The 72,089-nt window shown below is 46.0% G+C and overlaps 1 protein-coding gene across 1 annotated transcript; it reads right to left on the minus strand.

The window, feature by feature from the left end:
* Positions 1-24,758: 24,758 nt before the first annotated feature.
* Positions 24,759-57,282, minus strand: LOC8024369 (cytochrome P450 3A41-like). The gene is made up of 14 exons (XM_040221649.3): positions 57,209-57,282; positions 52,382-52,478; positions 51,759-51,811; positions 51,578-51,674; positions 50,736-50,852; positions 50,461-50,549; positions 38,133-38,278; positions 37,947-38,074; positions 36,264-36,402; positions 35,938-36,098; positions 34,236-34,327; positions 33,967-34,110; positions 29,112-29,274; positions 24,759-24,853 (listed from the first exon to the last, which is right to left on the minus strand). Exons 1-14 carry the CDS (start codon positions 57,280-57,282, stop codon positions 24,779-24,781), a joined length of 1,575 nt encoding a protein of 524 aa, XP_040077583.1. The 3' UTR covers positions 24,759-24,778.
* Positions 57,283-72,089: the final 14,807 nt, after the last annotated feature.

The following is a 72,089-nucleotide window of genomic DNA, read 5'->3' on the forward strand; positions in this document are numbered from 1 at the left end:
GAAACTTAGCGAAAAATCCTTTTCCCCGAAATTTTGCGAAAAAAGTTTTCCGCTAAATTTAGCGGAAAATTGTGTCAGCTCAATTTAGCGGAAAAATTTTTCCGCTAAATTTAGCGTAAAAACTACCCCACTGGAGTTAGCGGAAACATTTTCCAGCTAAATTTGGCGGTAAAATTTCCCCTCTAAATTTAGCGCGAAGATTTTTCAACTAAATTTAGGGGAAAAAATCTCCCGCTAAATTTAGCGGAACACTTTCCACGCTAGATTTAGCGAAAATTTTTCGCTAAATGGAAGGGGAGCAGGAGAGGAGGAGGAAAGGGGCATGCCCTCCGCTCCTCCTGCACAAGAGCTGCACTCCATTTCGGCATCACAAAGAATTGTAAACCTGTTTCATATTTAAAGGGGGGTGCAACGATTTTAAGATTAAAAGAATTTGCATCTTGTCATTTTTACGTTGTTTATAGTGCCCCAGAGGATAGAAAAAACATCTCCTTTATTAAAAAATGTCGCGACTTCGCTACATAATCGCAAAGCTAAAGTCGAGCTTCTTCCCCGCCTGCAGCCACAAGTGGCAGCCGAGGGAACTACGGCGAAAAGATTACGTGACCTCGCTTGGCTCTAAGCTGCAGCATAACGCCCGCTAATGTCAGCAGAGAGAGGGAGAGGAAGCGTCCTCCGAGGGAGCACACGGGAAGCTACACGGTACCCCGAGTTACGTCACTAGGAGGGGGACCAGGTGTGACCCCGAAGGCAGGGAGTGGGCTGAGGGGTGCCAGAAATGCCAATCTTTATTTTATTTTTTTACAACAACTAGGACACGCAGCCCAAATCGCTTTTCTGTTCTTTACTTCCGAAGTGTCAGATGGCAACTTCCACAAATTTTTGACCGAAGTCCGGAAATCATTGCACCCCCCCCCCCCCCCAATTTTGTGTTCTATTTTGTGACTCCAAAGATGGATGCCGAGAGCAGAAACTTGATGTAACTTAGAATAGCATTCGACCCCCAAAATGCAAGTGTCATGGACAGAAAAGAATATAAGACTTGAGACATAAAGAGAAGATAAAAAAAGTGAAAGCCGCTTACAACTCCCTGTAACGCCGAATTGGAGCGCAGCTCTTGAGGAGGAGGGAAGGGCGCTGGGGGGGGGGGTTAGACTAACCAGGGGGGTCACGTGACCCCCAATGCCGATGATGTCATCACTGACGTCACTGATGACGTAATTAGTGACGTCACTGATGACTTCACCAGTGATGATGACGATGACGATGCGAATGTCGGTGACGTCATCAGTGACGTCGCTGACGACGTCATCAGTGATGATGACGATGACGATGCGGATGCCGGTGACGACATCAGTGACGTCACTGATGACGTCATCAGTGATGATGACGATGACGATGCGGATGTCGGTAACGTCACCGGCATCCACATCGTCATCGTCATCATCACTGATGACGTCACCGGCATCCACATCGTCATCGTCATCATCACTGATGACGTCACCGGCATCCACATCGTCATCGTCAACATCACTGATGACGTCACCGGCATCCGCATCGTCATCGTCATCATCACTGATGACGTCACCGGCATCCACATCGTCATCGTCATCATCACTGATGACGTTACCGGCATCCACATCGTCATCGTCATCATCACTGATGACGTCACCGGCATCCGCATCGTCATCGTCATCACTGATGATGAAATCAGTGATGATGACGATGACGATGTGGATGCCGGTGACGTCATCAGTGTCGATGACGTCATCGGGGGGTCACGCGACATCGGCGGGGGTCACGTGACCGGGGGGTCACGTGACCTCGAGGAGGGGGTCACGTGACCTCAGGGGAGTCACGTGACTTCGGGGGGTCACGTGACCTCGGGGGGGTCACGTGCCTCCCCACGAAGTCACGTGACCCCGGTGGGGGGCTCGCGCGGTGCATTATGGGATATTTCCCATGATGCACCGCGCGGTTACGCCGACGGCGACGGCGACGCCGACGCCGCTCAAGCCGGAAACGGGCCCCTAAGAGCTGCGCTCTAAAATGAAAGCCGCTTACAACTCCCTGTAACGCCGAATTAGAGCGCAGCTCTTGAGGAGGAGGAGGGAAGGGCACTGGGGGGGGGGGTTAAACTAACCAGGGGGGGGGTCACGTTACCTTGGGGGTCACGTGACCCCCAATGCCGATGATGTCATCACTGACGTCACTGATGACGTCATCAGTGACGATGACGATGCGGGTACCGATGACGTCATTAGTGACATCACTGATGACTTCACCAGTGATGATGACGATGACGATGCGAATGTCGGTGACGTCATCAGTGACGTCGCTGATGACGTCATCAGTGATGATGACGATGACGATGCGGATGCCGGTGACGACATCAGTGACGTCACTGATGACGTCATCAGTGATGATGACGATGACAATGCGGATGTCGGTGACGTCATCAGTGATGATGACGATGACGATGTGGATGCCGGTGACGTCATCAGTGATGATGACGATGACGATGTGGATGCCGGTGACGTCATCAGTGATGATGACGATGACGATGTGGATGCCGGTGACGTCATCAGTGAGGATGACGATGACGATGCGGATGCCGGTGACGTCATCAGTGATGATGACGATGACGATGTGGATGCCGGTGACGTCATCAGTGATGATGACGATGACGATGTGGATGCCGGTGACGTCATCAGTGATGATGACGATGACGATGCGGATGCCGGTGACGTCATCAGTGATGACGATGACGATGTGGATGCCGGTGACGTCATCAGTGATGATGACGATGACGATGTGGATGCCGGTGACGTCATCAGTGATGATGACGATGACGATATGGATGCCGGTGACGTCATCAGTGACAATGACATCATCGGGGGGTCACGCGACATCGGCGGGGGTCACGTGACCTCGAGGAGGGGGCCACGTGACCTCAGGGGAGTCACGTGACTTCGGGGGGTCACGTGACCCCCCACGAGGTCACGTGACCTTGGTGGGGGGCTCGCGCGGTGCATTATGGGACATTTCCCATGATGCACCGCGCGGTTACGCCGACGCCGACGGCGACGCCGCTCAAGCCGGAAACGGGCCCCTAAGAGCTGCGCTCTAAAACACACATATACAGTACAGCACTGCACAGGCCTACATTTTGACGCCCCGCCAAGCCCGAGCCCCCTGACTCTCAGTCGAACCCGAGTAAAGCGCGGCCGAGTTGGATGCCTACTTAATCTTGCTTGGCCCAGACCTCGCCCTGTTGGAGATATCAGAGTTGTCTTCAGCCGGAACCACTTCCGGCTATCGTAGATGACACACATTGCACGCACCACTCGAAACAGAGTCGGCCCGAAGTTGGCTTCATCTCGTAAATCCGAAGCCGCCATAGGAAATTGGGGAACGCGACAGAACAGCACACGACAAAACAGCACGCGACAGAACAGCACGGTCAAAACAGCACGCGTCAAAACAGCACAGCGTCAAAACAGCACGGCGACAAAACAGCAGGCGTCAAAATAGCACGCGACAAAACAGCACAGTGTCAAAACGGCACAGCGACAGAAGAGCACGTGCCAAAACAGCCCAGCGACAAAACAACACGCATGTAGCAACTTCGAGCGCGCTCTTCATCTCTCTCTGCGCGAATATTTTCGAACCTCCTTAACCCTTTCATTTATTGTCGCTAGGTTATAAAGGAATTTATTGCCCATTTCATTGCTAAGTCAGGGTCCCGACTGGTGCTGCTGTGCTATTGCTAAAAACAAACGAAGTTAGCAGTAGTTGCTACTACTTAACTACGGTGATTTTTGAAGAGATTGAAGTAGTTAGAGGTGATATCTTCGCGTCGATGTCGGCACGTTGTCTGGTCTTTTTTTTTCTTTCTTTTTTAGAACGAACGAACTAAGGAAAATTTTTGGGAAAAAGAAATTCATAAGTTCAAGTTATGAACTGTCTGGTTTGCGGCGGTCCGGTGAGGTTCCGTAGTACTCGTCGTTTTGTAATTACCACCTAAGCGTAAAACGTTCCCGGCACCCCCCCCCCCCCCCCCCTCAAAGAAGAGCGGGAGATGCGCCGATTACAAATGCATTGATAGAACCGGCAAGATAAGGTAACTTTAATGTCGAGCGAATTCAAGGTGTACCATGGACAACGATCCTGCGGGGTTCATCCGCCGCGAATAAAATGTCCCGGAAACACGCGGCTGCAGCTTGCAGGCGAGAAGTTGTTTTGAGTTAAATTCACAGATTATTGCCGATGAAGGTTTCGATTGAGTGGAAACCGGTGAAGCAGAAACATGTAACAACCTCAATGCTGTTGCCGTACAGCAAGGGCTAAGCACACCGCTGCCGCACACTTTCTGTTTTTTTTTTTTTTAACAACTAACAACAGCAGATTGCCGTGCGATTGATTCATTTATTGTAGACGATATCACCAGCAAACTTGAGCGTCAATATTAGCAGAACTGGTCGAGGAATAGCCAGAATACGCAACAGCGGGGGCTTCGGTACTGCCCAGGGAGCCTTCTGCGCGCATCGAGTACATACTCCCCACTCCCAACTTGCTCCCATGAAAACGGATTCGACAAATCGGCCGTCGACGAGATGACCTTCGAGGAATCGGCCTGGACACTCCATTCCTTTACGGTGCCTACTTTGAGACATGCATTTTTTAACTCCATCACTATATTTACGATTGAGCGTTTTCAGCTTAAACCAGTAAAACCGACAAAAAAACGACGAGATCTTTTTTTTTTTTTTTTTTTTAATTCGGTTTTAACTGAAAAAGGTCAGTATTTTCGAGGGCGTTTGGAGGGGTAGGTGGGAAAATGTGCTTCATTACTAACCCTATGACCACTTCCTTCGCAGTTTTTAGCCTTTCTTCGAGATTGGTTCAACTTTCAACAAAAGTTGAACCGACGCAATGGTCTTCAGGACGAAATGTGGGTTTTTGACTTGATAGGGATTTGTGCGTCAAATTCTTTGTTCAAAGAAGAGAGATTAATCGTGAACTGAACAATAAAATTAAAGGCCATCCGTAATTGCCGCACATTTTTTAACACGCCTAGCTTCCGTCTACTAGGGGAGGGCATAAATACGATTGATTTATTGTCGTTTCTTGGGCTGTGCGAATTAACCACCTCTCGCAGTCGTGAAAATGGGGGAAAGACGCACAGAGTACAATGCTTGCAAATTTTTGGATATTGATATTTGCCTCTCCGACCGAACTGGTAGTGAAGCTCATGTGAGTCCTGTGTGCAAATAGGAGCACACGACGATAATGTCAGATCACGATAGGGCTCCAGTGCGTCTTGCAGAACAGGTCGCGTCGGCTTCCACAGACAGCAACAAATAAGAAATCCAGTACCTGGCTTACTCACCATTCATTCTAAACAAACGCCTTTAAATATTGCATTTTCGTCAGTATACTGGTTTTCGTCAATAAACCGAAAAAAACTGAAAAGTTTATGAGTCTACAAATACACTCAGCAATAAACCGAAAACTTCTGCTTGAAATAAAAACCGAAAAATGTACGCCGAATTTCAAAATAATTAAAACCGAAAACTCCAAACCCTAGCTCTGTTGTCAATGTTCGTCCTGTTTTGACGCTGTGCTGTTCTGACGCTGTGCTGTTTTGACGCCGTGCTGTTTTGGCATGTGCTCTTCTGTCGCTGTGCCGTTTTGACGCTGTGCTGTTTTGTCGCGTGCTATTTTGACGCGTGCTGTTTTTTCGTCGTGCTGTTTTGACGCTGTGCGTTTTTGACGCGTGCTGTTTTGACCGTGCTGTTTTGTCGCGTGCTGTTTTGTCGTGTGCTGTTCTGTCATGGTGCCAGAAAATTGCCGTCGGATTCAATCCGGTCCAGAAAAACTGCCGCTGCTTCACGCATCGGCCTCTAACTTAAACGAAAGCTGCGCGTACGATATCACAATTTTAGCTTTCATATATCATAGAAAGTTATGAACTTAGGCACGTGTCATTTGTTTCAGTGAGTTTGGATGGTAAAAATTATGTTGAACTCATAGTTGATAATCAAGTCTGTGGTCATCTGGAAACTGTGGGCACTACAAACATGCAGAAGGTTATCGCTATTTTATCATGAGTGGGAGCGAAACGATATATAGAAGTTAAGTACAAAACGATCGTGTTGGTAACAGTAATGAAACATGCGAAGGTTTCTCGTTATGGTAACGACTATCTAATACCACACTTTACCATATCCGACTCCGCAGCCATAGAGAGCCTGTTGTAGAGAAACTCTCATGGGCTCACGTTCACCAAAGAGACCCCCTCCCCTGAAGCCTTACAGTTCTTCGATCTCAGATTGGTCCTGACTAGCAAATCATATGCTACGTTCACAGCAGATGTCCTCTAAGCCCGTTCTTCCTTTCAACAGATGATACTCGAGGAATGTAAAACTATGAGATCGTCCGAAACCTAATTCCTTCAGCCAAAGCTAAATCCTTCCAGCACCTTCCTGCCCCCGGCCTATTTAAGCAGATCAGCCGCAGAATCAAGGCAGGATACCCGAGAGACCTAATTTGAAGCAACAATCAAAATACTTGTCGCGGGGTACCAGGTTCAAACCGTTCCCATCTAAGTCACGCTTCGCGAGCCGGACTGCTGGCTCAAGATACGTTCGTCCGGGTAATTGTAAAGGCCCGGCCAAACTAGCGTCGCGGAGGATTGCCGCCCGCCGCTGGCAGCCGCGGGCTGCCGGCCAAAACCAGTTTTCGCCTTCAGAGGGCTGGCCTCTCGGTGCCAGCCGGGCAACCGGCGCGTAGGCGGTTGAGGGCTCGTCTTTTGTTGACGCAGAAACAAAAAAGCCAATGAGAGGTAGCGCAGATAGTGACGTTGCGATGCCATGGAAAGGAGCAAGCCGCTTCTCCAGGCGTCTTTCACGTTGCAGAGTTCCGTAGCGTCAATTCGTTTCGTCTGCAATCCCTATTTCCTCCAGTGCTTTTCCCAACACAGTGGTTCATCCGAGCTATGCGGTTTTTCCCCTTTCTCTGTGACAAGAGGCAGCCAGACTACCTAGATAAGACTGAGGAAAACAGAAGAAAGGGAACATAACGCATCGCCTCAATTTGAGACTGTGCACGGTGTTCCCTTGTTTTCTGTTTTCCTGAGTCTCAAGTTTTTTTGGAAGATGAGCTTGTTTAGTTATTACAACTGAACAATTTGTTAGCAAACTAAGATGGGAGAGAGCACACCACATTTTAGAATATTCCCTAGAGTGTGACGTAAATTCTAACTAATTAGACAGTGCGACCATTATCGTTGACACAACTATTGTCTCTTAAAAACATTGGAGCGAACAACTTGGTATTTACGGTGTACAGCGTAATTGTACCGATATTGCGCATGGAGAATAAGCGTACCCTACTAACACAAATCCTGAAGCATTTCAAAACAGCCTCATTTCACCGCTTCGCTTCATCCCGTACAGACGGATCAGCCGAGGTAGAAACAAGGTTTGGCGTTCACACAAAGCGGCAGAATATCCGGCCACATTGTATAAAAAAAACCTTTTGTTATTCAGTACGTTTCCGTTGCGGTCATTGATTTCCTTGGGTCACCGGAAACATCTGCTAAAGTTTGAGGACACCAAGCCCAGCCAGAGCTGTTTTCATGGTTTCGGTTTTAACAAAAAGCGTCTTTGAAACACGTGTCATTATGCTACAAGAGAAAACGAAAAGTATAGGCGAAGTGCAGTTTTGTAGGACTTTTTTTTTGTGCTCTTTAATATGAAGAACTTTTATCATATTTATAGCCATTTCTAAGAAAAACGCGTGTTCTTTTGAGCTTTCATTAAAACCTTGTGAAATCCTAAGCAGTGTGGGAAGAATGTACTGTTTCAGACCTCATTGCAGAAACGAGTGCGTGTAAGTCCTGTCCATTAAATTATTTAATTTTTAAACAAGGCTTGCTAAATATTTTTAGAGAAAAAACTTTATCTGAGTTGCAAAGCAGGATACACAAATACTAATAAATAATTCGCTGAAGTTGAGCTAGTTGGTACATAATTTAGGTAAATGGTCAGCTAGAACGATTTCTCCCTGTCTGTGTTTTGTCCCTATTGTTCTAGCTGACCATTTACCTAAATTATGTACCTTGCAATCGCCGCATTTTTTTCACAAATTAATATTAGCACGGAAAAGCCTTCCAGCTTTGTGGACAAGCAGAGCACGCAATTGATTATCGTAATGATAATCTTATGTGAAGAGTAAGACAGCGCGACACCATATACACAATTGCCCTGCTTCCTCGTCGTTCCAAAACCAAAAGTGTCTCCTTCTCGCGCCACCAACACTTCTCCTTCGTCCTTAGTCCCAGACACGATCTTGTTCACCGAAAAAATGTCCCAGGCCCGAGACAGGATCGCCCTTCACCAGTCATTTTCCAACAGACCCTATTGAAAAATGTTCATACTCGGCATACTGGGCCAGTATCAAACATGATTATTGGACGCGTATGCTGGGAATACTGGTGGAAGTTTTACTGGAACACTGGGCCAGTATCAAACTGGAATATTGAATGGATATACTGGGAATGCTGGGAGTAGTCAAGTTAGGCCTTTTGATGGTGACGCTCAATTCAAGCAAGCTCCATCATCCAACGTGCGTTTTCTAAGATAGTCCTCGCATTTGGTTTGTGGTAATTGTAATTAGCACATCCGCTCAACTGAACTGATGCATCTTTCGAAAAAAAAAAAAAGCTGAACTAGGAAACACTGTGCGAGCATGCAAAATACCAGATTTCATGTATTAGAACGGTCTTAAATCACCATGCAATTAATACCAAACATTTTTTTACAAGAAAAATAAAACGAGGGATGGAAGTGTTGATTTAAACTCCTCCTTACCGTTTACTGTAAAACCGTTTATTTTCGCGGCGCCCCAATCTTTCGCGGATCAGGCAAAGGGACATATTCGCGATCATTTAATTTCGGCAATTCTGGATGCCGCCTTTCAGGTCTTTTAGAGACCGGTATTTTCCCGTGACCGCTAAATTTCCGGAAGTTTTCAATACGCAAAATTCGCAAAAAAACAGGGGCTCGCGAAAATAAATGGTTTTACAGTATAACTCCAATTTGACCGAGAGGGCTGCGCAGCGGTCGCTTTGCACGTGGCTCCCACAGATTGGGCTTATAGACTACTTCGTTTCAGCTATAATTTGTATTTATACACAAGAACGTTCCATGGAGTCTGTTGAAGCCTGAAGGTGCCTTTTCGCCGTGACACGTCGTGACTTGCTCGAAATCTTTGAAATTAATAAAAGTCAATGCCAGAAGTGTTACTAACAAAATTGTTGACATTGAGTGCTTGTTGTATGTTCAGGAACCCGACATTGCTGCTGTAACAGAAACATGGCTGCATAGTTCTATTTATGATTGAGAGGTTATTCCCTCATCCTGTAACATTGTTCAGAACGATCGCGAATCACGTGGTGGGGGCGTTGCCGTTATCCTGAAAAATCATTTGGATTTTGCTGTAGTCGATGACGTTCCTAATATTAAGTGTTTATAGATAAAGCTTACCGGGCTTACCCCGCCAATCGTCCTCTGAGTAGTCTATCGTCCGCCAAATGCTTGCTGATCTGTTCTTGATCTTCTTGCTGATTTTGTTTTTAAGATTAAACAAAAATACCTGGTTTTTGTTATGGTTGGTGACCTTAGCTTACCATTAATTGATTGTGATTATATGTGCAGTGGCATTGTTTGCCCTAATTCATCCTTACTAGTTGACCTGGTTTTTAATAACAATCTTCTTAAAATTGTTAATACTTCAACACGAATTACCTCGTCTTTTCAATCTATACAAGACCTCATGTTCTTATTAGAACCACTTGCGGCACGTACGTAGGACTGCCAAGTGGTGGATGGGATTTCTGATCAGCAAATGGTACTCGTTGAGTTTTCTACTGCGACACTTTGTCGTTCATTACATAAAAAGCACGGTTTGTAGCGTGTTTTAATTTTTCTAAAACAGAAGACGAGTCAGTATACTTGACGCTCTTGAGATGTCGTTTGATTTTTTTTCAGACATGTGCTTTCATGGTTCTTCTATTGGTATCCTTTGGAATTCTTTTAAAGAAGCCGCGCTTGCATGCTTATGAAGATTTTTTCCAAAACGAGTATGAAAGTTACCAGAAAATATAATTTGTGGATAACTCGCGATATCCTGCATCTAAAACAAAAAATCATTCGTGCCAGGAAGGGCAAAAGACGTTTAATTATCGATGAGATGCGTACAAGACGGAAAGCTATGAATCGTCATGCAAAATATAAGTATAGTAACAATATAAGTTTGCACACATTCCTTATGGAATCACTCGATAATTTTTGGAGGTCTTTGCCCCTGTTCGAAAAGATATTTCCATATTTATGGTTTCGGGCAGATTATTTACGAATGACTTGGACATCGCTGAAGGTTTCAATGATTATTTTTGTCCGTTTTCACCTGAGATAACGGCATTATTCCTCGTCTAAACCTGTCACCCAATCTGCCAATGTTACCCGATGTTTTCATCTCTCTCGAGGGACTGTTTTCAAAGTTGTTTCTACTATCGACAAAAAAAAAAAAAGCTGTTGATCACGACGGCCTTCCAAATATGTTCCTCGTTCGCTACGCAGAATGGTGGTTAAAATATCTTTATCTAATATATAAGAACTCATTGTTGGAGTCCGTTATACCTGTAGAATGAAAAATTGCTCGTTCGCGTTCACAAATCTGGATCTCAACTCATGCCTGGTAGCTTCCGGCCCAATTCTTTGCTTCCTTACTGCTCGAAACGTTTAGAGCGCGTTGTTTTTAAACATTTGACAGCGTATTTAAAGAATCACAACTTTTTTTTTAACGTGAATCAATATGGTTTTCGTAATGGCCTTTCAACCACGACACAATCACTTGAAACCGTCCATGATTTTGCTGCAATATTAAATTGTTCTAACCACGTTAATTGATGTAATATTCCTTGACCTCGCTAAAGCGTTTGACAAAGTGTCACACTGTAAACTGCTTTTCAAACTTAAGTCAATAGTGCAAAATGATATCATCTACTTCTGCTTGAAAATTACTTGCTAGAAAGAAAACACTACGTTCAGATAAACTGTAGCGCATCCTCGCTAGCTCCTGTGCTATCGGGCGTTCCACAAGGGTCAGTCCTTGGGCCCTTACTTTTTTCAATTCTTATAAACGAAATCTCTGCCAACATTTTAGTGCGAGCACGTTTATTTGCGGACGATGTAGTTTTCTTCTCTGAAGTAAAGGATGTTACTGACCAGACTTTACTTAACATATGCTTATGGAACAGGATTGGCGTGACTCGTGGCAGATGCCACTTAATGTTAACAAATGTGTTCCAATGCAAAACTATTTTTCTTTTCTTTATTTTACCCGCAAAACTAGTTTTCTTTCCTATAATTATTCCATTAACAATACTGTCCTAGCCAAAGTGATTTCCTATAAATACCTCGGTGACTAATTTAAAATGACCTGCGTTTGAACACCCATATTAGATACATTGTGCGCAAGGCATTAACTAAACTCTGGTCTCTCCAGCACAAATTAAGACAAACCTCTTCCGACGTAAAATTAGCAGCCTATCAAAACGTTTGTTCTGCCTATACTAGAGTATGCACCAGCTGCCTGGGACCCGTGTACTAAACCCAACATAAATTAACTTGAATCCATTCAGAGAAAAGGTTTGCGTTTCATATACAACACATTTCAGAGAAAATACCCGGTTTCAGAATTATATGTGTGTTCCAGAATTAGCTCATCAGCCCATGGACGCATGTTCCAAAGATTAAAATTTTTGCTCGACCTACTAAACAACCAATTTAATAGTGGCACCTTTACATATATTTCACCTGCTCTTCATAATTACCCCACGCCAAATTTTCATCGCAGATCATCAAAATTGAGTACAGCTGTAGGGTCGATGTATTTAAGTTCTCATTTTCCCCATGGACTATTCATGATTGAAATACCCCTACCAGGTCATGTATTAAATTCTTCATCTGAGTCATCACTCATTCTTAAGCTCCGCAGTTTCTGTAGCTCCTGCGGTTGACGGTATTTCTTGTAATATTTTGTTGTTGTTTTGCATTATTTTTTTGGATACTGTATAATGATTACTTTGATTGTCCTGTTACAGTGTGCATAACATGACTAGAATTGTAAACATTTATAAAAATATTTAGTACCTCCTCCTACCAGATCTCCCACAGGAGATGATAGTATTGTAGCGGTTACCGCTTACAAGGTGTTCATTTACTGTACGTCCGCGCTTGTTTTGCTCGTAGGCTTCCAACTCTGTCGCAAGCACTCCGTGTTGTTTTCCTCGTTGTCTTCTTTTCCGCGACATCACCTCGGCTACATTATCCCCCTCCCGTCTTCTGGAATTTTATCTAGGTTTAACGAAGTCCTTCATACAACGACAGTCGATCACGGTGAACCACGAGAGCCCGGGATCGATCGTTTTGACGTATGCGATAGACCACGTCACTGAGCCGTTTCACGATTGTAAAGGGTCCTTGTCAGTGACGCTGCAGCTTTGGGGACAGTCCGCGTTTCCGAACCGGGTTATACAACCATACCCTGTCGCCTGGTGAAAAAGGGCGTGATGTGACGTGTGCGTCATACTGGCTCTTCATGCGAGCGAGGCCGCTTGACAGCCGTTGCCGAGCAAATCCGTGCATTCGCTCGAGATTTGTTCTCAGTTTGCTCACGAAAGACACAGGGTCTGTGGCCGGTTCTGATGCTCGTGGGATGGTTAGTTCACAGGGCATGCGAAGGTCATGGCCGAGCAGCATCATCGCTGGCGTGTAACCGGTGACCTCGTGAGCTGTGTACGGTATGCGTACAAAAATAGGTGCACGATGCTGTCCCAGTCATCTTGACGATCATTTACAAATTTCGACAGATGTTGCAAAGATTGTTCGGCTCATTCTTTTTACCAAGCCGTTCGGTCCTCGTCTTGGCGATGTTGAAGATCTTGCAAACTTCTTGAAATACGTGAGATTCAAAGCTCCTGCCTTGATCTGAGTGAATGCTCAGGGGCGCCCAATACCTGGTGATCCAATTCTTCACCAGGGCGTAAGCAATTTCAGGGGCGATCTGGTTTGGAATTGGAATAACCTCCGGCCACTTTGTAAAGTAGTCAACAATGACTAGCAAGAACCTGTTACCAGAGTTAGATTGGGGAAGTGGGCCTAGCACGTCAATGCCAACGCGCTCAAAAGGCGCCCCCGTCACATGCTCTTGAAGTGGTGCTCGCAGTTTGGCGCGAGGTCCTTCACGGGAGGCGCGCATGTCGCACTGTCGACACCACTGCTTCACATCACTGTGGCACTGCAGCCAGTAGAAGCGTTGGCGAATCTTCTTTATCGTGCGAAGTTGTATTGGTGAAGGCGTTCCAGCCATCGGGCGACCTGTCCATCAGGGGTTGTAGGCCCCTGATGGACAGGTCGCCTGATGGCTGGAACATCCACGTCAATGATGCGTGGTCGATTCGGATAAGGAATTTCCATTAGAGAAGATAATAATGGAAATGGGTTATGGCCTTGATGATGGCCAAACGTTCGCGTCGGGTGGTGCAGTAGTTGCATTCTGGCTTCGTAAAAACCTTACTATAATACGCTATGACCCGCTCATGCACATCTTGTTCTTGCGATAGTGCAGCACCGGCTGCCGAGGTGCTAGCGTCGGTGTCAAGGATGAATGGTGTTGTGTCTTTTGGGAAGGCAAAAGTTGGTGGAGATGTGAGGGCCATTTTGAGTGTCTCGAAGGCCAGTTGGCATTCTGGGGACCACACAAACGGAGCTTTCTTTTCTGTCAGGATATACAAGGGCTTGGTGATGTGGGCGAAACTAGGGACGAATCTTCGGTAGTAGGATGCTAGCCCAATAAAGCTTTGAACGTCAGCGGTGGATCTTGGGGTTGGCCACTCGGCAATAGCAGAGAGTTTCCAAGGATGTGTGGAAACTCCGTCCCTCGAAATTATGTGCCCGAGGTACTCAACCTGCTTGTGCACAGCGAACATTTCTTTGGAGTAAGCTTTACGTTTGCCTTTAAAAGTCGTGCAAGCAAACACTCGAGATTCGTCAGGTGATCGGAAAATGTCTTGCCCAATACTACAATGTCGTCGAGGTATACAAGATAAACTGTGCCTATGAGACCATGCAGCACATATTCCATTAGTCTCTGGAATGTAGCCGGGACGTTGCAGAGCCCGAATGGCATCACTCGGAATTGATATGAGCCATGACCTGTAGTGAAGGCAGTCTTTTCTCGATCATCCAGGTGTACGGGAACCTTCCAACATTCACTCTTGAGGTCAAGCGTAGAAAACCACTCGCAGCCTGCGAGAGCGTCCAAGATATCGTCAGTTCGAGGCAAAGGAAAGGAGTCCTTTTTGGTGACATCATTAAGTCTTCGATAATCCACGCAAAAACGTGCTGACCCGTCCTTTTTCTTGATCAGTGTGACTGGTGAGGACCAAGGGAAACACGCGGGTTCAATCACGCCCTGCTGTAGCATGGTCTTAATCATGTCGTTAACAGATGACTGTTGTGCAAGGGGAACGCGTCGAGGAGACTGTCGTACAGGGGTAGCCTGTCCCGTCACGATGTGGTGTGTTGCTGCTGATGACAAGCCCATATAACTGTCTTCTGTGCTGAGAAGCTTTGTAAATCTTAAACAGGTGATGAAGCTTACCCACGCAGGTTTTATCCAGGCCAACAGTCGTGCCCTCGTAGAAAGGTAACACGTGTGGGTCCAACTTGGTTGGTAATACGTGGAGACACGGACACGGGAACTCGGCATTTATTGGGAGTCCACTGTCGCAAAGAACCATCACTGTGGCAGCACCCAGGGGAAACGAGTCGGTTCCCAAGTGCAGCATGCAATCCGGCTTTGAAGTCAAGCACGCATTTGTGTGCTTTGAGAAATTTAACGCCAAGAATGCACTGCTCCTCGACAGCCGCGACGACAACGGGCAAAGCAGCTTGAAGGCTTCCAACGGTGAAAGGCACGGTAGTGTAGCCGAGTACAGCTAACGTCTCCCCTGTTGCGGTCTGTAGAGCATAGCCACCGGAGTTTGCTGGGACAACTCGGTTTGCTTTCACCAAAAACTTCTGGCCGGATTACAGAGGTTGTTGCGCCGGTATCGACAAGTGCACGCACTGGTATTCCGTCTACGACGCCTTGGAGGTAGATGGAAGTCAAAGATGAAGCCAAGACGCGAGTTGACGTAATTTTTCTTGGAGCCATTGTCGTTAAGGTCCGGCTGCCAGAGCCAAGTTCATGGTTTGGGCACTAGGACCGCGTGTGACCTTGCTGGTGGCAATTCCAGAAAATTGGAGCTGGAGGTGTTGGCGTCTTTATAGCTGGAGTTTGCGGTTGCATGAAGGACTCTACACGCGTGGATCGAGATGCCTGTTGGGCAGCCCGTACCTCCAAGGCACAACAAGTGTGTGCTACCCGCAGAGTCTTAGGGCGTGCAAGGCGAACCGCATCTTGTACCTCAACAGACGAGATGGCGTCGATAAATGCCATGGTAGCGACAGGCTCCACCGTGTCCTAAGGGCAGCCTGGGAACGCAAGACGTGCGAGGCGTTCAATGTCATCCGCGAGGTCGGAGGTGGCCTCCAGCGCAGACTGACGACGGTTGCGAAGTTGTGCATGATGAAGGAACCGAAGCGGCCCTTCCCCAAAGTGCTCGTCCAATGCCGCGACCAAAGCCTGGTAGGATTGACGATTTTCAGCTGCCAAATGATGCAATAGGGTCAACGCTGCTTCGGCGAGATGGGCGGCCAAGGCTTGATCCTTTTGGGCCTCTGACCAATGGTTCGCGTCAGCGATGAGGTGGAATTGCGATATGTAGGGGGACCAAGGAGCGGTAATGCCGCGACCAAAGCCTGGTAGGATTGACGATTTTCAGGTGCCAAATGATGCAATAGGGTCAACGCTGCTCCGGCGAGATGGGCGGCCAAGGCTTGATCCTTTTGGGCCTCTGACCAATGGTTCGCGTCAGGGATGAGGTTGAATTGCGATATGTAGGGGGACCAAGGAGCGGTGATGCCGCGACCAAAGCCTGGTAGGATTGACGATTTTCAGCTGCCAAATGATGCAATAGGGTCAACGCTGCTCCGGCGAGATGGGCGGCCAAGGCTTGAGCCTTTTGGGCCTCTGACCAATGGTTCGCGTCAGCGATGAGGTGGAATTGCGATATGTAGGGGGACCAAGGAGCGGTAATGCCGCGACCAAAGCCTGGTAGGATTGACGATTTTCAGCTGTCAAATGATGCAATAGGGTCAACGCTGCTCCGGCGAGATGGGCGGCCAAGGCTTGATCCTTTTGGGCCTCTGACCAATGGTTCGCGTCAGCGATGAGGTGGAATTGCGATATGTAGGGGGACCAAGGAGCGGTAATGCCGCGACCAAAGCCTGGAAGGATTGACGATTTTCAGCTGCCAAATGATGCAATAGGGTCAACGCTGCTCCGGCGAGATGGGCGGCCAAGGCTTGATCCTTTTGGGCCTCTGACCAATGGTTCGCGTCAGCGATGAGGTGGAATTGCGATATGTAGGGGGACCAAGGAGCGGTAATGCCGCGACCAAAGCCTGGTAGGATTGACGATTTTCAGGTGCCAAATGATGCAATAGGGTCAACGCTGCTCCGGCGAGATGGGCGGCCAAGGCTTGAGCCTTTTGGGCTTCTGACCAATGGTTCGCGTCAGCGATGAGGTGGAATTGCGATATGTAGGGGGGCCAAGGAGCGGTAATGCCGCGACCAAAGCCTGGTAGGATTGACGATTTTCAGGTGCCAAATGATGCAATACGGTCAACGCTGCTCCGCCGAGATGGGCGGCCAAGGCTTGATCCTTTTGGGCCTCTGACCAATGGTTCGCGTCAGGGATGAGGTTGAATTGCGATATGTAGGGGGACCAAGGAGCGGTGATGCCGCGACCAAAGCCTGGTAGGATTGACGATTTTCAGCTGCCAAATGATGCAATAGGGTCAACGCTGCTCCGGCGAGATGGGCGGCCAAGGCTTGAGCCTTTTGGGCCTCTGACCAATGGTTCGCGTCAGCGGTGAGGTGGAATTGCGATATGTAGGGGGACCAAGGAGCGGTAATGCCGCGACCAAAGCCTGGTAGGATTGACGATTTTCAGCTGCCAAATGATGCAATAGGGTCAACGCTGCTCCGGCGAGATGGGCGGCCAAGGCTTGATCCTTTTGGGCCTCTGACCAATGGTTCGCGTCAGCGATGAGGTGGAATTGCGATATGTAGGGGGACCAAGGAGCGGTAATGCCGCGACCAAAGCCTGGAAGGATTGACGATTTTCAGCTGCCAAATGATGCAATAGGGTCAACGCTGCTCCGGCGAGATGGGCGGCCAAGGCTTGATCCTTTTGGGCCTCTGACCAATGGTTCGCGTCAGCGATGAGGTGGAATTGCGATATGTAGGGGGACCAAGGAGCGGTAATGCCGCGACCAAAGCCTGGTAGGATTGACGATTTTCAGGTGCCAAATGATGCAATAGGGTCAACGCTGCTCCGGCGAGATGGGCGGCCAAGGCTTGAGCCTTTTGGGCTTCTGACCAATGGTTCGCGTCAGCGATGAGGTGGAATTGCGATATGTAGGGGGGCCAAGGAGCGGTTATGCCGCGACCAAAGCCTGGTAGGATTGACGATTTTCAGGTGCCAAATGATGCAATAGGGTCAACGCTGGTCCGGCGAGATGGGCGGCCAAGGCTTGAGCCTTTTGGGCTTCTGACCAATGGTTCGCGCCAGCGATGAGGTTGAATTGCGATATGAAGGGAAGCCAAGGAGCGGTACCATTGTATGGGGATGGTTTTAGTCGCAGGCTCTGGTGCCCCAAGGGAGTTTGGGCTGGAGCGTCAACGACACGGGGCTCCATGGGGTCAGGCAATCGGTCCTCTAGACGCTGGAGTTGTTCGGTGAGAGATTCTGTCAATTCCCAAAGGAAGAGGTTGCGCTTTGCAGAAGCTGACTCTCCGGCCGTGCGTAGGAGGCTTCGGCATGCTGGAGGTGGTTTGTTATAAGGACCACGAGTTGGGAAGCTGGTGGGTCCGAGGTGGCCAGATTTCCGGCGCTGACACTTGCGGTGTGTTCACCTTGGGGAGTGGATGTGGGTTCCATGATTCGGGGAAAACGTCGGCCGGAACGGAGCTCCACTTCTGACACCAAATGTAGCGGTTACCGCTTACAAACTGTTCATTTACTGGACGTCCGCTTGCCTTGCGCGTAGGCTTCCAACTCTGTCGCGAGCACTCCATGTTCTTCTCCTCGTTGTCTTCTTTTCCGTGACATCACCTTCGCTACAGTATCAATAAATAAATAAATAAAATAAACACACGGGCGCGACGTCTGTTTCTAGGCCCTTTCGCCCATACCCTTGGTGGTTACATACCCTGTGTCAGTGGGTAATATAAAAATGCAGCGGGTCGAGGGTACATCATTTGCGCGCTGCGATGAGGTTTTGCGGAAAATGTCTATTGCTATAGTTTTGCCAAGGCAGCTCTTACGGAAACAACGAAGCCCTGTGTGGAAGTTGCAAAGTCGTTAGCGAAGCCATCTACGAAACGCGAAATTGAACACGAGAAGCGACTGTTTCAAGAGCCGTGGGATCTCGCCTACTTCATAAAATCGTGGGAGAAAGTGGTGTGTTTGATTTGCCAGCACGCCATTTCTGTGCCCAAGGAGTATAACGTCCGACGATACTTCAAGTCATGCCATGGCGAGAAGTAAGATGTGCACGCTGGTAAAATTCCTGGTAACGCGGTTTTCCAACATAAGATGTCGCAGGGAAATCAGCAAGACCTGTTTTAGAAAACCTGCAAGAGGAGCGACGAAACGGCAAGAGCGAGCTTCATTGTCTCTGAGCTTATTTCCAAATTCTCAAAACCGTTCAGCGATGGCTTGTTCATCAAAAGGCGCCTGCTAGAAGTTTCTGGCGCTGTATTTCCAACCATGAAGAAGATCTTTGAGAAAATTTGCCTTTACCCAAATACTGTGGCTGAAAGGATTAACGAGATCAGTGACGACATTAAAAAATCATTGACGACCCTCCGCCGTGCCTTCAACGATTTTTAATCGCTGCCGACAACAGCACTTTTGTCACGGAGAACGCTAAGTGCGCCATTTTCCAGGAGCGTAGTCAAAAATTCAAAGTTACGGAGGAACTCTTGGATCCCGTTCTGATGAAGGGAGGAACCCTTGCATTCCTCAGTGACATGACTGACCGCCTGACCTGCCACAAAGTTAAAATTCAGGGGAAGCAGAAAATTATAACCGCGATGTATAAAGACAAAGGGGCATATCAAGGTAACCTGCAGCTCTGTGAGCGGCCGATAGGACAACAAAAACTTGATCACTTTCCAACGCTGAAGTCGCTGGGGCACATGGATCAAGAGTCTTGCGGTATATTTTTTTAGCTTCCCCGTAGTCCAAAAAAAGAATTTGAAGCGCGACTTAAAGACTCAGCAGCCTCTCCAAGGAATACAAAGTTTTCTTGTTTCCCTTCTCGGTGCAGGGAGAGGACGTCAATCCAGAGCTCCAGGTAAAACTTCTAGAGCTGGCTACCACCACACTGAGGCAAAAGTTTTGGGACGTGGAAGGGCCACAGTTTTACAAGTTTCTGGAAGAAGCATGCTTCCCGGCTCTACGTCAACAAGCGGCGAGGAGCGTCGCCATGTTCGGGATCACCTACCTGTGCGAGCAACTTCTCTTCCAGCTGAAGGTGAACACGTCAACACTGTCAATAATAACAGATGAACATTTGTGATTGACCATGAGGATCGTCTCCGCGCAAGAGCTTAATGCTTGTATTTCTTCGCTTGTTGCATCAAAACGGTGTCAGGTGCATTTAGAACTTGATGCTTCAATTATTTGTGTTTTGCATGAAATGAACCTATTTCGACTTTTTTCTCTTCCTATTTAATGACGCATTGCGAGTTATGACACATTTTACGCGAGTAAACTTTGCGAACCTGTACCGTCCCGCACTATCCTGAAGTCATGCCCCAAGAGGTATTAAATTTTGTCTATGCGGCCCGCTTCACGACGTAAGGGGTGGATCCAGAACTCCGTTGTTTTTTTTCGGGGGGGGGGGGGGCGGAAAATTGGTAACGATACTATTCTCCCATTCTTTCTTGTGCACCGGGAAGTCCGTCCATGTCAAATCGCCCACCTTGAAAGGGGAAGGGGGGGGAGTCGACTTTGTTTGGGAGGGGGGGGGGTGGCCGCCTCCGTCGCCCCCCCCCCTTCCCTTCCCCTTCCCTTGGATCCGCCCCTGCACGAGATTAGTTTTAGACCACTGCTAAACAGGAATTTATGCTAGCTCTGCGGCCAGCGCTGCCTCTTATGGGCGGCCGGGCTGCTACGTGCGCTACCTGCGTCACTATGGAGAGGCCTTCTCTGATGGCGTTTTTTGGAATGCCGCACGATAGCCAATGAAACCTCGTTCCTTGATGACGCGTGCCAGCCAGTTGGAGTATATCTATCAGATATCTGCTGCAGACGACATTGGGAATGGAGAAGGTGCCGTTTGGTGCGGCTTCAAATCTGAGGACGGCGGTTCGCTCCATGGGACAGTTTAAGGAGCTGTGCAACGATTTTAACGTTGAAAGAATTGGCATCTTCTACTTTTGAAATTGTTCATCTTGTCACAAAGAACAGAAAACACACCTCCTTCCTTCAAAATGTTGCGATTCCGCCACGTAATCGCGAGGCACAAATTATAATATTCCCCGACCTGCAGCCGCGAGCGGCCATGAGAACCACGCGGCATGACGTCAATGGGGGTCTCGTAAAAAGATAGCAAGTTGCACGAATACCTGCTTGATAAAAGGCAACTTTTCTGTCAATGTTGTCGTTCCGACATAAATATAAATGCATCAAAAACCTGGTATCATCGACAAAACTTTTATTATAAAGTGTTTTAGTGGCGCCATCTATCCTAGGTCCACAAAACCGTCATCCCTATCTAAGACCGCGAACAGCCGCCAGAAGTCGGGGGGAGAGGGGGGGGGGGGGGGGGGGGGAACAGAGCCGGACGGGTGTGGCCGAACCCGGTTGAGACTTTCCTCCTTTCACCAAAATGTTCGCGCTGCGCCCGCCAACACGTGGTCACGCGGTCGCGAGCGGATGAGTTCTCGCTGCTTACTGAGGGCTCTAGAGAGCGAGCTTCACCGGAACCCCGCGCGAACCCCTTTAACGTCACAGCGTACGTGACTCGGAAGATGGTGAAAGAGTTGACAGGTGCAGAAAACCTCAATCTTTGTCCATTTTCAAAATAAAAACTAGGACATGCAGGCAAAAGCGGTTTTTTTGTTCTTTACTTCAGAAAGGTCGAGACACCAACTCCCAAATTATTTAAGCAAAGCACTAAAACTGTTGCACAGCCCCTTTAAGAGGATATCGCCGTAGAATTTCCCTATAGAAACTTTTCCAGAATCTAGATGGCACTGGAGAGCAGCCTTTCCATTCATTTTCTTACGCAATATCGTGATATTTTCAAACAAAAATAAAGAAAAACTTGTCTTTTTGATCCGGTTATCAGCGGACGACCTGACCCTGAAAGCCTCCCGCCCCCCTTAAAGGGACACTGACACCCCCCAAAATTTTTTTTTTGTTTTAATTTTTTGCCAGGTGATTTAATATGGTGTCGGAATACTACCCAGACGCAATTGCTCGTGTAGGCTGCAACACCACCCACAGACCCATTCTTCTCATCAAAATAGAAGAGATGGCTCGAGGCGCAGCACGCGCACGCGCCTCGGAGAGCTCGTGCAAGAGAATGCTCTGAAGACGCCATCACAGGCAGACACGTCGTTCGCTTGTCTCGTTCTATGTCCTCACTTTGAATAACGTGGCAGGGCCTCGCGGCCCCCGACACTCGAAACGAAAACCGAAACCCCCGCACCGCACGGAGAAGTGGAGGGAAGAGAGGGAGGGGGGGGGGGGGGGGGGGCGAAGTCACGTGACTACACCCGGCCGTGCGATTTTTTTTTTTCGCACGTAGCAGACGAAATGCGTCGCGGGATCCGTTCGCCGTGCAATTCATTTGCAGTTATGTTTGTTCCGCCGCTGTACTCTACTTCAAGATGAGTTGTTTAGTACATTTAAGTGTTGGCAATTAGTAGTGAGTGCCCGTGGTGGAATTCCCGTGATCGGCTCCGAAAAGAATACACCCAAGATCTTGTGTGAAGAGCTGCCTCACATGCCCTGCATCTGAAAGTGGCATTGTGCGGCAAAGTGCACAAATTTCCGAAAGATCAACGGGTCGGGATCAATGGCTGGCGGCAATTCCTGTTGAACAGTTACGGGAACCTCGGAAAGCGGACGCCACCCGATTCATATGCTCCTTGCATTTTGTCAAAAGTGACTACATTGAGTTCGCAGGCGTCAAAAATGGAATCCAATACCATTTACTTCAGGGACGTATCGTCCACAACAAATGTCTTTTTCAGTGATAATAGTAAAAAAGAAGTGTAAACATCGCAAAATGTTAAAAAAAGAAAAGAAGAAATGGTACGCCCACACTAGTGATCGAACCCGTGCCCTCTGCGTGTGAAGCTGACATATTTCTACTGAGCTATTGAAGGAACTCTTTTGTTCGTAGTAATGCAGCCGGTCGACTGTACTTCGGAAAGTGTGCCGCCGATATCTTTCCCGCACATGCACTCCCGGCTTGAAGTCGAGGAGCACCACGCATTAGCCACATTCGCACCTAGTAAAAAAAAAACCGTACGCGTCCGTATTTCACTCGAAGTACGCACTTCGTGCTTGACGTTTGAGAGAGCGATCTCTTCAGCCGCAAGAAGGGACGACGGCTCAGCGACGTCTTCGTGCAATCGGCTTGCTGGTCGCGCGTGTCGTACGGAATGAATATCAATTCTTTTGATCTGTCGAAAATTTCTTTTTCGAGGGAAGAAGGAACTCGCCGGTACCGTGAACGACAGTTCTGAGGTAGAGGTCCCACGCCCGTTGTCCGCTGCCATCCGCTAGTCCCACGACACGCTAAATGACGCCATAATGAGAATTCTGCAGTGACCGCACAGAATGCTTCCGGTTGTTTGTGCAACCTTTTTTTTTTTCGATCAACGTATCTGCAGCTTTTTGGAAGCCACAAAAATAGGGTTTCATATTTTTTTTTTTTTTTTTTTAATATTGACTGTGTGCCTTCAATGACCCACGACTTCGATTAAATTTGGTGGTCGCGTCGAAACCTCAGAAAACGGCCCGTGACCACGGAAAAGCGAGCGAGCGTGACTCAAACCGGCCAGTTCTCGATCGGCGGTTTCGGCCGAAATAAACCGAATTTCGAGCCGTAACTTCTGTTCTGGGTAGTTGAGCTCTCATATGTCAGCTAAAACTAAAAACGTCGGAGGCAATAATACCCTCTCAGTGTCCCTTTAACCTCCCCATCCCGTCCCCCCGCCCTGCGAGCTGCGAGAACGGCTGTTTTTTGTTCTGTGGTTCAAAAGAAGATAACGGGGAGAGGTGTGGACCTCCAAGGCCTTCGCGAAGGGGGATTTTCGTCCCATTCTTACCAGATTAGGAAGTGAAAACCGCGGTTAGAGAACGCTCCATTTCGTTGCTCGGTTTTACTTCGGAAAAACACTTGGCTCGGTTTTTCGACTATTTCGCGTTCAGAATTTTTTTTGTAAGATACGATTTTCAAGTAGCATGTAGACAGTTGATGTTGTCATTACAAAAACGAAATATGCCATACATTTCTTTCATGGTGTTGTTTCATAATGTTGCGAAATAATCTACCCCAAGTCGGATTCTTATTGCGTCCTAAATAGCGGCCCCTCAGAACCTACTTTTCATTCCCGCGAAGCAGTGCATTAAAAAATAAAGCCAGTGTTGTACGCGTTCCTCAGAAAAAGAAGAAAATATCGTTCATCGTTCCTTCTGTTCTTTTGTAACGCGTTCCTGTTACATGTTCCATATGTGAAAAAGCAACTCGTTCCCGTTACAAATTCCAGATGTGAAAAAGGAACTCGTTCTCGTTAGTTAAAAAGTGGAATGTATCGTTACATATACCTTACATTTGTATTTCGCTGATTACCAATTTAATTATTTATAAGTTTTGTTTTACATCTTTTTCATCAAATGGGAATGTACGAATTTGAATGACGTGATGGAAGGGCACCGGGAGTAGAAAGCAAGAGAAAGCAGGGTTTCATTTGTTAATATATTCACCTTTAAAAATCTCCACTTTTAGCCATGTTCATGCTTTTGGTGAACGATTCAGACAAGCCACAGGTAGTTTTACCCCACATTGCACAATCGTTTTACAACAACCTCACACGTTTGGACCTAACGAAGTCCCTTGTTCGACCTTACCAACTGTTGCTTCTCCATGTTGCTGTCCGGAAAACGAGCAAGAAGAGGGTAGGGTTTTTGGAAGGTCAGTCTTGAAAACGATTAGTCCTTCTTTGTGAAGGTTGGATTCGTTGTTCAGTATGAAGGTGGGAGACAAGTGGAGAAGGAATGTAAAAGAAACATTTCTTTCTATATAACCTTTATTTCGCACTCCCAAAATGAACATCTGCACAAAGATACATTCACGGTTAGTAGGGCTTCTCTTCGATGATCGGCCTATATGTGGGATTTATTACACTTCACAAAAGAACGCTCGCAAACTCGCAGAACTTGTTTTTAAATCAACTAGGTGTAGGCGATTCTGCGAGTTTCGGATGATAACAATCAAAACGCTCCAGGAACATCAGCGCGGTTTTACGCCGACGACGATTTCCTTGGCCGCGAGCAGACCAAACTTTCTCGAGAATTCAAGCGGTACCTGGAACAAAAGATCAGTGACATAAAATATTACAACGAAGCTGTATGTGACTCCTTGGTGGGGGTTTTGTCGTGTCCGTCGAAAGAACAGTAGTCGACAAATAAAATTGTCGACAGAAAACCCACGCGCGCGGCTTATCTCTTATCATGTGGTTTTACACCAGTTTAAATAAGAAAACCACAAAAACAATTGTCAAAACCACGTGATAAATTATAAACACGTAGCGCTTCCCGCATGCGTTTTCGGTAAGGAAGGTGGTTGTATAAGCTGCCGCGGCAACGGCAGCCGTACGAAGTCTTTCATATACAAAACGTTTTGGTACAGGGCATTTACTTTTCTTTCGTCAATCATTTGGTATAGACACTTTTGCTGTTTACAAACATGAACTGCCGCATGCGACCCAAGTGACTTCCGGGTGCACCGCCTTTGCAAGCCTGTTAAGCTTGCTTATGTATTATTACATGAGTTAAGCTTCCTTATGTATTACAATTGCTGTATTATTACATTTGTGAAGTTGGTTGGACAGCTTCGCTCTCCAATCAGCTTCACAGCATGGACTGGAGCATTCAAAGGGATACTTCAACGGAATTCGAAATATGCTTGTCGTGTTCAAAAATAGGTTGAATATGAGCCACAATATCCGTAAATGACCATCGCACGTTTTTATTGGAGCCTGGTGGCTTGATTTTTCGTTATAAGCGGCAAACCTGGCAAGCGCTCGGAGAGCAGCCAGCGGGGAGCACGTGACATCCCCCGCAATCGTGACGTGCAGGGTGTCACAAATGAAAATGTACCGCAAAAATAAACTAGGCATCGCCGAACGCTCATTCTCTGCCTAAAGGTAGAGCTAGAGGTCACAAACAGATGCCAAAGTGTCAGCCCGATCCGATAACTTAATCAAAAGTTATAAGTGATTTTCTGAAAATTTCAATGGAAAAATGGAGCCCATTTTTAACCGTTTTCGGTTTCTGGTGCCATAGAGCCCCATGTTTTCGAAAACTTCGTCGGCCGTTATTTTTTCATTGAAATTTTCAGAAATTCACTTATAACTTTTGATTAAGTTATCGGATCGGGCTAAAACTTTGGCATCTGGTTGTGACCCCTAGCTCTACCTTTGGGCGGAGAATGAGCGTTCGGCGATGCCTAGCTTATTTTTGCGGTAAAAAAGACCGTGTAAATTTTCGTTTGTGACACCCTGTAGTTAGTCTCGGGACGAGCAAAGCTGCGGCGAGGCTGATGTCGAGGGGATGTCGTGGTCGTTCCAGCCACCGAAGCGGCTGCTTTTGTACGAATTTCGAGTGACGGGTTAATATTCTATACTCTCGTAGAGGGACAATAGCGACTTCTGGGAGTCACAAAAAAGATTCTCAGGGAGAGGGTAGTTCCTTCTTCCCCTCTGCCCTCGTGGTGGCCGGAGGCGAGACAGTTAACGGCATTACCTGTCAAGGTTCCTAGACGGGCATTACAAACGAGGCGTTAGCGACATCCACAAGGTGCTCTTTGCTAATCGTTTAATTTGTTCTAAAATTCCTTTTCGTGTCTTTTTTAACGGGATAGTGGTGTGTCCGATGCGATACTGGTCCTTTGAACACCTATAGACCAGAAAATAAGCGCCGAAATTTCGTTGCAGTATCCCTTTAAAGGGGTTATGACACGGAAATTAAACAGATAGATTATTCTTTAAAGGGAATGATTATAGGCTACTTAGTATATGCACCAAGTTAAGCGATTTTCAGAGCTATGGTAATTGCAATATTCAATTTACGAATATTTATCCTTTTTATCTCGTGACGAGACAACCCTGCCAAAGTTAGTCTCATCATGGTGTTCATAAACCACGTGACCATAAACGCTCTCTCATTCTAGGCGCCCCCATGTTCACCCAAGTTCTCCTTGCCGTGGTACGATCAAAACCGCTCACGCAACTCGGTAACCCGAAAGCTATTCTCGCTCTCGCCCCCAGCCCGTTGACCTTCCACCCTGCATGGGCCTGCGAGATATTCTCGGACGACGGTGACCACGGCGAGTTCGTGCGTAACTTGTCGTCGCTGAAGCTGGTTGCCGGCGGGTCGCAGTCAAAATGAACAGCTTACAACATCTCTTGATAGCAATCACACCCATCGCTGCTGCGATCAATGTCGAACAGTTTGACAAGGCGAGCGATGCTGTAGACGCAATCGTTGCGGACCGCGTGCTCGAAACTTGGAAGGTAGACGAGGAAGCTGAAGCTAGAGACGCCAAGAGAGCCAAGTTTGCGAGTGCGTGCAAGGGGACACCGCACCGGAGGCTGGCTACGTAGCAAGCCTCCAGCTCCGCCCGGATCTGCCCCTCCGAGGGACGCGAATATAAATCGATTCATTCACGAAACTATCGCGCCATTTTCAAAAGAAATTTAGCAGGATTTTAAGAACATACTATGAGTCGTAGCAGTATAGTTATTTCATATTTTATTTTTAGCGTGTCATAACCCCTTTAAGATATAAAATCCCTAAGGTTCGTCGAATTCCTGAAACCAAATGATACACACGTCTACCAGACCGACAGAAAATGAATTAGATTAAGGGAACGGCGAGACACCATGCACCAGAATTCGCCAAGAGAGCGGCATATTGAGATCACTCTTCTTCCTTCGCAGTCCCTTCTTCGGCATTCTTATCGGCTGATGCAGCAGTCTCTTTGGCTGCGGAGCCATAATAAGGCGCCCAGGACACGCCACGTCTTGCGTTTCTTAAGGTGTCGCTATCACATCTATGGACAGATCGTAGTTAAAACGAAGGTCTGCAAAGCTGGGCCCATATAAGTCGTCAATAACCGGAAAAAAAAAGCAGCATCACTAATTTAGATATTCGGATCCTTTAATATTTTAACATCTAGTGAGCCAGGATTAATGTTTTGCCGAATATACAGGTTGTGATAGGAAGTGGTCAATATAACAGAGAGCCAGTGTCGTTGAAATGGCGGTCACATTCGGAAACTCACATCGACAAATACATCGTTTGCACATGTATAGAATCATATACTTTTTATTCAATCACATTACTTTTGATGGTATATACAGCCGGCAGCAGGCACGTTTTGAACAAACTGTAGCGCACTGAAACACGGTTATTTTTGGTATACATATGAGCAGAGCTTATTAAAGGCGATTTTCGCGTGGAAAACTGACGTTGAGATATTCGTGCCTGTTCTGATTTGTTATTTCTTTATTTATTTATTTTTGTATGAAATGTAAATTCTTTTTTTATATTAATTGTTTTTTTTATTTGGCGCTTCTCGAAATTGAAATTTGACGATGTTTCCAGTTATGTGATAGTTGGAATTTATCGGCATTTAATTTTCTAATCATACTTCTACTCTTTCGTAATTACGAAAACAAGTAAATAAAATCTCCACGCAAACTTTAGAAAAGGAAAATGTAAACATCATCGTAAGCAACATTTCCAAGGAATATCACGGGATCATTGCTTCTAACGACATATAAATACCGCGTCCTCCTCAGAGGCAAGCAGAAATGGCGTAAGTTTAACTTGAAACTGGTGTAGTCGCCTCCTATCGTGACCCAGAAATAAAGCAACATTGGCCAGTTTTCCTCTATGGAGAAAGGAGACTAGATGACATCTCATCAGGACCACCCGCTGGGGCCTACGGAGATATGTAAAGTTTCACATGTGTTTTGTGGTGTGTGTGTGCGTGCATGCATACGTGCGTTGGCACGCGTGTATATGTGTCGATGTGTGTGCGTGCGTGTATGTGTGTGTTTGTGTGTAATATCGTTTAATTTACAAAAGGTTCACCAGCGGCTACTCTTTTCGGAATTTTCCGGGTTTATCCGAAACTACGGAATCCGGCTATACTATAATGGTAACCACAGGTATACATATACATTTAATCTAGAGTTACGACTACAACCCCGAAATTGAAAATCGTTAGGCAAGCCTTTTACGCTATGTACTTTTTCACACGAGGGTAATTCGTTGCTATAGCTTGAAATGATTTACTTTTGCTGCAAGGCTTAGCCTGTGGCAGATTTAGAGTACCAGGACAAGACCCTAAAAAAGCTCTCCGCTCACTATGATTGGCAGTTTCCTCCTCTCCACCCGCCTTCTCTTCAACGTTCCCTCTACTAAAGTGGAAAAAAAGAGGAGGTCTTTGTGGGCGGAGCTTTTTCTGCTACTCAAAACTTGCAACAGACAATGGCAACGATTTCGCAACCTGTCAAGTGACTGCAATAACACGAACTTAATTTCATGCGGCTTACTTTGGTTCTGGGTGTGCGGACGAACTGCACGCTGTGGATGGCGTGTAGGAGACAAAGTTTGATCGCCTGCAGGGCGAACCTCATGCCGACACAGTTCCTGGGACCGGCTCCAAAAGGCAAATACGAGTACGGTCGAATGCATCCTCGGTTTTCTTCGCTAAACCTGAACTCAAGTTTCAAGGAAACAAAAAGAGACATAGTTAAGAACTTTGTCGTGACGACTGGTCATGTTGGAAACGCTCATATAGGATAACGACAAAAAAAGGGGGGGGGGGGGGTGCAAGAGAAAGAGAGGGTGTTAAGTGACTCTGCTATAACTCCCTCTCCATCGCCATCGCCCCACGCGGGCGGCAACGCTATGACTCTTTTTCCACGATGACGTCGGTTTTTGCATACGAACCACAGAAGATATTACCCGAACCTAACCTTAACAACTAACGCTGCAAAAAAAAAAAAAAAAAACACAAAGAAGACAGCAGTAGTAACAGGCAATTTTGTCAATGCGGCAAAAAGAATAAATCATTTACAGTACGCTCAATCATATATTCGAAGGTGGCTGAGATAAAAGGGAACATTTCCAAGATTTTTGGAAGTGGAAGCTGTTTTGCGACTTGAGGCAATCCTTCACTTTCTCTCTCTCTCTTTCTTGCTTCAATTCACCTTGATCGTATGCGCCTCAGCACAGACCATTGTAAACTATTCATTTAGACAAAATATACATTCAAAGTTCCTGACCCACAAAGGAAACACAGTTCTTGTCCTATATGGTACCAAACCCATGAAATGTATCAATATTAAGCAAAACAGGAAAGAACACCGTGGAATACTGTGCGCAGCGCAATTATTTTGTTACTCTCCTGTTAAGTTCACCAAGATTCGATAAATAAGACATTGACGGTCTCTCTATAATACAGCGTCGTTTCTCTTATTTTACAGAAATCTAGTCCATGCGTTTCAAAGGAAAGATGAAAGTTTGGGTGTATTTTGAGCACATCAAAATTATTTAACCAAAAACCACATAAAAAAAAAAAAAAAGCAATGTGTGTTGCGCAGATTTTATGCGGCCTGGAGGTCACCTCCATCTATGGACGGACAAAATGCTCGGTTCAAAAATACACTAGCGATGTCTCGATCCGAATTCTTCTGAAACTTTGTTCTATTTATGACGCGGCTGCTTACGTGAGGCGTGGCTTTATTTGGAGGTATAGGAAGTACCTAAACAACTGCAATACGTATAAGTCAGCGGTCTTACCAAAAATTGGCCAAGTTAATTGTTCGCATTGTTTTCCTTGTATCTCGTGGGCGCGTAACACAGATCACAATAAGTGATACGCTGCGTGAAATGGAGTATTGCACATGGCAAGTCAAGTCGCGTGCCATGTGCCCCGACTATAGCTTGTATGTGCTGAAATAATCGTGTTTGCGAGGCATGCTTATGTATTCCACACACGTTTATATTGTGAGCGATATTTTCCTTTAAGCTGTACGTTTCGGCATCAAGGGACGCATGCTTTGCTGACATGCGTCATCATACTTATATTTACACCTTTGCGCACGGCTTGATGGGTCCTAGACTCCAACGGAACGGTATTGGCTGCACCTGGGATATTTGTATACAAACTGAAGAATTTGGTGGGTGTTGTCGTAAACGTATACAAAAAAGTATGACACACTCGCAAGAACGCTTACACACCGGTCAGACGAGATAATTTAGTGATCTCCAACAAAGTGCACTTCGCCTTTAGTGTCATTTGTGCAGTGTGCCACACGGGTCTTCCAGAAGAGCACAATCGAAAAAATAGTCAGAGATCAGGCGAGCTGGTGTAAGTTTAACATGATTGTAAACCTGAGACTGGGGCAGGAAGAGAACACAACAGAAGGTAGTAAAAGAGGAGGCAACGTCTCCTCTTTTACTACCTTCTGTTGTGTTCTCCTCTTTTACTACCTTCTGTTGTGTTCTCTTCCTGCCCCAGTCTCAGGTTTACAAAGCACAATCGACTTGACGTGAATTGGCTCCTTCTCTATCTTATTTTTCTTTATCTTGGCTTATTATGATCGATCAGAATAATTCATGGATGAAGAAAGAATAAAACAATTAAAACTGGGACAACACAACAACATTTTTCAACTAGCAACAGACGAGTAAAATTTTTCACAGCGAGCAGCCGACTTACCCAGGAGGGAGAGGGGGGGAGAAGCGGAGAGAAGGGGAGATAAAAAACGCGAAGTGCAAGTCAGGAAGGTGGGTTTAGTTTGGTACGGTTGTTAGGCTAGTGGGTTCATCTTAGTTAAAAAATATAAGATAGCGCAAAAAAGACAAGGGCAAGAAGTATACAGGACAAGCGCTTGTCCTGTATACTTTTTGTCCTTGTCTTTTTTGCGCTATTTTATATGTTTAACTAAGGTGGGTTTATCTCGGATTTTAGAAATTCAACCTCAGTTTTCGTCAGCTGGAGGGAAGGATTTGACACGTTGTTGTTTGCTGTGGTCATGGCGAATGACTCTATGCGGTCGCTGCCAATTCTGCTGTCATGCACCCCCCCCCTCCCCCCAGGATTTTTGTTTCATCAAAGAGGGGATGACAAAGCGAACACGAACGGGCATGTATGACTATAGGATGATAGGAATCCGGAGAGGCCTTAGAAACCTCGTTGTGATGTTCCTGGAGTCTGTGATTGGTGCATCTGACGATCTTACTTATTTTTTATTCTCTCTTCATCCATAACTTGAACCAACACGCTCTTCTCCCAAGCAGAATAATTCAATTGGTGTATGTATTGTCAATTACACAACGCTTTCTTTAATCCTGTCTTTATCAAAATACTGAATATTTCTGATCCATTTATACCTTTTGTTTAACATTTTAGGTATTTAATAGTAGTTTACCTATTGCTATTGCCATCATTTCCGAGTGTCCCTAATTTATCCCGTGTAGCACCGAAACTATAGTGTCTGGAACACGTCTCCGACTGGTGTGTTTTCTGCTTCCAAAAGAAGTGGTCCCTGGATTTCCGCCTCATGACGTCATAAAAGTGTCATATTGTCGCCGGTCGCGACCCTGGCGGTGTCACAGCAGCTGTGGTGCGTGTGGCATATGCCTGTTTTACTGTAGGGCGCTCTTCACTTCGACAGTCCACGTAATCTGCGGCAGCAGGAAGTTGGGACGCCTGGGACGCCGTGACGAGAGCGGCACTCACGTTTGTTCGTGCTTTTCGTCAGCATTTCTACGAACAACCGCTAAGATCGCGACAGGCTACAGCATGACAATTCGGCTTCTGTGACGTCATGTGTTGCCACTTCGGGACCAATTTTGATGTATGGGTCCTTAGGACGCTGAACGCACCAGTCGGAGACGCGCTTCAGGCATTATACCGAAACACTTGAAGTCACATTCGGTGAGCTGAAGCGCACTTGGTTGAAGTGCGTATCAATGCTGCGAGTTGGGCTAGATTGTACTTACGCATAATAATAAATGTGCAACAAAAAATAGGAACAGAAAAAGAAGCACACAGGACGAGGCGTAACTTGCCACTGAATTTTACTGAAGTAAACATAAGGGTCCGTCGAACGAATGTGTGTATCAGTGCTCCTTCTTTTGCCCTATCCGATAAGGAGCATGCTTTTATCGGTCAAACAACGCTCACTCAATGGTGACGGGAAGCTTTCCAGGCGGCCAATGAAAGTCCATTACCGTTGCGCATGTGCGGTTTAATTTCTTCTTTTTTACATGTTTCCTTCAGTAAAATTCAGTTGCAAGTTACGCCTCGTCCTGTGTCCTTTATCCGTCCATGTTTTTTTTTTTTTTTTTTTTTTTTTTTTTTTTTTGCCGTATATTACAATTTATAAGTGTCGTTTCGACTCGAAGCGAAAATTACGGGGTGAAGCAATAGTCCGTAATCCATGATTAACGCTTGCTCACATTTTGCTCATATATGTCTATAGTGTTCAACTGCTATGCCATATATTGATGACCAAAACATCCCGGTAACTGAAATGTGCCTCCTATCATTATAATTTAAAAAGTTTAATAGCAGTTTTGAGGTAATTAATTTGCTAATCGACTTCGCATTCTATTTGACGTCCGCCGCGGATGGTAGCGTTATCCCGAAGGAATATTGTCTTGGTTTCCAGGGTACTTTTAGAGCGCAGCTCTTAGGGGCCCGTTTCCAGCCTGAGCGGCGTCGCCGTTGGCGTCGGCGTCGCCGTTGGCGTCGGCGTCGCCGTCGCCGTCGGCGTCGGCGTCGGCGTAACCGCGCCCCTCCCTCTCCTCCTCCTCCCTCTCCTTCTCCCCCTCCTCCTCCCTTCCTCCTCCTCCCCCTTCTCCTCCTCCCCTCCTCCTCCCCCCTCTTCCTCCTCCCCCTCCTCCTCCTCCCCCTCCTTCTCCTCCTCCTCCCCTCATTGTCCGGCTTGAGCGGCAAGGAGGAAAGCAGTACGAAGGTGGAGGAGGGGGGAGGAGAGACGAGGAGGCGGAGGCGAGGGGAGGGGAGGAGCTTGAAGGACGAGGAGGTGGTAAAGGAGAGGGAGGGGGAGCAGGAGGGGAGGAGGACTAGCAGGCATGATCACGAGGGAGGAGGAGGAATATACCCTCCACTCCTCCTCCTCAAGAGCTGCGCTCCAATTCGGTGTTACAGGAAGTTGTAAACGGCTTTCACTTTTTTTTCTAACACTATTTTCGTTAGAAAGAAACATCCTGTATATAGGTATACACTGGAAAAATACTGGTTTTACCATATATGCGCAATAACCTAGGGCCTTTACACCGCTCAAGGACGAATACTCGATATCCTTTCGCTATTTACCTGATTGCCTGAACATATGGGTGCCCAAAGAGAAACGAAAGCAGGTAGTTGAATACCTTTCTGGATCGAACTTGTAGGGATCTTCGAAGTTGCTGGGGTCGTGGTGCATCGCATAAACGGGAATGGCGATCACGTGGTTTTTCGGCAATTTGATTCCTGTGTCCGTCATGACGTAATCTTCAACAGGCGATCTTTCCAGACTAAATGCAGGGACAAATTTTCGTATGAAAATATATAAAAAAAAAGGCTAAGCACATTAAGCGTTAGCATATGCCTCCACTGGAAAGAAAAACGACCAAAATGAGTGCGCTGACAGCAATCATACCGATTCACGGGTGGATAAAGCCTCATGGTTTCTGAGATGACGCAGTTGAGATAGTCTAGTTTCGACACAACGTCTAGAGTTGGTTCTGAACCCTGAAAAATAAACAAAGTCATACAGTTCGATAAACAAAGTAATGCACGTAATACTTGCACGCTCACCGAAAATGTTGAAGGCAGGCTTCGGTGGTTTTTCGAGTTACCCCAGAATAAGCATATTTTCTGAAAACCCAGGCCTTACGCTTTCCGGCAGGGTATGATCGATAAGTTCAAAATAGCTATTCAGGAAACCGAAAATGAATGTGATTCTAAAGCCAACAATCAAATTTTCCCTCGCTCGCCATTCGGGTGACGTCGTATGTTGCATAACCCGCATGTTAAGCAGGCAGTCTAAAAAAACACACTATTTTGTGCATGTTTCTCTTTTGTTTGTTTGACTGGCGTGAGCTTAACCAGTATCTATTTCACACCGTCATACTTCTTGTAACCCGTTGGAAACAACCTGTACTGCCCCTATTCCCCCCTCTACTACACTGGATTGGATTGGATTGGATTCCTCCGCTTCCGCACTGACGTCACGTTTTAAGTGTTGCCAGTAGAGCCTCTTAGCCTCTCAGATTAAATCAAAAACTCAAAACATCGCAAAAAAAAAAATCATCGTGGCTTTTAATTTGAGTTAGTAGTTTTGTCTCTTAATGTATTGACGGAAATTTGAGGCACATAACTTGTAGGGCTCTGGGTTTTCGGAGTTTATTTTTCGTGAAATTCGGAGGGTGTTTTTCGGAGTTTATTTTTAGCAAAATTTGGTGTTTATCGGAGTTTATTTTTTGTAAATCCCGAATTCTCCGAAATTCGGAGATTAATTTTGCAGTGTTTCCTATTAAAAATAATAAGTAATAACCAGATGCAAATATATGCCAGATAAAAAATAAAACGCGCTTGTATCAATTCACATTTCTTTGGTTGAATTTGGCGTTGGTGTCATTGGCAATACTAATTTGTCCCACGACAAAAGTGGCACACAAGTGTGGCTTCGATAAACGTCGACACCTTAAAATCAATAAACTGCCGGAGGTAGCCGCAAGGAAGCTTGTAGTCATCCCATCAATCTATCCTGCGGCCGCGCGAGGTGGAGTGGTTAAGGATGTAATAGAAAAGTCTCAACTGCCCCTCTTCCCTATTTTATAGAATCTCTCTGGTCCATAGCTTTCACTGTTACCCCCAGAAACATACCCTCTCCTTTCTCTAAATCCCAAATCCCGTGGCCCAAACTGGAAACCAAAAGAGTGGCTTTTGTCGTTACGCGAAAATGGTACGATGACCTTTTTCCCTGGATCAACCTTGACGAGACAAGCCGTAAGACCACCTTTTGACAACGGTCCGAGGCTTGGAAGATAAATATGGTGTCATTTTCCCAGGACCATTAATCCTGCGCTGCCCAAATTGTTTAAAAAAAAACTTTTTTTTTTGTTATTGGGGGGGGGGGGGGGGGTGGAGTGCTGGCAAGGGCACATAACAATTCGGAGTTTATGGGATAAATCCGAATATACAGAAATTTTACCGGCGGGTGTTTTTTGGAGTTTTTCGGATTTATCCGAAAACACGGAGCCCCGCATATAAATAACTGTCAACAATTCGCCGAACCTGTCCTCAAAATCATTTGTTGCGTGCAATGTTTAACTTGAGAAGACTAGCGGAAGCCTCACGTATTGTTCGAAGCACTCATCAACTTCGCGTCTTAGCTTCTCTTGCACCTCCGGATGCAATGCCAGAAGGTAGACTGTATACGCAATCACCGAGGAGGTGGTGTCTTGGCCAGCGAATAAAAATGCGACACAGTGGGCCATCGCCTCCACTTCAGTGAGAGCTGCAAGGAGTACACTGACAATCATGAGGTGCAATGGAAAATGTGAAGACATTCAATTTGACGAATAAAAACGCACAAATTCTATACGTATATAGGTATCACGCGAAAGTATAATACCACACGAATCAGCGTTTTTACGGACAGTTTACTCAAGCTCATACAGACTTTTTCTTTGTGTTGCTACGTTGGATTTCTCATCCACGCCCAGACTGTACACATCATTTTCAGCATCTCCGGAGTCACTGCCATCCGAGAGCGCCGTCTTTTGGGCATCCACCATAAGCTGAAGAAAATCGTGATGTTTCTGAAAATGTAAAGAAAAAAAAACGCCTGAAATATCCGACCAAAGTGAAGTAAACAATGTGCCTGCGTTCACTGCAGACCCCTTTCGAAATTCGCGTGCCAATTATTAGAAGCTCGGAACCACTGCACAATGATAGAGAATCCCTAAGGTATCGACCGTTGGAGCGTGGCCAAGGCTAGGAGCCGACGAAGCAATCCAACAACGTCGAAAGTGCAACGTCACTGCGCTAATCCCCTTTTTCTTTAGGTATGTTTTAATCCATTCCAACCAATCGCATAAAGTGTGCCATGACATTGCGGTTTATTCCGCCATTGTGCATGGATTCCACAGCTGCCAACAGAGGGAAGTATTTCGAAAAGTGTCTATACGATCGACGGCGGAAAACAGGGAAGCTTCCTCCCTGACTGCGTCACTGTTGTGCGATGGGAACATTTGTAGGCATAGACGTTTTCAAGTACGGCCCCTGGGCGGCGCCATCTTGCTGCTTGCGTGGGTAGATCGTCTGATAGGCAAGCATTGTTGCGATGTAGCCCCAGCAATGCTTCATAATCAGACGATCTGCCACACCAGCAGCAAGATGGCGGCGCCCAGCTAGGCCGTACTTCCAAACGGCTATTGGGCAGGAGATCGAACTATAGGGGGCGCTTTATCGGGGTTGTTGTCCCCACAGCCCGGTGTTTACTCACACAGCATAACAAAGAAATTGAACCTCGTCATGCACGGCCTGGACAAGAGCGCTTCGCTCTGACCAATGCTGGCCTTCGAATCGTCATCTTCGATATCGCTGATCAAAAACAAACAAGAAAATTCGGTTTGTTGCCCCCAAAGCTGAAGCATGCCGCTAGAGGCGTGACTGTTCGATCTCCTCCCCAATAGTCACTGACATCTGATAATAAACGCGGGGCGTGACGAGTCCGGATCGTCTTATTATCGCTCAACAGCCCATCAGATAGCGGAATTAGCAGATACAAACATCGAAGAATAAATCACGACGCAGAAGCGCGAGTATATTTAGCCGCACCTCGGGCATTTCTGAACACCTCCTAGATTAGAAAACCAAAGCGGCGAATTTGCCAGGGTCACTCAGAGAGGCGACCGTAGGGCGCAGATTGGACGCGAGAGCTGCATCAGTGTTCGGCGGAACTCCGTGTCCAATGAGCGAGAACCCGAGTCTCTGCCAAACGCTGACGCCGCAGTGGTGTCCAACCTGCGCCCTACAGTCATCTCGTTTAGTGAAGGACAAAATTGAGCACTTAGGCTTTCTTATCAGACGGTGTTTTTCTGAAGCTGGCAGTGACTGTGTGGAGCACAAGTTCGTCTGGTTCTTTTGCAGGGGTAGCCAAGCTCTGATTGGCTACGACTAAAGGATAGTGGGTAGACCTCAAAGGAAGCTGCCTTGAAGTCTACCTGTTATCCTTCAATCAGAGTTAATCATAGCTCGGCGTTCTGACGTCACCACAACACCTTGCAAAAGAAGCAGACGAATTTGCTCTTGGTATGGTGTAAATATGTTAAAGGATGAGCGTGCATGGACGCATACTTACAACACCAGACTCGCGTCTTGATTTCATCATGTTTGCACACACATCCTTGAAGTAAGAAAGTCTCTCGGAGCTGAACAGTTTCATTTTGTTCAGCTTCTTCAAGAAAGGAAATAATCTGAAAATATACACTGAAAAGTAATACGAGGAAATTAGTTCCGCACAACTGTGAAATGTCTGTATACTCACCAGATAGAAGCAACGGAATATTAGGGCTCACTTGGAATGACTGGTTTGCTCTTGAGACAAATTCGTTGGTCTGGTTTGAGCGCGAGTCAAGCTTCATTCCAAAAGCACACTTGGCAATGACGTCCAGAGTATAATGATTAAAGTACCTGAAATAATTGCGTATTTATGTTTTAGACTTGCGCTTGTGTTAGGGGGGAACATTCGTGGCTAAGGATGCGTATTTACACAAAATAGTCTATCTAAAAACAAAATTAAAAATTAAAAAAGTGAGGAGTATTTGCAACTTGGGGTACAAAAGTGTTTCGTTGTCGGTTTTCACTCGACTTGGCAAACGACGGGCATCCAGACTGCCAATTTCGTCGGTGTTGGTATAAGGACACGATGACCTCTAGCTTCCGCCGCATGCTTTTTAGAGACACAATCGAATTAGTCGTCGAAACAGACGATCAGTAGCCAGAATCGCAACGCCGTGACGTCACTGCGAAGCTAAACCCGGTCATGACGTCACGGATGAAAACCAAAAGGGGCTGCGACCGAAACAACTCTGCGCTAATAAGATTGGAATTTCGAGCATTCAATAATATTCTTTTTGTGTTCTTTTTAGGAAGTACGAAATCCTTGTTATCGATATTGTTGTATTGTTCAAATAAATATATAAAAAATATGAATACGTCTGTTAACGTTTGAGAATGGCAACATTCAACAAAACTTTTATTCAAAGAGTGATACAAAATTCGTCCCGGATAAAAGTTGCACGTGGTGTGGAGATATTTTGAGTGCGAATGCGGAGCGAATTCACAGGGGCGCCTTTCTTTTTGCACGGCGTCAGGGCACAGTCGCGTGACAACGGGGATGACGGGACCACCTACGTGAGCTTTATTTTGTTCGTGTGCGCCTTCCTCTCCGGCATTTGTCTATCCCCGCTTGAGAGCTATGAAGCCGTCCCAGTCGTAGCCGTTTCGTGGTTTCATTTGTTAAGTTTCTGATGGTGTGATTGGTGTTGTATTGATGGGTTGATAAAGTCCTGTGTTGTGTGCCTAAGATGTTTCGGGCCTAGTTGACAGCGAAAACGTCTTATTCAGTGTGTGTGTGTGTGTGTGTGTGTGACTGGCTCGACAGTTAATCCTTTTGAAAGTGACACGCCCGGCGACGATGTTCTGAGCTCCCACGTCATTTCGGCACGCATCTCATTTAAAATATTGAATCTATACAACAGAGGTGAGCTGGATATCCTTCCGTCTTGCCTGCATGTAACAAATGTAAGTGCGTACGCTACGTGACACTGAGATGTTTCATGCTTTTTGTGCCTGCAGTACCGCGCAAGCGCGTGGCTTGAAAAGCCTCACTTTCATTTGGCTGTCGTTTTGTTTTTAACCGGATTGCGCGAGCTCGTTGTTTAGATCAGATTTTTTTTTTATCCGTGTATAACGACGGGGTCAACTGCGAAACGATCGGAATGTTAAATAAAAGGCTGTGAGTGCAAACATCGGCTCCTCTGTGTTTCTTGACCGGTGTGAACGAACAGAGGACATGTATTTTCTAATCAACTGCAAATTTTATTACACGACATTCAGCTCCTTCGTCTGTATAAAACACGTGAAATAAGTAATGAAAAGCAGCGTTCCGTATTTTGTGTAATGTTGGGCACAACCAAGCAAACGTTACGTGGGGTCTGATAGCCGACTTCGTACTTGGAAAAGTTTTGCATTTCACATCACTTAAAAGGTCATAGAAACGGCAGCGACTGCACATTTGTTTTCGAAGAATCCGTGTTGAACAGCAACGTCGCTTGCAAGCATGTTTGTTTGACCGACACTTTCGATCACTTGAACTGCTCTGCCGGCAACTGGACGTTAGCGCGTGCATAACACAATTAATTTTAATACATAAAAAATGAGGACACAGAGGAGAGGCATCTAGGGCAGGACGTATTCGTCCTGTCCTGCGTGCTTCTCTTCCCTGTACTTGTTTCTTTCTTTTTTTTTTTTTTTTTTTTTTGCAGCGGAGCCGTTAAGGATTTGTTTTTCCAGGATTGTGTCCCCCGCAAAAACTTGAAGGCACCAAACTCTGGACGAGGGGTGACCAAACCGCGGCTCTTTGCTGGTCTACGTGCGGCTCGCGGATCACTCGTAAGTGCAAACTCCCCCTCCCCCCCCCCCCCCCCCCCCTTGTCCCTTTCCGCGTTTCCCCAGGAAAAAAGAAGGGATTTCAGGCACAATAAAGTACGGCTCGTGGTTTGGCAGCCTTGCACCCCCATACGTACTGTCGTACAGCCTTGTCCACTCATACGTGCAGTCAGATTCCGAACAAAATTTAAATTTGCCCCCCCCCCCCCCCCCCCCCCCCCCCCTCCGGCTCTAAGAAGTTTCGTGGTGTCGTTTGCGGCTCTGAGGCCGGTTCAGCCTGCCCACCCCTGCTCTGGAGAAATAGCGCCATCTATGAGCAACGGCGGCAAGCCACGTACCTGATTGCCGCCGTCGCTCATAGATGGCGGCAGCCTTTACACTCTGGCTTGCCGACTTGCGGGAGGCCATTACTTTCCATTGAATCGTTCCGCTGGTCTTCCTTCTTCACCAGAGTGGAAAGGCTGGAAGTTTTTGGCGCATTTCATATTATGTGAGAAAAAAAAATGCAGGGGCAAAAATAATAAAACAGGAGGATGGGGGAGGGGACACGTAGGTGGCAACGTGATCCTTGTGTCCACCTGAGTGCGCCCTGACGACGTGCCAAAATGTCGTCCCCTCTTGCAGGGTTTCCGGTGACGCCAAAACGCCGAGCTTTGATTGGCTCTGATTAAAGGGTAGTGGGCCGACCTCAAAGCAAACTGCCTTGAGGTCTTCCCACTATGCTTTATTCAGAACCAATCAGAGCTGGGCGTTCTCACGTCACCGGAACCCGTGCAAAAAAAGGAGACGAACTTGCGCTCTGCATGAAAGAATGATGAAGTGCGTTCTTTTTTAGTCAAGATTGCAGGCTTACCCGATATGCACCATCAACACTTTTACCAACAAGCCCGCGCTTGCCTACACCGGATTTGGGCATTGCGCGTGCGCAGAAACCAGAATCGCGTGAGGCGAAGCATCTGCGCATGCGCAGTGCCGACAGCAGCGCCCCGGTAGTTTATCGGCGTCAGAGAATTAAGTTGGTGAATAGAGATTCGAATTTCTATAACGCCTGTGATGACGGTGTTGAAAAATACCGCTTACTGCCTTAAACAATGACTCTATTTGTATTATTTGTGTCTAAGTATAAAGTAAGTATATGTCGAAGAAAGGAGTTTTACGAAGATAAGAAATATTTTTAAAACCAACATTCGACATGTCAATCTTCAACCAGTAAGCGCTGTGTAGGTGCTTACACTGCAAGCACTGGGCGTTACTTAAAGAGGGCCGTGACCTCCACCTAAATTGCGTATGGCTGACTGAATATTTCCTCTTTTTGTAGATGGATTTTTTTTTTACATGTGTTTACACCCTAAATACTTAAAATATATTTTTCTCATTTCATTTCGGTTTTGTTTTAAAGGAATACTTCAACGAAATTTGAAATATACCCGTCCTTTTGACAAATAGGCAGAGTATGATCCACAATATTCGTAATGACAATCGCACGTTTGTATTTTGAGCCTGATGGCTGTATTTTTCGTTATAAACGGCCCACTCTGGCGAACGCTCGGAGAATACCCAGCGGAGAGCGCGTCACATCCGCCGCAAACGTGACGTATTTTGTCTCGGGACCTTACGTCCGGACGCAGCAGACGCTGCCAGCTATACCAGCCAATCCCGCTCTGTGGATGTAGCCCGTCATACGCTTTTCGTACGACGGGCTACGTCCGCTGTGTAAATGTCGCGCGACTCCAAGGTCAAGCGACAATTACACGGCTTTGGATAGACCCCGATGGCTCGTCGCGTCTGCTGAAGGCAGCCGAAGAACACCAGCGATAGGGCGACCGCAAGTATCGCCAAAGCTGCCCTTGTACAGATTTTGAGTGACGGGTTGATCATCTATAACCTTGTGAAGGGACACTAGCGACTTCTGGTACACAAAAAAGAAAGTCTCGGAAAGAGGGGAGTTCCTACTTCACCTTTTGTCTTGTCGTGCCCGGAGGCGAGACCGTTATCGTCACTACTTGTCAAGGTTCCTAGACGGGCATTATAAACGAGGCGTTAGCGACATCCACGAGGTGCTCTTCGCTACTCGTTTGGTTCGTTTTAAAATTCCTTTTCTTGTCTTTTTCACCAAGAGATTGGTCTGTCTGATGTGATAATGCCCCCTTGAACGCGAGACGACCAAGAAATACGCGTCGAAATGTTGTCGTAGTGTCCCTTTAAGGCTGTAAAAATGTGTGTTATGAAAAATTACAGTCTCCTATAGACCTTTTCTGCTTACTCTCGCCCCCGACCGCCAAGTAGGCATATCCGGTATGGGCGACGAAAAAGTATCAACACGTTTCAACCTGCAAATAGTAAAAAAAATAGAGGGGAGGCAAAATGAGAATGTGTGGCGGTTACGCTTATGTCCTAAATACCTTCAATTGGCGTGGCGAATGCGAAACAATGTTTTCGTCCATACTGGAAGTGAGGACAATTCAAGATGGTGGCGCCCTTGCGAAAAAGGTCTATACACCATTTTCGTAGCCTTATTTTTACTAAAACACCATTTATGAACGTAAAATAGAGTGCTGTTATATGGAACACCCTTCATAATTTGAGAGTGCGATAAAGCGTGAGGTTATGAATACGTTGAAGTGAGGCGAAGAGTCTTGGTTTTTTAATCATTTTTCAAGTTTAATTGCCGCACTGGCACCCGCTTCAGACACCTTTAGCGGAAGTTGTTTTAGCAACTATGTTGAATAAGTATTACCTGTCCATGTATTTTACTTTTTGATACATTCCTTGAACTTGAATACATTATGTTTTACGCGAAATATTGACAAGAATAAAGCAACATACATGAAATTTTCATATTTGCTAAGATAGTCGCCTACAAAGGAGTGTCTTTCTATCAGACTTGGGAAGTGATCCGTTACAAGTAACGGATTACTTGTATCCATTACTTGTATTAAGTAATTTTGTAATTGACACGTTACTTTCTTTCGGAAGTAATTTGTTATATACGTTCGTTACAAAGTTTTGGTAACGGATTACGTTCATTACTCGTTACTTTAACAAAATATGAACATAATACACAACTGGAGCAATAAGAGCAGAACATTCATCAGCATAAGGAGAGAAACTTTAGCAAAAAAACAATAACAACATCAGTAAGGGGAGAATAGCCGAAAAGAAAACACGATTTTTTGTATGACCGGTCACTAGAACCCCAAGAAAAAGGGGCAAGGCATGTACAAATATACGAAAGACAAAGATCAAATAAGGGAACGCCGAGTAGGCTCTCCGTCTCTTTCCATGGTATTTTTCGTCTTCTCCCGGGCGGGAGAAAACTCTTCGTGTTTATTTGTTTTTGTCTTTTGCACCATTTAACCCTTTCCAGCTTCTTCGACGTCTCCCGTCACCTGCACGGACATCAAAGGCGGGTCCGTACCCCCTCGATTCGCGGGTTTCCAACTCGCGTAACAGACGATGTAGCCTCGCGCGATTCGGTCGCATTCTCTTGGTCTTTGATGTGCGCCATCGTACTTTAACACGCTCTTGAGGCACGGCTGAAAAGCGCCTGGCACGAGGCTAAGAGCATCGTCCTCGAAAGTATGCAGAATCCTTCTTTTGGTTTACTTGTCTAGATGGGGTCGAGTCCACTCCTTACTTTATCGTCAACTGTCAATAGAAAGGGGGGGGGGGGGGGGCTTAGGCGACCTAAGGAGTGCTTACAGAGAGGGAGAGAGAGAGAGAACGCTAAAAGTGGTGTGATTCTCTATTGTTTTGTGAAACCGATGGTCACCACTTCTCTCGCTCTCTATGCCATTGGAATAAAAGTGAGAACCGATGAATTATTGATAACCCGTAACCGGCACTTCTTCTCTGACTGATCGAGTTTTTGGTCATGGAGTGTCCGTCGTCTCCTTGGCCAACTCTTAATGAGATGTTCAAAATTCAGGTCATTATGGAGAACAGAAAACTAGAATTTCAATGCATACCTTGCTTAAAAAAAAGAAAAACATTGTCATTAGCATGAACGACAAACTGTAATCTACAGAAACACATCAAGGTAAGCTGGGACGCCTGCATTCTGCATTGGCCATACATCGTAACATTAGATCCAAGTTTTCCTTTTCTAGTGAATAACAGGCAAGACACCCGAGTCAAAAGTGAGCTTTCGTAGATCGCTTCTTTATCTCCGAATCTCGTAGCGGAGGTAGAAGCTGCTACTGACCCTGCGCACCGCTAGCTTTGTCTGCACATTGCACAATTCCATGGATTATTTCCGGAGGCCAAAAGCTAGCGGGATGGCGGGTGTGGTTGCAGCTTTCGGTGGCTTGTCATCTTACAGGTGAACCGAGTGCACCTACACTCTTTCTCTTAAAGGCCGACATACACTTCGCGCTTTCCACATTTGCCCGCTTCCTCTTTTCTAATATCCTCTCCACTTTTTACCTTAACCCAACTTGACTTTCCTCCCAACTTAGGAGAGGGGAGCGCTAAGAGGATTATCTTCCCTGCAGAAAACGGAGGTTGCGAGTCGGCCTTTAAATACAATATTTTTACAAGGACAACCGTAATATGAATGTATTAGAAACGTAAAGTAGGGTTGCAGAAATTTCTTTAAAATATCATTATTGTTGGTATTGTTTTCTGGATAAGTGTACAGAAAAAGTACCCTGAAAGTAATGTTAACGTAACCAGTAAAGTAATCCTTTATTTTTCAGCGAAAGTAATCTGCAATGGTAATCCATTGCATTTGAGGCTGGGCAATTTGTAATTGTAATCTATTACATTTTTCAAGTAACGAGCACAAGTCTGTTTTCTATTACCCGAGTATATAACGCGGTGGAGCAGTCAAGAGGGTCGTCACGTTTCTTGAGTTGCGCATAGCGTCTGTATTTGCTCTTCCTCCGAGTGTGGGAAAAACATGTGGTGATTTTGACTTCTATAGTTGTTGCTCGAAAACATATATCCCTCGGATGCTGATAAAATCGCAGTACCTTACTTTATGACGGTCAGCAGCATTCTAGGAGTGTTACTGTGACACTCTTATGCCCGTGTCCCACTAGAGCGACAGACAGAAACAAGCGACAGCGACAAGCCTCAAACCAGAGTCTTTCGCGATTTGAGAGGCTTTGTAGAATAAAAGAGGCTATGCTCAAACTCGAGCATCATGCACGAGAGGGTATCTTTGGCGGGCTTGCAATCGCTGGTACTTACTTCACGAGCACCAAACGACTAAACGCCTGCCAAAGATACCATCACGAGCATGCTGTAAGGGTTTGAGGCTTGTCGCTGTCTTCTGTCTCTGTCTGTCGCTCTAGTGGGACACGGGCATTACGGTGTTAGCCCTGGGGCAAGTTGATTTATACCAGTGAAGTGAATTTCTTTTAGCTACCCACCAACATTGTAATTTCTCAACTCCTGGTTATTACCCTTTCCCTTATTCGACTGAGTATCGCGAAATTCAAAATATTTATTTTGAAATCGCGAACCAAATTAAAATGAGGCAAAAACGAACCTCCAAATATACCGCGCTTTTCAGTGCCGTGACGTCAATGCAGCCAGGTTTGCAGGTCAAGCGGGCTATTTAAAGAATGGACAATGTCGGGCATCAGTTTCGTGAAGCTGCGTAAGTGTTGTAGCAAGCTTTCAAAGCATTCATTTGGTACCATGTAACTGCTTTTAATCAGTTGGGAACAAATTTTATTGTCCAAAGAGTGAACTCCTGCCTGCCGTTGGCGTCACTTTGTCATTGTTGCCAGTGGAAACATTAAGTTTGAACAGAAAGGCTATTTTGGTTGAATATTTGGGTTACTATTTTCACGATAATAGCTTATGCGTTTAGCAAATTTTCAGGCAAATCAGGGACCATAAATAAAACGCCGGTGTAGCCTTATAAGGCTGTACATTTGTAGTGCGTTGTAAGCATTTGTTTTTCATGTGACTAAAACAGAATGATAAAAATTATATGTACTCATTTCGAGGTACTAACTTTGATGTAATGATTTCTGCTTCTTAATATAGCTAGATTTTTAGATCGAACGGTACTTTCTTAAACTTGAAATTCGAGGGCACTACTGAGGCGAAGCGAAGGTGTCACTCATAGGACTGTGATCGTGCAGGCGAGCTGGGGTAGATTTACTATTTTCTTGAAACACCTAAAGCTGGGTGCAGAACTAGAAGAACCACAAGTGGAAGGCACAGGAACAGAAAGATAGAAGGCGTCGTTTCAAAATTGGATGAAAGTTTATTTAGTAACATTTTCACATATATCAAAGCCTCAAACCTCGCCAACCAATCACGGCATTCAAAAACCCTAAACTTCAGGTCCGAAGCACAAGTAAAAGACATAACCTATTTTCTGAATTTCTCATCGTCCAGATACATGCAAACACTCTTGCCTTATCTGCCGGCAGTCCACGCTTTTACAGACACAAAGAACCCCAAAACTCAGCTGAAAGTTTATTAGGGTTCTTCGTGTCTGTAGAAGCTTGTACTGCCGGCAGATAAGGCAAGAGTGTTTGCGTGTACATGGATGATAACAAATCTAAGAAATAGGTCATGTCTTTTGTTGGGCTTTGGTCCACAAGTTTGGTTTTTTTTAAATGCGGTAATGGTTGGCGGCGTTTGAGGTTTTGGTGGGATATATGGAAGTGTTACTAAATAAACTTTCAGCTTAGTTTGAGACGATGCCTTCTCTCTTACTGTTCCTGTCCCTTCCACTTTGGTTCTCCTACTTATCCACCAAGTCTCAGGTGGTTCAAGAAAATAATAGCACAGAAGCCCGAAAGAGGTGAACACCGAGCCGTCTACATTTATGTATTTTATTTTTAGAAGGGATACGACTGGTGCTGAACCCGTATTCCGCAAGCTTCATTCCGTGTGTACTGATCTGTGAAAAATGCGTCTCATTGTAGCTGTTGAGTTCTGCTTATCTGGTCTGCATGGTACGCTGTGGCGTTCATAAATGTGAACAACCTGGCTTAAGATAGGCATCTTAGCCTTTGGGGCATAAGAATAGAGGAGATAATGACACGCAGAAATCTTTGCGTTCGTGATTCTCCACTCTGATCCAAGGTACCTGGGCTAAACTTTACATTACGCGAGTTTACCTGCACTCTGACTCTGACCGAGTTTTTACTTCATTTAAGTGTAAAATGTTTTGACTGCTAGACAGAAAAGAGAAACAAAGATTAAAAGAGGATATTTCGTGGGGTTAACCGAACGAGCCTCATTGTGTTTGCCTATTGAAGGAAAGGACCGTTCATCGATATAAAGTCTGATAAATATGAGTGACGTAATCCTGGCTATACTGTAATAATTTCTGCGCATTATTTCTTGTCTATCTGGCACTTTTTGCCGTGGCAGTCACAGGTGCGAGCTGGAGTGAATATCCCGCTAGGTAACTTGTGTTAAACACGTCTGCCTCCAGAGGGTACTTAATACCTTTGATAATTAGTCTATTAAAAGGAACGAAAATGCGTTGCTCGTTCCTTCTCTGAGTAAGTAACTAGGTCATTACTTCTTCATCAAAAATTAACTTGATACAAGCAACGAGTTGTATGTATTGCATATGTCACATACCAGTCTGGTTTGGATTGCGTGCTTTCGTGTCTGTAGGATTAAAAGGGGGTGGTGAAGCCCTAGGTGTGGAAATTTGTCAGAGTATTGGTAGCACAGTATTTGTAGATGATGCTGAAATGCTAGGGAACGAGATGCGTATTTTATATTCAACAACAACAGAAGAAATGTTCCGCTCGTAGCTTCACGATCTGGCTCTCCTTATGGCTGTGGACTTGGTCAGCCTAGTTAGTGTTTTTATTGTGGACTGTAGCTCACAAAACCCAGCGTTCAGCGACGAAGTGTGCGGACTTCTACCTCCGATTTCCTCAAACTCTGTCCCCGGATGAATATAACGCAGCAATACTCGGCTCTCGGCAAAAGGGTTTATTCTCTCACTTATTGCCTGGGGGTTTCGGGATCCGGAAACAATCATCACCGAGGTCGGGGGGAAGTCCGCTGCTATTCCGACTACTCCAACTCCCAGCGGTAATCGTCCACACCGCGTCATGGGGACGTCGTCGTCCAGGGACGCTGTCTGGTCCGTTCGTTGGGTCCGCCACTCAACGTCTTGCCCGCACTTTCCCCGCGCCAGCGTCCGTCTCCCCGTCGAATCCCGCTCCAGCGTCTTCGTCGCCTGTCACCGCTGCAGGCTACTGGCTGTCCGCCGTTCGAGAGAGTCACCGTCCGAGAGAGAGACCTCTCTTAGTACCGCGTCCCCTTTTCAAGCGTTGGCTCATTTGTTCTGGGAAGCCAGTCGCGTGGCGTCAGTTGGCCTAGAGGAGCGCCTGACCCGGACCTTGTGGTACGCGAGGCCATGGCCGCTCCCCCGAGGCATGACGCATCTTGGAGGCATGCTGCCGGGATTTGGGACCCGAAGGGTCGGCGCGGGGGAGAGCAGCCAGATCTGCACACCTCCCTCCCCTCGAGGCTCTGACTTGGGGGGGGGGGGGGGGGGGCTGAGTTTGCGGGGTCCCCAGGACCTCCGGCAGGGAACTCGCTCAGCTGAGTGTCACCGATGATGGCGAGCACCCCCTCGTTGATGATGGTGTTGGCATCAAACCAGCCAGGTAAGCGGTGGTCGTTCATTCACTGGGAAGTCCGTGACCGACAGGAACTAATCCGGAGCACCACAGCCCACAATACGCACGGGCACCCAGGCGCACACAACACGCCGTCTTAAAGTTCGCTTCCGTCCCTAATATTCCATACAGCAAATCGCGCAAAGACGAATACCGCATGCTATATCAGACAGCGCGACGAAACAAAACCTTTCGATCGTTGGACATGCCACGAAATAAAAACAAAACTCTTTGTTTTAATACTAGCAGGCAGGCAATCATCAAGAAAGTCACGCTACACGTTCAAGAAATACTTAAGAGGAAAGCTATTCCTCAACTAAGAAGTATGAGCACTCTCCATATACTCAAATCATACATACGCCCACTATACAACGTTTGCTCTTATAAAACTCAACCGCATTCTTTGAAAACAGAAAACAATCTACCAGAGCGTCCGAGCAGCACACCTCTGACAACAATATTAATCTCGAACGCACTCACGAACAACACACAAAACCTCAAAAACTAACAACCTCCCGTAAAACAGAAACGGCCACAAATCCTGCCCCATTCGCGAGGTGCGACTCGAAATTACTGCGAAAACAAAAAACGCTGCCAACAGTAGCAATTACCCAAGACGGACACTCCCGCACTCGGTGTTCGCGACACCCGAGCCAAAAACACGCTACGGGCAAGTCTACGCAGCACGCCATCATCAGAAAGGATAATCACCTTACTGAAATGCTGGTGTTCCATGGTACCGGCCACTACTACCAACACAAAGGAAACAGTATCTAGATCGTGCGAACCGCAGATCTAATCAGACAGCCTCCTTAAACGGCTATATCCGTAACGTCTGGGCATGTAACCAGATGTTACCGCTTCACTGCTCGGAGGTGACCTCCCACCCAACACTTGCGACGAGCGCGTAACGGCGGACCGCTCCGAACGCCGCACGGGCTCAACAGCTGTGATAAGCGCATCGACGCACGTTAGAGTTCTCCCCCGGTCAATTCGGAAAAAAAGAGCGGCGTTTAAAGGGGAGTTTCCGTTAACACCCATGGACGTATTTTTTCCCAGATACTAGCCCATAACAGCTTCGCTGTAAAAAGTTATATATATTTAAGTTTATTTATCCACAGATATTAGGTTATACACAGATATTACTGAAATGAAACGCTTCACATTTATGGGTTTTACATACCAAACCAATAAAGGGCATCGGGCAAGCCACAACGAAGCACAGAAAAATGCTGCCGATTTCGTGCAAATCTTTTGACGTGGAGCTGAAGTCCCGGTTACACGGCGCCTACCATGCAACAAAGCTCCGTTAGATTACGGACACCCCGGCCGGGATTTCGACCCGCCAACTGGGTATCTGTAGGTGTATGGATGAAGTCACTCCGTAAAAACGCACTGACTTCAGCATTAATAACAATACTTATTATTGTTAACTTCAGCTTTAAATATTACGAAAACTAGGTGAGAACATGTTTAGCATATTAAAACAAACGTGGGACTCTGTCGGAAGTAAAACATAAGGAATAGTCGAGTTTCCTGAATTATAATTTATGTTTTCAATTGATGAGTGCGAGCGATACTTACTGCTTGGCGTCCAGCTCTTCTCCATTCGTAGCTGCTTCTTGCAGGTGTTCACAAGTGACCTTGGCACAGGCTTGGATCAGCTCATTCATCTTAAGGATACGAAGCACATAGGGACATGTAAAGATATATTTAATGAAATACTAAACTCTCAGTCGATTGAAGTACTACTACTACTACTACTACCACTACTACTACTACTATTCCTACTACTACTACTACTACTACTAATAATAATAATAATAAGTTCAATGGCAACCGTGGTGTAGGCAACACACCTTGCGTAATCTTCCGGTTGCAAAGGCAGGGCTGACGGACGGCCGAATTCTTCGCCATTGTTCAGCAGGAGCCTGACTCATCAAACTATCTAGAAGGGGATCATTCATGTCGAAGTGCTGCAAGACATGCGATTGGTGTACTGCTTGCACTGCTTTCATACAAAAAAGAAAACAGATTCTTCAATCAACCGCTGAGTGCGCGCCAATGTCATTGTTCTTTAAGTCTGTGTGCATGTGGTGGTGCACTCGTGGACTATGGCTATGCGCTTTGACTTATGATGCAACGAAGCAGAAACAGAAGTAAACACTCGAGCAGCCAGGCTCGACTGCAGGTTTTGTGAGGAATTGCTCGTCAACAAATCAGATTCTAAACTTTTTCACACACACACAAAAAAGAAAACCCTAGAACGCGAACACATCTTGTGTTCATCCCAATTTCGCTTGAATTCTGTTTTACATTTAAAAGTAACAAGCTTACTTAAAAAAAGAAGCTTTTTTGTTAGTTTTCTTGTTTCTGTCAATGTTACAACCAGTAGTATGCTGTCAACAGTACAAGCCTACACAATTATGCCCACATCGTCGAGTATCCTAGTAGGCATTGTTTGTTAATGCCACGAAAGATTACCTGATTTAAATTCATTAACTAAGTTTACTTTTAAAAGCAACTGGCTAGTTTTATGAACACTATACTAAGCCTAGGTAATGTTCAAAATAATATTCAAAATTTACAAGTGAATTTGCTTGGTAAAAATGTTTGGGAGCTGTGAACAGCGTCTGCCTTAATACGCACTTTGAAACTAAGCGACAGCTTTATATAGGACAGCGTAACATGTGACACATACTCTTCTGTTTGGAAGCAATGGAAAGTCTTTGACGAGAACGAGCTTCACAATGTCTGGTTCAGCAACGATGAGCAATGGTTGTGGTCCTTCAAACACACTGGAATGAAGTGTTTCATAAATACTTAGTATGACTTTTTATTGAACTTATATAAGCACTATTTGTCTCTCTAAGTTTATTTACCCGAACAGTTTCCCATACTTTTGAGTCATCTCCAGTTCGATCTCGTGGGGTGGCTGTAAAATATATGACATTGTTAGAACGGCGTATTGACTGAACTTTACCATCCCTGCAGGACTTCACTTAGTTTTTCTGAATGTTAATAAAGCATTAAAATCCCGTCGAAGTACGAACAAACATTCGGTTGTCGATTTGACCATTAATTTTAGTAGGCGCGATCGCAAACCTACGCTGCAGGGTGTGCATATCAAAGGGCAGTGCATGTGCAACAAATTTAGTTCTCAGTTACTAGTGACGTTTGTAAGTCAGCACTGCTTACTTAAACAAAAATGCATGAAAGCGTAAAACAGATACGAGGAACAGTATTATTTAGAAACAAAAAAAGAAGAGACCGGTCACGTGTCATCTAAATTGCACAATGCAATATGAACATTCGTTGAGTCGTTTGTCCTAAATTGAATTTGTTGTCGTGGCACTGATCAGTATGACACGACGGTGTTCGCTGTAGTACTCTAGTACATTGTGCTTGGTATTAATATCTACACATCAAGTGAAAACGAGATGTAAGTGCACCGACCAAAAGCAGAACTGTGACCGGTGTAAACAAAAGCAAGACTTATACATACCTTGGATAAAAACTTCAGCAATGGTACGAAAGACAGGGACAACTTTCGGTGTACAATGTTTTGGTCCTTCCAGTAGTTCTTGTTTCGAGCCAAATATCTGGCAAAAGTAAATAAAATAAGAGGCCGCATCTCCACGTGGTGAATGATGTTGATTGGGGCGCATCTCTGGTGGTGCTGATGATACTGAATTTATTGTTCATAGGTAGTGCTGATGGTGCTGTTTTTTTTTATTGCTCATAGGTAGTGCTAAGGAACTTAGCACTACCTATGAGCAATAACTTGTTGCTTTATGGTCCGTGAAATGCAGAGCCAGTAGTTCTTCTGGCGGATCAGCTTGGATCCGCTAGAAGCCGTGGAACACATCTCCACCGCTTAAAGGGGCACTCAAGCGGTTTTTGGAGAAGCTACTTTTTGGTGCGATTGCGTTAAGGAAGTGTCAGTGAATGAGTATCTTCAGTTTTAGAAGGCAGAACCGCCTATTAGTCACGCAGGAATAAAATACGTGCGGACTCTTTTCTGTACTTGCGAGGACCAATGAAATTTTCGTATGTTTGAAAATTTTGGCGGTCGTTGTAAAGTTTCGCTAAAGAAACAATTTTCAGTTCATTTAAATATGTTTTGCATGATAATTTTACAAGACGTAAAATATTTTTAGTTTAGAATACGCGATACTGCAATTATGGCTTCACAAACAAGGGACTACGTTTTCTCCTTGCCTTCCTCCACGGGGGTTGAATTTCCCGTTCCCCAGGGATGCGCGGAAGCGCACGTATCTCCGGGCGTTGCAGGCCGGTCGGCTTTGGCGTCGGTGGTGATCGTCGGCGTGGTCAAAGCTCATCCATCGGTCCGCGTAAAAGCGGTATCCTTGACTGTGAATTTTCGTCGTGTGTCGCTATGATAACTCAGCACAGGGAAGATCCACCGTATACGCGTGCGGCGACGTCGTGGAGGCACTCTCAAGACAGCAGAAACGACCGCGCCGTCGTGTTTGTTTACTTCGACTACAGTGGTGCTTTCCAAGCATTTGTGTCCTCGAACATCGCCCGGATTTCTTATTTGGCGCATTTCATGCGTGTGCTCAAGTTCAAGGTATTACTGGTGCGTACCGTATAAAGGATGCGAATTTTCACGCGTTTTCATTACCGGAGAAAAGTGATTAGTGTTAGCAATCCTGAACGCTTCAACGTCTATCTGATCACAATATCATATTTCTACGTTGCTATATCACTGCTAAGATTACATTGTATTTTATAATCATAGAAAAGGCGTGTGGCGAGATTCGCACTATTGCAAAGTCGTGTATTAGAGTCGTGATCATCCAAGACGGCGGACTGCATATTTTTATTTTATTTTTTTCATCTACTGCACCCTGCAAGCCTATCAAGAAAAAAATAATAATAAATCTTTAGGCTATAGAAAACTGTCTGTCTATATTCTGTTACGGCATTGAGCGGCAGTGCGTCCCCTTCTTCGAGGGGCCGCTGAAACAGCTGACGGCGGCGTATAGTAGCGGTCGCCGTGCTGACGACCCCCTGCGCTTGTTGTAGTGGTTGCAGGTGAGTGTACGCGCGGAGCAGAGCGGTCGCTCCGGTTGCAACGGACGCAGTTGTAGGTACGCGCTCGTTGCATATGTCTGAACCAGCCTTCCCCCCGTCCTCCCGAGGCGAAAGTCAACGTGGCGACATCGTTTGACATCACGTACCAGAGGAACGCTGCGATGTCAAACGTTGGTTTGGTTACGACTTGCCCCAACCGCAAATGGAAGAACGCCCAAAAAGGTCTGCGTTTCGTTGTCCTCGGAACCCGAACATGTCTCCGAAGCGCTGCTATCGTGCACATCGCACGTCGGAGTAGCGTCATAGGAAATCATCCCCAGGTCGGCTGTCCGCCGAAGAATTTCAACCTCCAACGGCGTCAGGTCCTCGAGCGTAGAGAACTCCGCCGTGATCGAAGCTCGAATAACAAAGAGGTTCGGCCACTGCGGCTACCTCGGGATCACTGCGCGACGGAACGTCGTCCAACGCCATTGGCCCGAGATCCTTTTGATAAGCGTGCGAGGACCAATGAGAGTGGTTTCGTTTTTAGATGGATCCGAGGTTTGGCGGCCTTCAATTACATTTTTATTAAAGAAATAATCACCGTATGACTATACTTTTTGGTTTTTAGGGATACTTAGGGCGTCTAAACTCAGCTGTCATCATCAAAACACGAACTCAGAAACCACTTGAGTGCCCCTTTAAGTCAACGGTCCACGTCAGAAAGAGAATGTGTGGTATGGATCGTGGTTATATACGTAGTTGAGCATTTGACCGCAGCGCCCTCTCGTCTACAAACGTTGAGCCAATGCATCCAAAGTTTAACGCGATTATATGCGCATCGGACAGCAGCGCCCTCTCCCGTATAAACATTGAGCGGCTACATGCAACGTTGGAGTGTAGCGTAGTGGTTAAGACGTCTGCCTCGTAAGCGAGCGGTCCGAAAAAAACCCGTGCGGGCGGGCGTTTTTCTTTTTCTTTTTTTCTCTCTTTTTTAAGTGGGCCAATTCCGAAGGGCCGATCCCGGAAGCAGTGCAACCAATGTGAGCACGGACGCCGGACGGATGGACAAGGCTAGACTCTAAGGAGCTTCGCCCCTAATAGTGTGAGTGCAAAACATTTGTCAACACTTCCTTGTGATGTTTCTATAGTCAGTTACAGGTTAAGAAGGTAGCGGCAAATGCCCCTCAAAGGGAATCAGATATCCCTCCGCCACCTCCGCATCCAATAGCGTCCCACCGTTTCCGTGACGTCGCGGCCAACGCGCGAGGAGAGTCTTGCCTTTCTTTACATATTTGCTTTATCTTTCGACTTTGACTTAGCATTGTGGAAGCCACGAGAGGGAGATTAGAGTTTTACCCCACCGACGGAAACAAATACGACTTTCGGGGATTAGGTTCCCCCCTCCGATGGATACAAAGGCTGCTTTCAGGGGCTCGGTTCCCCCTTCAATGAATACAAAGGTCGCTTTCTGGAAAAGTGGGATCGGAGACAAGTTGGAATCCATTGAAGCGGAACAAGGAGCGTTTCCAGTGAACTCTTCTTTCGACTGCGGAGAGATTTGAAACGGGCGCATCACCGCGTATGGGAGGAGCTTCTCCTACCTTCTTGACCTGTAACCGACTATAGGATACTGTTTTGAAAGTTGTCATTGACTCTTTTTAGTGTAGACTATGTGGCACAAACTTGAATTCGTCGCTTCTACAAAATGATATCAGCTCACTACATGAAACTTAGACGCTCTTAGAAATACCAGCTCGTAGGGGTTCGTTATGTTGGACAAGAGAAAATCAAAGTTAACAAATTCTGATTGTAATGTGTCAGGCGATATGAGTGCTTGAAGAGCCGATTAATAAATTTAAGGTTATCAATGCCATAATGATCACTTTCCATTTTCTACCTCACATATCCACCACGATCGATAACATTATTCTGAAGAAATATTTTTTCGTGTGCTCTTTAATTGTTTTAGCCGGCGATGAAACATCCTGGTGTATTGCTATTGAATGTATACTTACCTTAATTATGCCCCCTGCAATACACCAAGCTGAATTAAAGAAGTCACTTTGGTTAATATAAGAACTCACTATCCTTGGGATACAATTATTCGGGTTCCTGATTCTTTCATACGAGCACGAAGTTGCTTTTGGCTAGACGTCTGACGATTAAATTTGCAAAAAAGCTGCGCCCAGGTGTTCTTCGTAACGAACTTCTTGGCTGAGACAACAGGGCTGTTGACCATTTCTTACAAATCTTTTGCCTTTTCGCCTATCTAGAGAGGTAATGTGGAAAGGCGAGGACGACTGACTCGATACGGTAGAGTCCCTGCATAAGCTCCCTACGGGAATCAAAGTCGCTGGTCTGTTTTCCGCGTGCCACTGCACCGCTATTCGCCGAGATCCGATCACTTGGGGAGCAAAATCCAAGTGCTGCGCAGGAAAGCCGGAACTATGGGGATGAACGCGAAACTCTGGCTTTAGTAGGGCGCCTATACAGGATCTCTACGGTTAACGGACACGCAGCTTTATCTGGTAAATACTCCAAGAGACGGAATTGATCTAGTTCGCCGAAAGCACACAAAAATGATAAAGAGTTTTAGTAGATCGTGTTTTCAGGCCACGCTATTTGCAGCTGGAGTTCGCGCTGCCACATCGATGCATGCTCTGAAGCGGGCGCCCGTAGCGCTAGCGACCTTTATAAAACTATCTACTAAAACTTCCTACTGATTGGAGTTTTGGGGTTTTGTGGATATTAATACAGCATGTAGTTGGTAAGCCATTTCAAAGTGTCGACGAGTCACTCGTTGTAGATGAGCAATTTAGCGAGTGCAGTACAACCACTATCCTGGGGTCTTATACGTGCACCACGCAGTGGGGATACACGACCACGCGCCGGTACGATGCTCATCCAGATCGAAACGGGCAGGGGTAGGGATTGAACCCAGGATCTCTGGGCTCTGCAGCGCGAGCTTTCGCTCCACGTACTCCGAGCTGGTGTGCGCTAGTCCACTCGGCCACCGATCCCTCCGAAAGCACGCAGCTGTTTCATGCACAATGCTAGTCAAGATGTAAACTTATAGATGTGCACGTGCGTGACATCTGATAACATTCGATGCTATTGACACGTCTGCAGACGATTTAGTTTCTAGTTTATAAAACCATGCAATACCACAAAGAAATTGGGAATGCGGGAAAGGAATGAACGCATCGTAATGCGAATGGACGAGAGAACGGTCAAACGTAGTCACAGAATGATGCGCTTTTAGAACACCGAAAAAGAAAAAAAAACTTACATGTACAGCAGGGTGAAAGCCGACAAAACCACAATTATCCAGTTTGGCAGAATGTAATACCCGAGTAGCTCCATGGCCGGCCACTACTCGTAAGCGGGACAAAGGAACACGCGAACGCGTCGGAGAGTCCTGGGCGTTTTGAAGCATACTGTTATCAAAGAAACAAAACGGTACGACAAACAAGGGGGGGGGGGGGGGGGAAGGGGGGGCGAAGACCTGTTTGCTCTGTAGGAGATGCGAAGGCGGGACAAGAGTTTGATAGCGATTCCGACTCAGTTCCGCCCTCGCACATGTCAGGAGGGAGGCTTCGGGTGAACAAACATCGGCGTCGATTATTGCGGGCGTGCCGTAGCAGCAACCGTGAGTTGCTACTCCTCAAGTGAGACACGCTTGAGTAGCAATTCGTTAAAGCGCTACTCGCGCGGTAGAGATGTGGTTGTGTATCGGAAGGACAAAGTCAGTCAAACAACGCCAGGGGTTGTTTTCAAAGTTTAACATCTATAGTTCGTTGCAACCTAAGAACGAAGGGCGAGGGTAAGACGGGGCGGGGAGGAGGAAGCTGACGGAACGCTAAAGAGAGAAGGAGGTTTCCCTGCCTCTTCTATAGCGTTCCGTCTGCTTCCTTCTCCCCGGCCCGCCTTACCCTCGCCCTTCGTTCTTAGGTTGAAAACGGACTATAGTGGGAAACTTTTAGAAGGTTGAACATTATGGCAGGCATGCGTGAGTTGGTGTATTAATTTGGTTTATATTTTTACCCCAGGGTGGATGGCGTTGCGGAGACGAATAGGCTTCACAGAGAGTAAAGAAAAAGAAAAATATTCTTTTTTACATTCCGAAACTTTTTTTTAAAATAGTACTGAGATTTTTTTGTTTTGTTTTATAATACGTAACGTCGTGGGGATATCAAGTGACTTAAGTAACATTTGAGAAAAAACGGTAATGCGCGCGAAAGCGTAACTGAAGCCATACAACTTTTTTTTTTTTTTCTTTCTTAAATCGGGAGATTATGGTAATGTTGAGAAGGAGATTCAACTGTCGTGCCCTGAGGGGCTAAACTGAGAACTGCATCGATGGGGGCAAGAACAAGATATATGATCTGTTCGTGTTTTGAAGCAGTGCTCGGCTCAGGCAGCCGAACGTTGCTTCATCGTGCGGCTGGGGTTCACGTTCAATCAGTGAAGCCGAACGCGGACGCAGCACTTCTGGATTTTGTACTTCATCGTTCACGACTGAGCGCGGTGCAGTATTGACCAAGGGTCTTGCCCAATTTTTACCTTCCGCTCAATACGAAAAGATGAAGTGAAGAATCCAGGGCACATGCGTTGTGTTAGTAAACAGAACATTATGGGGAAAACAAGCTTTAAGTAGCGTCCCCTATAGTTCCATCTCCTTGCCAATAGATTGCTGAACACCAGAACAATGCAATAAAACCTCAAACATAGTGGAATCTGCCTTAACATTCGAATTAACTTCTAATTTCATGTTTACTAATGCATTTCGCACATTAAAATATAAATTATCCAATATCGGGCCTGATACCCATTCTATCACACTTCTAACTTTCTTGGCAGTCTTTAAATTGTAGGGAATAACGGAAACAATAACAATGACATTTTGTCGCTAACTCTCATGCCCCCTCGACTTCAATGAGTCACGTTATGCCACTTATGACGTTACTGAAAAATTGTAAGGAATTACATTTGCACTTCTTTCATAAAAGTAAGTGACCGTTACTCCCAAAAGTAGTCCGTTACTTTCGTGGCGTTACTTTTAACAATATTTTACTCAATTAAGAAACAAAAGGAAGAAGATTACTCAAGTTATTACTGCTGCCACCTGTCCCATTTATTGACCTTGAGTTTGTTGAGCAACAGCTGGCTCTTGAAAGTCTCGTCAGACATATATTGCGTCATTTCTTACTGAACATGTCGACTGCTACGCTGAGCACCATTTGAACTGAGTCACTGGATGGGAGTACCATATTGTGCCTCATGAATATTTAATTCTCTGCATTGAGCTCTTTCAGCGAAGCAAGGGAAGTACTACTTAGCTCGAAGGTAGGGCAAAGTTTCATCGTTGCAGCCGTTGCCTGATATTCGGGAGTTTTAGTAGAGTTGGTACCGAGTAAGGTGATAATAAAATAATATTTAAAGGGATACTTCAACAAAATTTGAAATATTCCCGTCGTGTTCAAAAATAGGTTGAATATGATCCACAATATCCGTAAATGACAATCGCACGTTTGTATTTTGATCCTGGTGGCTGTATTTTTCGTTATAAACGGCCCACTCTGGCAAGCGCTCGGAGAAGGCCCAGTTTAGAGCACGTGACATCCAACCCAATCGTGACGTAGGTCGTCTCAAGACGAGCAAAGTTACGGCGAGGCTGACGTCGAGAGGATGGCCTAGTCGTTCCAGCCACCGAAGCGGCTGCTTTTGTACGAATTTTGAGTGACGGGTTAATCTTCTATATTCTTCTAGGGGGACAATAGCAACTTCTGCGACACACAAAAGGCATTCTCGGGAAGAAGGGAGTTCCTCCTTCCCCCTTCTCTCGTCGTGGCCGGAGTCGAGACAACCTCCGTCACTAGCTGTCTAGGTTGCTAGACGAGCATTACAAACGAGGCGTTAGCGACATCCAACAGGTGCTTTTTGCTAATCGTTTAATTCGTTTTAAAATTCCTTTTCGACACTTTTTTAACAAGATATTGGTGCGCTCCATGTGATACTGCTCTTTTGAACACATATAGACCAAAAAATTAGCGCCGAAATTTCGTTGTAGTATCCCTTTAAGGTTTAGCTTGATATTCTTCTTCCTTTGGTTCTGAGCAGGTCGAGCGTCGGTTGAGGCGCGTTGGTGAATAAGAAAACGCTTTTAATATATCAATGTAAGTTAGCGAAAAAAATATTCAGAACGTCCGTTAAAACAGTAGATGTAAACGCACGTTTCCCGTGTGTACTTTTTTGATTCCGTTCAAAAACGCACGGAGCACGGACCGATTGTAGTTTACTCCAGTTTTCTCCAGATAGACTTCCGCTGATGCCACGAGCAGCGAAGGGCAGAGCACTGAGCCACACTATGGCCCCACTCATGAGTTTCACTCTCTCCTCAAGCCCAGAATCGCAAGTCTGCGTCAGCCACCATTATGTGTTATTTGTAAAGATCTCTTATATTTTATTTGTAAAGATGCGTCGTGCTGGAATACATAAAAGAGCTGACTCACAAAAAGAGTGACTGAGATACGAATAACCTGGCTGAAATTCACAAATAAAGTGGGCCAACTCTAGAAATTAGACCACAAAAAAGTAAGTAGCTTTCAAAACAGGTTCAAATATTGTCAAAGAAGCAGAAAAAAAAGCCGTTTACAACCCCCTGTAACGCCGAATTAGAGCGCAGCTCTTGAGGAGGAGGAGGGAAGGGTACTGGGGGGTGGGTCAAGTGACCTCGGAGGGCGGGGGGGGGTCACGTGACCTTGTGGGAGTCACGTGACCTTGGGGCGTCATGTGACGTCAAGGGGGGTCACGTGACCTGGGGCCACGTGACGATGCCGATGACGTCATCAGTCACGTCACTGATGACGCCATCAGTGATAATGATGATGACGATGCGGATGCCGGTGACGTCATTAGCGACGTCACTGATGACGTCATCAGTGATGATGACGATGACGATGGGGATGCCGGTGACGTCATTAGTGACGTCATTGATGACGTCATCAGTGGCGATGACGTCAACGGAGGGTCACGTGACCTCGGGGGTATTCCCAGGTCACGTGACCCCGGGGAGGGTCACGTGACCTGGGTAGCCATCGTGACCCTCGTGAGGGTAACCCTAGTAACCCTTGTGAGGGCAACTCTCGTGACCCTCGCGAGGGTAACTCTCGTGACCCTCGTGAGGGTAACTCTCATGACCCTCGGGGTGGTAACTCTCATAACCTTCGTGACGCTCGTCAGGGTAACCCTCGTGAAGGTAACCCTTTTGAGGGTAACTAACCCTCGTGAGGGTAACCCTCGTGAAGGTAACCCTCGTGAGGGTAACCCTCGTGAAGGTAACCCTTTTGAGGGCAACTAACCCTCGTAACCCTCGCGTAAGTAACCCTCGTGGCCCTCGTGATCCTCGTGAGGGTAACCCTCATGAGATTAACCCTCGTAACCCTCGTAACCCTCACGAGGGTTACGAGGGTTGCGGTTACGCCGACGCCGACGGCGACGCCAACGGCGACGGCGACGGCGACGGCGACGCCGCTCAAGCCGGGAACGGGCGCCTAAGAGCTGCGCTCTAAAAAAAAAATACTTCCTGTTTTCTAAGAGAAGATGATAAGCGTGTAGCAACGAACGAAGATGCTTGTGGCAATAACACCTTCACATATTATCACATCCCTTTCAGTAGATTTTAGGGCAGACGGAGCGTTGTCTCGTGTTGTGACATTATGAAAATGGTCGTAGTCACTATAACCGAGAACGACATTGTTCATTCTTGTCTGTGCACTTACCGGCTCGAGCTTCTCGAAGAGGCATGCAATCACTTGGTTTCCTCCTCTCCCCACCTTCGATCGCAAAGGAAAAAAAAAAAACTAAAAACGCGGATATCCCCCTTCCCTTTTTCTTTTTTTTTTTTGTAGAAATGCTTATTTGGATTTTATGACATTGTTGTTAGGATGTAAAAAGAAAATAGATTCAGGGACTTGGCGTTGCAAAAAAAGGCTTTGTAGAACTGAAGAGTGTCAAGCCTCCCTTTGCGCTGGTCAATGCGCGTGAGAGTGTCACTACGCTCAACTTTACCAAAATAAAAAAAGCCTTTTCTTTAGAAAAGGAAGGGGGGGGGGGGGGGGCGCTGGCCCTGAAAAAAATGTAACAGATTACAACGAATTCGTTACGTAAAAATTGTAAGGGAATTACTTTAAAATCACCCGAGGAAAGATGTAATGATTCCCTTACTAATTCACCGATAAATGTAAGGGATTACAAGTAAATTCGTTACTTGTAACGGATTAGGTGCAAGTCTGGCTCCGGGGCTGATTAATTTTCATAGCTCGTGAAGCTATAGCTTAACCTATATAAATATATGAGCAAACTTTGTGATTCCTTTCAAAGATGCGCCAAACCTTATAATCTGGCACATCTCCTGGAGTATAAGGTGGAACAAGTGGAGCTCCCGGTGTAAAAAAAAGCCGGAAAAATCAGCGCCTCCACATGAAAAGTTTAAACTTTCACCGAATGTGTACTGAGCAGGTTACTTTCATGAATTTCATCGTCTGAAATTTCAAGGCCTTCTTCTTTTCCAGTAAAAAAAATTGGATCAACAAGCTTTCCGAGTCTTTGTTGGATGCGTTTGTAGACGACCGAGATAGCGACATCTTTAACTTGTAGCGCCATCTCCCGTTAGGCACAACGAGCAGACGAGGCACTTTGTGTTCTGATCGCTGCGCCTATCGGGAGATGGCGCCATAATTTAATTGCGTCCCTAACTCGGTCGTCTACGAACGCGCGCAGCAGGGACTTGGCAAATTTGTGGGTCTAATTTTTTGCCAAAAGAGAACTACGCCTTGCTATTTCACACAATAAAATTGACCTGCTCAGTGCGCATTCAGTGAAAGTTTGAGGTTTCTGTGCTGGCATTGTTGATTTTTCTGGCTAATTTTACAGTGCAATATTCGCTTCTGACACCATATATACTACTTTTTTTCGTCAAATTTTTCCATATTACAAATCATGCCACTACAGCATTTGACTGTTATTTTTTATTTATTATGTCTTGAGCAGTGTAGCAGAGCACACAACATGGTGTTCATTAGTTATGTCTTAAAATCTTGGAAACTGGGGACAGAGAAAAACGGGACGACACGTGTTTCTAAACGCGGCTTAAAGTTCATTTTGGAACCAGGTCTGTAGATACCAGATAAAAGAAAGGACTTGGAACGGACCGAAGAGGCGAAGACAATCCGGGAGGTAAACTTCACAGATACGAAACAAGATAGGAATACTAACTTATCTTCTGCGCGTGTTTTTGAGTTGCCCTCTGGAGGATGGTACACAATAAACGCGGTGTTCATTATTTCGGTTCTAAAATCTGGGATGATGGGGGCAGAAAGAATACACATGTCTGTCTAAGCAAGTGTAAAAGTTCGTCCCACAACCGGATTTGTAAACATAGATGGCACAAAACACAAAGATCTAGAAACGAACCGAACACCAACCAGGATGTCAACTCAGCGTATACAAAAGGAAATATAATAGTAGTACTTTAAGGATGCATTGAGATGGGACTAACAAAACCCTGTTCGCAGACCACGCACAAAACCGGAGGACGAGCCCAGTGGTATGTCTTCGAACTGGTCGTTTGTGTCTTTTTTTTTTTTTTTCCTATCCGGCTTGCCTTTGTCGACTTTTGTTGCACTCGCTTATTGGTTATCCCTCTGTCACCTTGTTTGCTTGGTCGTTCAACGTTCATCCTCTCGTTTTTTTCTTGCCTCCGGGTCGATATTACCTTACAGTAGACTACCGGTCTACTCGTGTATTTTTGTGTTCATATAGCTGACATCATGGTTTGTATTCGGTATGTTCAAGGTTCCTTTGTGTCATGTACTATATAAGGTAGTTAATCACTTCTGTTCCCACTGGAAGGGAAATGTCAGTTTCATCGTAACCCTCGGTGGTCATTGGATTCGGAGACTCCACGTGCTTCGCGAAGCCGCCATGGGGAAATGGGCGAAGTACAACCGGACGTAGAGGGAGGAATGGGAGAAAAACCCTGAATTCAAAGGTATGTTCCACGTTAACTCATAACTCTGTAATTATTTAACACTTACTGTTGTTTTTTTTTTGTTATATCTTGGCATTAGGGAGCATCAAACATCTTCAATTTTCTTTTCTTTTTTTTTTCTTTTTTTTTTTGTGTGGGGGGGGGGGGTGAATGTGTTTGCTAGGGTTTAATTAAACCTTTTTTTTCTCTATTATAGACCGGCTGGCACCGTCTTCGTCAGGGGATACGGCCTCCTGCAGCGCCTGCAAATCGGAGCTACGAGCTCACGTATAAAACCTCAGGGCACACCGAAGAGCTGCAAAATATAAAAAAGCATGGCACTGTCAAGAGCGCTGCCTCATCAACAATACCACCTAGGGACCTATGTCACTTTGCGGCCCAGGCCTCCAAGCTACACACGCGAAATCAAGATTGCTGAGTTGCGCGTTGCTGCGCATATCGCCGTTGACAAATCACTGGCCACCGCGGGCCACCGCGGGCCACCTTATTCCTCTGAGCAGCGATACCTTCAGTGACTCATTCTCGGCACCATGACTGTCCATGTGCAGGAGCAAGTGCACGGCTTCCATCATCAAGGAGCTTGGACCAATTTTTAAGGGGCTGCTTTTGGATAACGGAAGCGGTGGCAAGTTTTCCCTTATTCTTGATGAGAGTACTGATGTTTCCTAGACGAAAGAGCTGGCTGCTGTTGCGATGTACTACCCTTGCGAGAAGGATGTTTTTGTACCACTTTTCTGGGACTAGTCCCAATTCTGTACGCCTCATCTAACCGGCTTTTAAGTCATCTGAACCAATATTTAGACAGCTGCAAACGTTTCATGACTGTGTCGGAATCGGTACTGATAGGGCAAGTGTTATATGCGGGCAGTGCAAGACCTTGTATTCGCAACTTTCAACGATGGTGGTACCGCGGTGAGGAAATCGCGCTTCCTAGCTCTTGGATGATCGGCTTTACAATAAAGGTTCTTGCCTACACCGTTTTTGCATTAAAAATGATGTAAGGCTCTAATACTTCTTGTATAAAGCACATTAGAATTACTTACCCGTCGTAGACCTCACCTCGTACTGCTGTTCTCGGACAATCATCCAGATGACAGCCATTTCGATGGGCGCTAGCGCGCCCTCTATGGGTCGTGAAAGTTGCGAATACAAGAATAAGGGAGTTGAACTGTAACCTTCTGTTAGTCAGGTGTGTTTCCCACTCCTTCCACGTTGCGTGCAACGAGGCATTGGACGTGCTGTAGACACAGATTGTCTTGTACTAGAAACATTCAACTGGTTCTCACATTCTTCGAAGGGACAAGAGTTTTATGAGGGTATTTATAGTGCCGATAACTGTGGCTTGTTGCTGAAAAAGTTGGTAGGTGTGTGCTCGACGCGATGGATGAGCATTGCGGGTGCTCTTCGTCCAATGCTTAACCAGTGGGCGACTTCCATGTCGCAAGGACAACTGAGCATTGCTATATGGCTAAAATGCTCTTCGAGATGTTCAATGATGAGCAGAACGTTTTCTTTGTCTAGTTCCTAAGCACACGTTTAGATGAATTTGACAAGCTTAACATAATGTTCAACAGCGAAGACCCAGATTCATCAAAGCTGAATGCGGATCTGAGTTCGTTCGTGAATTTTTTTTTATTTCAGCGAATTGTTCTCCCTGCTTACGCCTCTTCTGACGCCAATTGGGAAGGCTATTTGTTACATGTTAGGGCTTGTCACATGGGAAGCCTTTTCCGCGGTGAGTTGGAAAAGTCGTCGCTTAGCGAGGACGAGACGACTGCCATTTTCGAACAGCCGTGCCATTTTGGTTGTATGCTTTAAGAGTGTCCTGATACGCACGCCTTGAAACTTGAAGTTATTAAGTAACTGTAACAGCATTAGCAAGTTTTTTTTTTTTTTTTTTTTCATTTTCTGTTAAAGGAATTTTCCCAGCTCATGAATTCGTCCGATGTTTCCTTTATGGAGTCAGAGTACACCCTTCTACAACGTAGGCACCGCGACTTTTGTGACGACTCTGTCATAAAATTCTGAGAGAATGTGAAAGAAGCCACAAACAGTGCTGGATTGTGCATGTTTTATTGCTATCGCAACTGGCTGTATCGGTGCTTACGTTACCACTGTCCAACACTGCAGTAGAATGCGTGTTCAGCCATGTCATCCTCACAAACAGGGGTGCATTTAGAGGGGGAGTCCGGATGTCCTGACCCCCCTCTTGATTTCTGCATGTGTAAAATTTTGGACGTAAAACGAAGGAGAGAAGGAAGGGGTTCCTAAACATATGGTACGCTGACCAACACCTGACTTCCCCCTTCCCCCCCCCCCCCCCTCTCAGGAAAATCCTGCATCCGCTTTTGCTCACAAAGACGGATTTGCGAAGCAAGATGTTGATGGAAATGCTGGACAACATTTTGAAGGTTCAATTCGGACTGTGGTGCAAAGAGGAATGCTGCAGGGACTTTGTTCTGTCAGAAGTTTTTCTGACACGTTTTAATATCACAGTAATGTGCCCGTGCTCTGCCGCTTGTTCGGAGAACTAGTGGTGCTAATGGTGTGAATATTTCTATTTTATCTATAAAAATGTATTATATGTATTTTGTGTTTAAAATAAATGTTTGAAATGGTCAGCTGTTTCTGTAGCTATTTTTCCGATATTTTTCTCGATCGACACTTGTCACGCTTGCATTGTTTAATGTCACAACTCAGTCAGCGTTTTTTGGTCTAAACATATGTTTCGGCATCGTCATTCACTGAGCTGCCTCGGTAAGTTGCGCTGACTGGTTCTCCGAGTGTTGTGCGTGAAAGTAGACGCACAGACTTTTTTTTAGAGTCTAGACACCTTTCGGAAATTGAGTCGCGTTCCCATTATTAGAAGGTCGCAACTCTCGCACATTGACAGAACTGACACCGTACAACGTGCAGGTAATTCCATCAGATAGCGAACGTTGGAGCGCGGTCAAGGCTGGGAACCGACGAGCCAATGAAACAGCGTCGAAAGTGCAACGCCATTGCGATGGTTACCTTTTTTCTGTGGGTATGTTTTTCTTCTATTCCAACCAAACGCATAAAGTGTGCCGTGATCTCTAGTTTTAGTCCGCCATTGTGCACTGATTCCAGAGCTGCCATCAGCGCCCGTTTGCTCGAAACCGATTAAATTTAACCGCGGGAAAAAAACTAACCGCATTTTCCTACTGGGGAATTTTAAGTCACGTGACCGGCAGAGTAAGGACGGCGGGGAAACATGGCGGAACCCCGGGTGAGCAAGCGTCGCTCGCTTTGGAAATAATATGCCGTAGTAGCTGCAATATTGGGTGCGGTAGTCAGCAATTTACGGTGCAGGAGGCTTTCGCTTTGCCTTACCTAACTTAGATAGCAAGGCACGACCAATGACCTCGCAGTATTTTTTAGATAAGTCTGGCTTCTGGCCACTCCTAAGCCTAAATGAGTGCGGTAATCGTCGGCATGGCAGCGTCCCAATAGACTTTTCCTAAATTTCCCAAGCTAAAAGGTGCATGCCACGAGTGTAGTTACACGCGCTGCACGTGCTCGCGTCTGCACTTGTAAGTGTTGTAAAGCAAAATCCTAAAATAAATTCTGCTTTGCACGCGCATTCGTCAAAACCTTTTTATGATTATTTACTTAGAATCTTTTATACGGAGAAGGCCAGCGCGCCGGAGCGCAGAATTACACTTTCAACATTCTACTTGATGCTTAGGTAATTTAGTAATAGGTCTATTTTCACTGGAGCCGAATTACGCGGTTTCCAATTTATCATGGTGTTTTAAACATTTCTTACATGCTGGGCAACCATGCTGCCAGTGTAACGCCCGCTTTTCTCTGCTCACTTCTTCCTCATCGTTTCTAAGACTAAACGTTGTCGTCCCCTTTCGAACTTAGTAGGAAATTTAACGAGGCTTGTCGTCACTTGAGGCTGCCGAGCGTTTAGTAATTTTATGAACAACGGTTAATTGAGTTTTACCTTATCTAATATCTGTAAAGGAGGAACGAAATGTGTTTCTTAAGCTCCAATGTAGGCCGCGCTGCTTTGCGAGTACCCGGTAGCGCGCGTTCTTGGGACCCCCTTTTCGGGAACTTTTCCACAAAAGCCACTCATATTCGTTGCAACCAGTAGGCGACACCAGCTACCACCCCATAATAAAACACGAATCTATCGCTCATCCAGGCCTAATCAAACTTGGCTAGGTACTTGTAGGTATCTAGTAGGGAAGAGCGTTTAACTTTTTACCACTGTTAAAGTTAACCGGCTTCGAGTAAACGGACCCAGAGGGAAGTATTTCAAAAGCGGTCTATACGATTGACCGCCGAAAACAAGGCAGCTTGCACCCTGGCTGCATCACTGTTGTGTGATCTGAATATTTGTAGGCATGGACGTTTTCATGTACGGCCTCTGGGCGGCAAAATCTTGCTGCTGGTGTGGGAAGGTTGTCTGACAGGCAATCATTGCTGAGGCGTAGCCACGGCCCCAGCAATGCTTGACAATCAGACGATCTACCACTCCAGCAGCAAGATGGCGGCGCCGAGCTAGGCGGTACACTCTCAAAAAAAAGTCTGTGCGTCTACTTTCAAGCATAACACTCGGAGAGCCTGTCACCGCAACTTACGGAGGCAGCTCAGAGAATGACAATGCCGAAACATATGTTTAGACCAAAAAACGCAGTCTGAGTTGTGACATTAAGCAATGCAAAACGTCACACTTGCATTGCTTAATGTCACAACTCAGTCTGCGTTCTTTTTTGGTCTTAAAAGATGTTTCGGCATCGTCATTCGCTGCCTCCGTAAGTTGCGCTGATTGGTTCTTCGAGTTTTGTGCGTGAAAGTAGACGCACATATTTTTTTAGAGTGTACTGGCAAGCGTCTGTAGTCACTGACAGCTGATAATAAACGCTGGGCATCACAAGTACCGATCGTCTTATTATCGCTCAATAGCAAATCAGATTGCGGAATTAGCAGATAAGAATGCCGAAGAACAAATCACGACGCACGAGCGTGATATATTAAACCGCGCCCCGCGTTTCCGAACACCTCCTCCTAGATATGAAACCTAAGAGTTGAATTGTCCAGCGTAACTCTGATTACAGACAAGAGCTGCGTCAGCATTCGCCCGGAACTCGTGTCCAATCAGAGAAAACCCGAGTCCTTGCCGAACGCTGACGCCGGAGTCGTGACCAAGCTGCGCACTGCGGTCGCCTCGTTTAGTGATGGAGAAAAATTCAGCACTTACGCTTTCCTTCCTAGTAGGTGTTTTTCTGAAGCTGCCAGTGACTGTGCGGAGTGCAAGTTCGTCTAGTTATTTTGCACGGGTTACGGTAATGTCAGAACACCAAGCTCTGATTGGCTTTGATGTGAAGGATAGTGGGTAGACCTCAAGGCAAGCTGCCTTGAGGTCTAACTACTATTCTCTCCATCTGAGTGAATCAGAGCTCGGAATTCTGACTTCAACTCAGGCCATGTCTACTTTTGCACCGCTCTCTCTTTGTTGTCCTTCCAAGCCCGCTTGCGGGCCTAGTTTCCTTCAGTTCCCCGAGGTGGCACTCCCGTGGCGCGTGTCAACTGGCCTCCGTGCATTTTTCGTGTGCGTCAACAAAAACTTAGGCCATGTTAGAGTGTACTAGAAGGGACGAGCGGGGCTACCAGCGTGCTATTTTGGTACCTCCGCATGTGGAAAAAAGCGGCTAATCCAAGCCACTTCGCTGCTAGCGCCCTCTTGGGCGCTACGAGCGAAGTGGTTCAAATTAGCCGCTTTTTATGAAAAACGTGTTTTGTTCCAACGCCAAGCTTGACCGGCACACTGGTGAAGGTCATAGAAACGATAGAACGCCGGACTATATTTTTATACAACCTAGACGTCAGGCGTCAGGTACATGAAATCACCGCGACCTGAGTTGTCGTCACAACGCCTTACGACATCAAGACGACGCCTTGATGTCAACGTCGTCACCGACGTTGACAACGTGCGTTACACGACATCAAGACTGAGTTCTGACGTCATACTGCGTTGACAACGACGACGATGTCAACGTTGACGTTGATGACGACGACGACAACGTTACGGGACGTTGTCGTTGACGTTGATGACGACGACGACAACGTCACGGGACGTCAAATGACGGCGTCCTTGTCAATGCAACGTCATAAGGACGCTTGGTGTCAGTTCGTTGACGTCGTTGTAGACATGACGCAACTCGACACCACAAAGACGCCCCAACAGTTTCACGACGTCGTCGTCATCGTCGACGACGTTACACGACGTCAAAACATCGTCGTGACTGCGCGTCGACGTTTAAGCTGACGAAGGCGACGACGTTACACGCCGTCAATGCTTTGTCGTGACCTTGACGTTCACGATGACATCAGAACGACGTTAACGTGGCATCATAGCGATGTTTGACGTTGCGTGGGGCGTCGACGTCGACGTCGCCATCGACAACCACGTCCACGTCGTCCTCGATGTGGCGCGCGACGTCATGACCACCTTACAACGGCGACTTGAAGTCGCGTAACGGCGTCGTCTTCAGTGCAACGCAATGTCACGACCGCGTCACAGCGGCGAATCGATGTCACCAAACGGCATCGTCCTCGACGCGACGCGATGTCACGACGGCCCTACCACAGCATCTTGGCGTCGTGCAACGTCGTCGACGATAACGTCGTGGCGCCGTCGTGTCGTGGTGCTTTGCCGTTACCTCTGACGTCAAAATCATAAAAAATACAATATAGCTCCCAGGGATAGGGAAAATACATGCAAATATATATCGAAATACAAATACAAAATACTTCATCAAAAATGTATTTAATTAAAAATCTAATTACATTTCCAAAAAAAAGCATTTAAAACAAGATACAAATACAACCAAATGTATTTGGTCTCCTCCAAATACATTCCTCAAACTCTGCGTCAGCGACTTCAGGGCACCTGCAACGGGTTTCTGTGTATCTCATTTTAATTTTGCATCGTACACTCGGGAGTTAGTGTGCGAGGCTCTAGTTACGTAATACAATTATAATCACAAAAAATATAATCAGCTTGGACGTAATAGGTGAAAAAAGTACAAAGCTTCAAGAAGTTTTTTTTGTCGATTACATTTTGCTACAGACCAACAAAGAACCGAGACGATCAAGACGCGCAGCACTAGCTAGAGAATTTTTATTGTTGCAACTCGCACCAGTTACAAAAGTCTCGACGACCTGCGCATTTAGAATGTTCCAGGCAAAAATATGGATGAAAATGAGGCTGGAAAGCATCACAAGTTGTCATAGGCACTTATTTAGCCAGTCTGCCTGTGAACGTCGATTTCGTCACTATTCTTGCCCTGGACTAGCACCGTAATCACAAAGCCACTAAACCCTTGTGCTTGATTGAGAGACACTACATTTGGTGCAGAATTTAGTTTTCTTCCTGCTCTGGACAGTGACAATAAATTTGAGGGATGTATTTTCGCCCACAAAGTTGTATTTAATTACAATAGCATTTGAAATACCCACGTTTTAGTATTTAAATACACACGTCAAATACATTACCTAAGTTGTAATTAAATACAAATGCAAAATACACAAAGTATTTGAAATACGTATTTCAAATACTTGTATTTGAAATACTGCCCATCCCTGCCCTTAAGGGGTTATATTGCACATAAGACCTTGACCTATGTCGTTGCTTGATCGCAGCGAAGGTGGCGCTGCGACCAAAGTGGCTTGGTTCCACTTGATCGCTTTCCACATTTTGAAGTGCAACTGAAAGCATGAGCAGAGCCTATAGCTCCGTCCCTCTCGTACTTTCTAGTACACTCTAGCCCCTCATATCTATGCCCGCACCACCTTCTCTTCGTCCACGTTCCAAGCGCTTGCGTGCCTAATGTCCTTTCCTTTCCCGGGGTAGAGGTCCCGTCGCGCGAGTCTAGTTTCCCCCGGCTCCTCCGGGCGGCGATAGTCTTCGACATTTGTGTGCGTACCTTTCGTCACGATGACCACCGATTAAGACAATAAATGTGTACGTACCTTTCTTCAAAATTCTCTGTCACGTCTGTGTTGTGTGATAAAAAGCTTCGCCGGTCATCCACCTTCACAAAGTGAAATGGCTCATGATTTTTTTTTCACATACACTTCC

The sequence above is a fragment of the Ixodes scapularis genome, unplaced genomic scaffold (assembly GCF_016920785.2).
Source record: "Ixodes scapularis isolate PalLabHiFi unplaced genomic scaffold, ASM1692078v2 PGA_scaffold0__279_contigs__length_252992795, whole genome shotgun sequence".
NCBI lineage: Eukaryota > Metazoa > Arthropoda > Arachnida > Ixodida > Ixodidae > Ixodes > Ixodes scapularis.

What these genes read in the sequence shown, in the direction of transcription:
- LOC8024369 (XM_040221649.3), bottom strand. Translation starts at nt 57,282, where the DNA reads ATGGAGCTACTCGGGTATTACATTCTGCCAAACTGGATAATTGTGGTT. An exon ending in GCTTTCACCCTGCTGTACAT is followed by an intron (nt 52,479 to 57,208) that starts GTAAGTTTTTTT and finishes TACTTTTGCCAG; the next exon opens with ATATTTGGCTCGAAACAAGA. An exon ending in TGCTGAAGTTTTTATCCAAG is followed by an intron (nt 51,812 to 52,381) that starts GTATGTATAAGT and finishes TATATTTTACAG; the next exon opens with CCACCCCACGAGATCGAACT.